Source organism: Miniopterus natalensis, chromosome 9 (genome assembly GCF_054644295.1).
Source record: "Miniopterus natalensis isolate mMinNat1 chromosome 9, mMinNat1.hap1, whole genome shotgun sequence".
Lineage (NCBI taxonomy): Eukaryota > Metazoa > Chordata > Mammalia > Chiroptera > Miniopteridae > Miniopterus > Miniopterus natalensis.
In genome coordinates this window covers 11,939,621-12,010,186 of record NC_142089.1, presented here as the reverse complement: position 1 = coordinate 12,010,186, position 70,566 = coordinate 11,939,621, and the positions used below count along the sequence as shown (strand labels likewise).

General features: G+C 54.2%; 1 protein-coding gene across 1 annotated transcript; it reads left to right on the top strand.

The window, feature by feature from the left end:
- Positions 1 to 27,562: 27,562 nt before the first annotated feature.
- Positions 27,563 to 61,431, top strand: IGSF21 (immunoglobin superfamily member 21). Its single transcript, XM_087820496.1, has 8 exons — positions 27,563 to 27,567; positions 32,783 to 32,901; positions 53,135 to 53,250; positions 55,896 to 56,370; positions 59,616 to 59,701; positions 60,088 to 60,280; positions 60,679 to 60,717; positions 61,191 to 61,431. The coding sequence occupies exons 1-8, from the start codon at positions 27,563 to 27,565 to the stop codon at positions 61,262 to 61,264; spliced, it is 1,107 nt and encodes a 368-aa protein (XP_087676622.1). The 3' UTR covers positions 61,265 to 61,431.
- The last annotated feature ends 9,135 nt before the right edge of the window (positions 61,432 to 70,566 follow it).

Below are 70,566 nucleotides of genomic sequence, written 5' to 3'. Positions count from 1 at the left end.
ATCTCGTAGCCTTCTTTTTCACCCTCTTTCTCCTTACACACATCCTTTGCATCGTCACAAACAGCCTCGTGAACACAGCAGGTATTATTATTATTATTTCCTACAGTCCTGGTTTTTCGGATAAGATCAGACTCCAGCAGGGTCAAGAGGCTTTCTGCCCCAGGGTCCCCAGCTGGAACGACATGGAGTTGGTCAGACCTGACCCACCTCATCCATGTGAGACCCAGAGAGGGGAGGAGACTCGCCCACGGTCACACAGCAGTGCTGACTTGCGGCCGGTGCTCTTCTTCCTGAGCCTGGGTTCGAGTGCCGGTCTCTCAGTGCAGAGAGCATGGGGGGGGGGCGCACCGGGAGGAGGCCTGGGCAGAAGGGAAGAGGGGAGCAGACCTTCCCGGAGTCTATCTAATCCGATCACACCAACCCCCCCAGGGGCAGCCTTGCTGGAAGAGGCTGCTTCTGAGGCTGCAGGGCCCCATTAGGGCTGGCGGCAGGGCTGGGGACTCCACATTTACATATAAATGAAGATATTTACAAATTAATGCATATCAACTAGAGAGAGTCCCGGCTCCACAGCCGTCTCAGCCACTTCCTCTTCTGCTGGGGAAAAGGGGGAGAGAGGAGGCCTCGGCGATGGCCAGGCCCTGGCAGGGAGCGGTTCCTGGGCGCCCAGAGGAGCCCTGGGGACTCCCAGGGCTTTTCCCCCCACTGGTGGGGCTCCGGGAGGGATGGGGGTCCGGTGGGGTGGCAGGGCTTCTGCCCCTGCAGGGGAGGGCGCAAGTGTGGCACACCTTGGGCAGGTCACTGCCCCTCCCAGCACCCCAGAGGCCCCATCTGTCCATGGCCTTTCTAGTTTGAGCCTCAGAACCCAAAACTCCCAGTTTGAAATTGGCAATAATTTATTCCTTCAAAGGGTATTTAATTGAGCACCTCGAGGACCCTGGTGCGATGCAGGGTGCCGTGATCCAGAGGTACAAGGAAAGCAGGCTCTGTACTCTCCTGGGGACACAGGCAGTAATCTAGGAAAGCAAGACGTAAATAAATGTGCCAGGACAGGTTCCACCGAGAATAACCTGTGCGACGCCCCTGCATCGGCAGCCTCCCCTTCCAGCTCCCCGGACGCCCCCCACGTACACCACTCACTCAGAACCCTGCTCTCAGGGTCTGCTTCTCAGGGGCCTCCTAAGTGGGGAGGAATGATAGGGGCGACAGTCCCGCCAGCTGGCCACCTGCACACCGGCTGTCGTCCACACCTGCCCTCAAACACACACACACACACACACACACACACACACACACACACACACGCTGTGCCTTCCATTTCCCAAAGCCCTCTGCAGTCCCTTGTCCCATTCCATCCACTCAGGGTGTCATGAGGAGCACTGGGCAGTAATTTGGCTGTATGGGAAATCTAGGCTCCTGCCCCTCCCACACTTTGCCCACCTTTTCTTTTCTTTTTTTTTTTTTTTGCCAAGGCCCTACTCATCCTTCCAGGCTCAGCTTAAATGGCGCCTCCTCCAGGAAGCCCATCCTAACTGCCCACACTGATCAGATACCCACGTATATGTCCCCTTTGTATGCTTACTGCCCTGACACTAGGTGTTCGTAGTCTGCCTCCCCGACTAGACGGGAAGTCCTGTGAGAACAAGGACTGGGTCTGATGTCTTCCCCACTGTCTTCCCAGTCCCCAGCCTGGCACCGCCGCTCCCCCCCAACACACACACACACATACACTCTCTGAGTGATTTGTAAATATTCGTGGGGTGGATGAGTTGGGGGGGAAGCTGTGGTGCTAGATGAATCAGGAGGAGCAGGTCAGGCCTCTGAGCTGCCCCCAGCATTTGAAGCATCCCTTCATCACAGGGAACTGAGCAATTGCTCTGTGTCAGGGACGATGGTGGAAATAAAATAGTGAACAAGACATAATCAGACCTGCTCTTGTGAGGTTTACGATGTAGCGGGTGAGTAGGGACAGACGATAAAAATCTGTTTAGGGTAATAAGAAAAACTATTTACAGTTGATGGTGAGTGGGGTGAAGGAAACAGGTCATGTGATGGAGAACCATGAATAATAGGAGGGGTTGCGACGGGAGAGATGCATGAAGCCAGGAGCTGTCGGGTAAACAGAAGCCAACCAGGCGGGCTGGGGGTAGGAAGGGTGCTCCAGGTTGGAAGCACAGCAAGTGCAAAGGCCCTGAGGCGAGGAAGAACTGGCCTGCTCCAGCTGCAGAGGGCCAGCAGGCCAGAGTTCAGGGAGTAAACTGGCTTTTATTCTCAGCGCCCCGGAAGCCACTGTGAGATGTAAATCTTGTAAAAGTCACCCAGGTTGCCAAGTGGTAGGGTGAGTCGGAGGTGTCAGGGCAAGAGGGCAAAGCCCTCCCCAGAGGAGTCCGGGGAGGGGGAAGAGACTCTTCTTCATAGGGCTCAGGACTTAGTTTCCAAACCTGAGAGAGGCTGGCAAGGGGAGCTGGAAGCCCACCTGGGCTGGCAGGGGCCAGGAGGCGAACCAGAGACGGGGGCCTGAGAACCAGCTCTCACGGTTCTCCGGGCCTGGTGGCCGGGCCTGGGAACTTGTGCGCGTGCGCCATCCCCAAAAGCTGACCCGGCTTGGGAACCGCTGGCTGGGGTGGGGTCCAGGGGTTTCGTGCCGCATGTGAGAGCACAGACACATCTTCCTAATTCCTACCGATCGGGGGAGGGACATGTGGGGAAATCGAGGAAATGAAAAAGGAGCCTTGAGGCTCCAGGATGTGGAGAGAAAGGCACTTCCTTTGTTACTTGGAGATGCAGCCGTTCCCGTCTTAGCTCAAAGCGCATATTGAGCGTGTGCGGCAGTGGAGGCCCAGAGCTGGGGGCACAGTACCCCCCCCCCCGGGATGAAGAAGCAGCCCCGGCCTCCACGGAGCTTGCAGTCCCCCCTCCTCCCCACCCCCCAGAAGCTCCTCCAAAGGCGGCTGCGCTGTATCTTTTTTAATCTTAGTAGCCCCAGAACCGACTTGGCATTTAGAGAGGAACAATAAATATTTGTGGGATGAAAGGAGAGAAAGGGGAGATAAAACATGGAGATAAATAGCTAACAATTCAAGTAATAAAGTGATAGCTGTCATAGGAAAGATCCCGATATAAGCAGTGATGAATCAGAGGGAGAGACCGGGGAGAGCGTGGAGAAGGTGGCATTGGAAGGGGCCCTAGAAACATAAGTGGGTCTTAGACAAAGAGGAGCCGGCAGCAGAGAGTCTGGGAGGAGGGCCTGCGTGTGCGGGTGCGTGTGCGTGTGCGTGTGCGTGTGCGGAGGGGTGGGGGCAGGGGAGGGCTGAAGTCCTGCAGGCAGGCAGAGGTTGCAAAGTAGCTGCCCTCTGGAATCTGTTCAAACGAAAAAAAATGTAGCTGGTTTTTAAACAGACACATTAACTGTCTGGTCCAAAGAGCTGAGAGGTTTGTTTCCCTTTGAAAAGTTAAATGTCCCTTCTGAGTCCCATCCATTAGCGGGCAGGGCAAACTCTTTCTTTGCTGTTGGTACAAAGAAATACGCCGTCCGACCCTTGTTGGTTTCAAAGCCTGAATTTCGTAGCTCCCTGCTCCCTCTTTATATCGTCACAAACCATACGTCTCTTTTCTCCAAGATGCACATACCAAGCGCTGCTCGCACATGAAACTGCCGTTCATTTCTCCATTCATTCGACACTCAGCACACGCATGTTGAATACCTGCTATGTGCTGGGCTTGCGCTAGGCGCTTGTGCAGGCCCCGTCCACAGGGAACTGTCACGGTTACGCCAGGTCCGTGACCCACTGCAGGCCCTTTCTTCTCCCCGCCACCCAGAAACCATCCAGGAATGCGAGATTGTTAGGACCCCTTTTCAGCACTTCACTCATAACAGACTGTCCGTCGCATCAGAATTGAACACCCCAGGTCTCCTACCCCACTTGGGAGCCCCGTCCCCATCTCAAACCCTGGGATACCTTAGGAGCGAGGGCTGCAGCCCCTCCGAGCCACTAGGGGAATTTTCCTTCCCTCTCAAGAGAGGCTGCAAGTTAGTTCCCTGGGCTACGAGCCACCCTCCCTTGGTGTCTCCATCTCTACACCGCAGGACAGTCCCCAAACCACCTGCATTAGGATCACCTTAGAAGTTGCTTAAAAATACCAATTTCTAGGCTCCACCAAGTCGGAATTTGATGCAATTGGTCTGGAGCAGGGCCTAGAAAAATCAGTCTTTTAAAAAGTCTTCCAGGTAAAGATGTTGGCAGTGAGATTTGGAAAGCTCTGCTCACACAACACCTTCCATCTGTTCCGATGTGCAGATTTGGTCCAAAGAACTCAGCGGAAAGCTGCGAGGCACAGATAATTCTAGTTGCTGCTGGCAGCCGGTGTCTGACAGGCAGGCGATTGTCCTAACCCAGCCCCCCTAGGGCCAGACCCATTTGGGTGGAAGATGAACAGCTGGACCAGCCAATGACCTCCCAATCCAGAGTGACCTCACGGGTACCGACCAATCCCCGAGCCTGGGCCGCTCCCCATGCCCAGCTACCACTAGTTATCAGAAGAAAATACGGCTGATGTATCAGGCCCTGTGCTGAGATTCTCAGGACTTGAGGGAGGGCATGGCTGGAGGCGGGGGCCCCAGGAGCAAGGTGCTCTTTCTGCACCTCCCTGGCCAAGGCTTTTCCCCCAAAGTCGGAGTGTGCCCATGCTTCCCGAGCCAGGGGTCTTGCCTGACCCCACCTGGGCCTCCCACCCCCGAGTACCCCTTAGGGAATGTTAGGGAATGCAGAGTTACTGGGCCCACCCTGTGTCAGGCCTGCAGGCAGCGCTCTGCAGAGACCACCAGAATCCACTCCCAGCCTTCCTCCCTGGGGCTTGTCTATCAGGACAGGGACCCTCCCTTCTTTATCTCTGGGTCCTCAGTGCCTGGCACAGGGCCTGGAATAGAAGCCCAGGGCCTCGGTAAAGGTTTGTTGAATCAATAGGCTGACAGGTTATCCAAATGTGGAATTACCATTCCAAACAGTCAGCAAATCTCTTTCCCATCCATCATCTGGTTTAACCCTCACAGCCATCGGTGGAGTGCAGATCTCAGACCCATCAAACCCAGTTGTACGGCTGATGACATGGAAGAACAGAGACCTGCACACAGTTTGCACACGGTGAAGCCTGGGTTCATCCCCATGGGCTGCTGGAGCATATTGGGTCATTCAACAGTCATTGAGTGCCCAGCCCATGCCAAGACCAGTACCAGGCCCTGGAGACTCAGGTGACAGTGAGGGTTTGTGACCTTGTGTCCCCATCCCTATATGCACATCTGTGCACATGAACACACACACACACACACACACACACAGTAGATTCCTGACCTGAGACGCTTGGTGCCTCCAGGTAGGAAGTTGCCAGAGTCAGTCATCACCTTAAAAGTAGCCACCACCTGGCAGTCCCAGGCCCCTGGATGCTCTGGCCAGGCGACCAGGCAATGTCCAATCCTGGCTCCAGAAGTGGGGCCCTAGGAGCCTCTGCCACCTCAGCTGGCAGCATTAATTCCTTTGACTTGCTGAGAAATTGGGTCAACCTAACATGCTTCCGCTGCTCTGCCTAGGTTTCCGTTGAGCCCGATGCCCTCCAGCCCCTGACTCTACCCGCCGCCCTCCTCTCCTTTACTCCTCGGCTTCCCTCTTCTCCTCCGGTGGCTGCCTGCCCTCTCCCTGCCTTTCTGTAGCCCAGTCCCAATGCCCTGCTCGGCACAGGCGTCCCCAAGTGCCCCCAGTCCACCCCCCTGAGGATCAGTCCGATGCCGGGGGCACTCTGCATGGTGCCTCTGCTCTTCTCGTGCCTGTTGCAATGACCCACTCCCGAGAATGCTGTCCCCACTGAGGCTGTGAGCGCCCAGGTGGGCAGGGCCCTGTGTCGCTCACACAGGCTGGTCCTGGGCACCTTCCCCAGGCACGGGCACTGCCTCCCCTCCTCCTGAGACCCTCCCTCCCCACCAGCAAAGGTCGAGCCTCTTCTCCTTTCGTTCCTAGACTCTTAGTCTTCTCTCCTGCCTTTACTGTTTCCCTTTCTCAGGCCAATGTTCTTCTTTTCTGTATTTCTCCCCTCCCAATCTCACAGCCCCCACATGGGGCTTTCTCTGCACAGCCTGGCATTTCTTGGCTTGAAGTCCCGCCCCTCTATGGCCCAGAATCTCCCCAGCAGCACAGACCCTGGATCTCGAGGTCCCTGAAGCCTCAGTAGCATCAAGGGGGTCCCTGTTCCACGTGGGGGGTAGGGGCACTTCTCTGTGGTTGGGTCTTGGGTTAGTGGAGACCTTTGAAGCAGGGGACTGAGATGTACTCTGTTGAGTCCACAGCTGTCACCAAGCAGCCACCTTCACCCACCCAGCCCATTCCCTCTTTGCCCCCAGGCCCACAAGGAGGCCTCTGGAACTCTCATACATACCCTCCCCCTGGGGAGGGAAGTGCTTGCAAAGCTGTCTGCTGCCCTCTGGTGATGCACTGGAGTATTGCAACTGGGGGGGGTCCCCTGTCTGTGGCCACCCCCCATCTCCAAGGATAATGGGTCTTGGCCCTCAAAAGTAGGGACCCTTCTTTCTTCATCTCTAGGGCCTCAGTGCCCAGCAAGGGTCTCAGCAGAGATTTTTTAAATTAATGAACTGACAGGTTATCCAAATGTGGAATTATTATTTCAAACGTTCAGCAAAACTCTTTCCCATCCATCATTTGCTTAAACCCTAATGACAATTTTATGAAGTGCAGATCTCAGACCCTATTAGTGGGGCCAGAGCTGCTCGGAGAGAAGTGATGGGCCCAAGAGCTGGGGGAGGTTCCCCATCAGGCAGAACTGCCTTCGCCTGGGGGCCTTCCCAGGCGGTGGGCTGAGCCCCTGTGCTGACGGAATGGGGAGGTCCCTGGGTAACCCATTTTCTCCTCTGGGTAGCAGCTTGCTACCAGGGGCCTTCTGGAGATGGCGTCTCCGCCCAGAGTCACCCCAAGGAACTGCAGGCCCCGCGTTGGGCTGCAGTCCGCAGGGCGGGTCCTGATCTGTGCCTCACTTACCATGATGTGTTCCAGCCGCCCCAGGTGAGGACTTGCCTTAACCACTCATTTGCCACTTAAAGAATGTGTTTTTTTTAACTGTAGACATCAAGACTCAGGGGTAGCCCAGCCGGGCGTGCCTCAGCTGTTGAGCATCGACCTAAGATCCAGGAGATCGAGGTTCGATTCCTGGTCAGGGCACATGCCCGGGCTGCGGGCTCGATCCCCAGTCGGGGGCGTACAATGGATGAGGCCTGTGAGGAGTGTGGGGAGGCGGGGAGGTCAACACAGGCCGGATCAGGCGGTGGGCCTCTTGACCTTGACTGTGCACAGGAGTCACCTTGTCCAAATGCAGAGTCTCATGCAGGGGGCCTGGGATGGGGCCTGAGCTCCTGCGTTTCTAGCCATCTTCCAGGTGGGGCGGGTGCTGCTGCTCAGGCTCTACACGAACACCCGGGGGCTCTGTAAACTCCTCACACCCGGCCAGGCCCCGCTGGCTAATCAGGGCTTTGCTGGGGCAGGGGGCACGCAGGCATCACTTCAAGGTGCTCGCCGGGACTCCACCAAGCAGGCACGTTTGAGAACCGCCGCTGTAGAACACCCTGGGTTGCTAGAGAAAGTTTGAAATGTATTCTAGGAGTGGCGAGGAGTCATCAAAGTTGATTTTGTTTTTATTTGTGTGTCGTTTAAAAGATCCACCTGAGCTATCAGCGGAGGCGGGGAGGGCAGGGAGGAGAGGAGGCGAAGGGCCGGCCAGGTGGGGGAGGGAGCCAGGCTGGGAGGCTTTGGGCGCAGAGCTGGCAGGACTCACGGACGGACGGACTGGCAGTGGGGGGATCTCAGTTGACGGTGACCTCTAGGGCCAGGGTGGTGGCGTTTAGGTGGAGGGGAGCTCCTTCCGGAGATGGAGAGACCAGTGAGGACCAGCTAGGGCTGGGGTGGGGCGCAGAAGTCTCAAGTTCCCTTTGGACCAGGTTAAGGCACCAGAGCAAAACCGGCGAGCAGGCCGATGGAAGCACAGGGCTAGGGAGAGGTTGTGGTGACAGATACAAATGTGGGAGCCACCAACACACACATGCCATGTAAAGTCACTGTCCCCTCCCAGACTTGGGACAGCGCAGCCAGCAGCCTTCGGGCCTCACCGAGACCATTCCCCTCATTGCTCAGATGAGAAAACCAAAGCCCAGAGACATGGATGGCTTCCCTAAAGTCACACAGCAAGTCAGCTGTGGAACGAAAACTCAACTTCTGACTCCTCGGTGGGATCGTTTCCACTCCACAGAGCTCTGTGCTGCTCCCCCGCCCCGCCCCGCCCCCACCACGGTTGGGGGGACAGAGTTGCTGAGATGGCACATAATTTATATCTCTGCAGCCAGAAAACAGAGCTGGTAGAAATTATCTACACGCGCGCGCACGCGCACGCACATTACCCTTCCCTCCTAAGTAAAAAATCAGTAGCTGGCTGTCAGCTTTATTACTAATTATGCAACTACTTTATTGCCGGTATTAAAAAAAATTGAAGGCTAAAAATGTCTGGGAAAGACTTAATTTAGTAAACAGTTCAGAACAAAGTATTTGTCGCCGTGGTATTTCTTCGCATTAGAATTTGCTCTGGGTGATTCAAAGCTCTCTTTACTATATTATTGCAGTTTAATAAAGTCCCCAGGTTCTGGGAGAAGCTTCTTTGCCTTGGAAGGTAATTGTGTTTCAGGGGGTGAGGGTTAGGTGGGATTGATGGAGAAGGGGGGGCGGGGGAGCCTGGTGGGCCTAAGGGTCCTGGAAAGGCACAGCTGGCAGAGGGCAGGAAATGGGAGCGCCCTGCTGAGCTCACAGCTCTCACGGTGGGAGGGTGGGAGGGAGGGAGGAAGGAAGGAAGGAAGGAAGGAAGGAAGGAAGGAAGGAAGGAAGGAAGGAAGGAAGGAAGGAGCTCCCAGATGAACCACCAGGTTGCTGCACAGCGTAGTCAAGGAAAGGGAGTCACCTAAAACTTGCCACTGGTAGAGAGAAAGGAGAAAAGGTCGGTGGGCCATTGGCTTTTTGTGCAAAACCAGGCACCTGCATTTGCAAATCACACAGCCTGGGGCTGAGAGGAGGAGGCCCCTGAGCAAGGCTGCAGGGCAGGGAGGCCTTTCTCAGGTCCCAAAAGGCGAACTAGAGAAGAGGGGCGAGTTGCTTAAGGTCACACAGCTCAGCAGCGGGTCCCTGGCTTCCTGGTGTCGGGCCAAGGGCTACCTTCCTTCCCAGCTCCCCACAGCTTGGTCCTGTCTCTGGGTGTCCAGGTCCCTTGATGCCTGGGTTCCTTCTACACCCAGCACCCAGGGTGAGCTTTCTAAAGCAAGATTATATTGTGGCACCTGCTGCCTGCAGCCCTCCAAGGGCTCCCTGGCTCCCCATTTCCTGTCAGGCCCGCAAGGTCTCATATATCTCAGTCTCCATTCCACCCTCTCCCTTGCCGTCCTCTGGTCACCCTGACTCTGTCTGTCACCAAGCTTGTTCCTACCTCAGGACATTTGCTCAAGCTTTTCCTCTGCTAGGTACACTCTTCTTCCATCCCAGGTTCCCAATCAAATGCCACCTCCGCGGAGGCCTCCCGGATTAATATTTCTTATGTGGACCCCTGGTCAGAGGGCCGGGTTATTAGGCCCCTGCCCGGTACTGAGCCCAGAGCCCTAGGGCCTCGGGACTAGAGCCTAGTCCTGAGTCTGCAGTGAAGCTGCAGAGTGATGTGGCCAGACACCCAACTTCCCTGAGTCTCAGTTTCCCGTTTTTCCAGTGCACTAATGGGAGGGGGCACTGGGTGATGGACAGCCCTTCCTCGCCACACTATCAAAGGGGACAGGCAGTGGACCCGGTCCCCCGGGTACCGGGCTGCGTGCACAGCCAGGGCTGGGACCCGGAGACAGATGCCCGAGTCCAAGACAAGCTAGGAACTGTCCCCGGCGCCCGTGGCTTCTGTGTGTGGATTCTCGGGGGAGTGGCCTGCTCTTGCTGTGGCGGTTTCCTCGTGAGCTGGGCTGACACTCCTAATTATTATCTGGAAAGGTTTGGGGAGGCTCGGTTAATTGATTACATATTTTCTTCCTTGACAGGGTGTTTGTTCAGTCGTGTCTTTTATTTTTTCCCCTGCTAGGTTAATGTTCCTGGGCATGTTGAGTATTTTGTGGGGACCATGGGACTAGAGCCAGTCATAACTCTCCCCCCTGGCTCACCAACCCTGCCAGGGGCTTTCGAGCCCTTTAATTTAACTTCCCTGGACCTTGGCTTCCCCACGAGAGGGATGATATAGCCAGAGCCCTGAGATCTGAGGCCCAGGAATAATGCAGATGCCAGTGTTTATCAAGTGCTTACTATGTGCCATGTCCTGCTGTAAGCACTTTACACACATAGACTCATAAATCCCCACAGTGCAGCTGCTTCTACTGTCCCCATTTGTGGGGAAAAGGGAAGCTCAGAGAGGTTAAGTGACTTGCCCAAGATCACACAGCCGGTAAGTGGCCCAGCCCTGGGATCCAAACCCACCGGCTATGTGAGAGGTCAGAGGCAGGACACAGGCCCTGAGGCGCTGCTCCGTGAGCGCTCCCGCCGGCTGGGGGTGTGGGGTACAGGACCCCCAGCACCTTGGCTGCTAAGGGTTGTAGGAAAGCTTATCCGCTCATCTTCAATGCCTAACGCCCGGCACAGAGTGGTGGGAAGTAAAAAAGAGTTGAATCCCCTGGCCGAACCGGAAAGGTTGAGGGTTCGATTCCCGGTCAGGGAACATACCTAGGTTGCGGGTTCGATCTCCACAACCAGGGGTGCATACGGGAGGTAACAAACTGATGTTTCTCTCATCCATTGATGTTCCTCTCTCTCTCCCTTCCTCCCTCTTTCCCTCCCCTCTCTCTGAAATCAGTAAAACATATTAAGGATTTAAAAAAATAGCTGACTCACAAGTGCTTGTTTATAATATGCTTCTAATGTATATATATCTAACATATATTCTTCTGTATGAGACAAATTTTATACCATAATGTTAAGTAATAACAATAAAAATAACAATAATGGAGTATAGAGATCGCTGACTCACAGGAGGCTGTCCTCTCTTGCCCAGCAAGGGCACCCCACTTTGTGGTCTCAGGAGCCTCTCTCATCACCTCTCCGTGGATCAACCATCACTCCTGGAGGGAGGGACCATCTAGGGAGGAGATACCACTATGAGTCCCCTTCTGCAGATGGGACAAATGAGGGCCCGAGAGGTTAAGTGTCTTGCCCCAGGTTAAGCACATGGCAAGGGGCAGAGCCAAGATTTGAACCCAGGCAGCCCTCAGCCAGGGTACCTGGCCTATAAGTCCATCCCCTTGTGTGGATGGCACACGAGTGAAGAATCAGGGAGTATGGAGGGAGGGGCCAGGCTTTGGAGTGAAGCAGACAGGAGTGGGGAGCCCAGATCTGCCCCTCCAGAGCTGTGGGACCGTGGGCAGATCACTTGGCCTCTCTGAGCCCCCACACCACGCTTCCCGGCACAGGGGGTCCGTCCGCCCACGGCCTCTAGCTTGCGGCCGAAGGTCTGCCTCCTTTTTGCCTCTGCAACGTGCCGACCGAGGAGGCGGGCGAGGAGGCCTGGGCCCCAGAGCCGTCGGCTGGAGGCGCTGAGGTCTGACGGAGCAGATACCAGGGTGCCCAGGGAGGGACGGAGCCGATGAGGACAGAGTGGGGCCCAGCAGAGCGAGCTGATGAGGAGAGGCTGGCAGGGAGGGAGACAGCCTGGGCTGCGGCTCTGCACCATTAACTTTCCCTACTCCGTTCCTCCCCACTTGCCCCGGCAGTGATGCCAGCCTGTGGGATCCGGGGTGGGGAGGCCCACATGGAGATGCTGCCAGCTGCTCTAGCTGCTGATGGGACAAGGGGGTCCCTGGACTCGTTATAAATGTCTTTAGATGCCACTAAATGCCCCAGTCCTGCCCATGGCTGCATGGATCTCATCCTCTGCTCAACATCCCCCCAGCCCCAGCCTCTGGGGGCCACAGAACGATCTCCTGATGCCCCTGCCAGGCTTTGGAGGCTCTCCACTGGGGGATCCCCATCTATTTTATTTCTTTTACATTAGGGAATAGCAGACACACAGGAAAGAGCTTAAACTAAAGGTCCAGCTCAGGGAATTGTTACACACTCATGCACCTCGGTGCCCACCCACCACCCAGCTCAGGATATAAGACATTTCCAGCACTCAATGGTATTTTCTTCTATCAAGAGGGAAACATGATTCTGGCTTTCGAATCAACACTGACTAGTTTTTCTGTCCTTGCTCTGCACACAGATAGAATCACATTTTCTCTATCTGGTTCTTTCGCTCAGCATGACATCTGGGAGATTTGTGTGGTTGCACATGTCAGCAGCTGGTCCCTTTTCATTGCTGCATAGTACTCCATTGTGTGGATCTATTATGGCTTCTTTGTCCATTCTCCTGTGGAGGGACATTGGGGCCGTTGCTACCAGTTTTGAGCAATGGCGAGTAAAGTTGCTTTCAACATGAGCGTTCATTTCTCTTGGGTGTATCCCCAGGAGAGGAACGTGTGGAACATAGAGGAGGCGCGTGTCCAGCTGTCATCGAGGCTGCCTGTATTAGTTCCCAGAGCTGCCCTAACGAGATACCACAAACTGAGTGGCTTAACACGACAGAAACTTTTTCTCTCATCATTCTAGAGGTTAGACATCTGACATCAGGTGTCAGTGGGGCCATGCTCCCTCTGAACACTCGAGAACAAGATCATTCCTTGCCTCTGCCTAGCCTCTGGTGTTGCCTGCAGTCCTTGGCATCCCTTGGCTTGCCTCTCCAGTCTCTGCCTCCGCCTTCACGTGCCATCCTCCCTCTGTGGGTCTGTGTCTCTGTGTCCAAATTTCCCTCTTCTTACAAGGACACCAGACATTGGATGGGGGCCCACCCTAGTCCAGTATGACCTCATCCTAGCCGGGTTACCTCTGCAGAGACCCTATTTCCAAATAAGGTCACATTCACAGGTGCAGGGGTTAAGACTTCAACCTACCTTTTGGGGGGACTCAGTTCAGTCCTCAACACTGCCTAACAGTTTTCCAAAATACTTTTCCCCTTTCACATTCCCACCAGCAGAAGTTCCGGGCTCCACATCTTGTGTGTTCCTACTCTTGGCCCAGACATAAGGGTGGCTCCAATTTCTTAAAGTGCGCACCATGCCTTCCCACCCCCTGATTTGCAGAAGAGGCACCCACAAGCTCTGCCTGTTGAAGCCCTCCCCACCCTTCCAGACCAAACTCACGCCTCTCTGCCCCGGGACCTGCCCTGAGACCTCCGCCCAGCACCCTCCCCGCCCCCATCTCCTGTGCACTTTCTTCATTCTAGACGCTCTGACTCTTTGCAGGATGTGCAGGGTAAGGCTGCAGGCTCGGGAGTGGCCGAGCTGGTCTCCAAACCCACATGAGCAAAGGTGATCAATTTCTTTTCCCGGAATGTTCTAGATGTCCACGTGGCTCCCTGCTCCAGCCCATCCAGGCCTCGGCTGGATCGCCACCTCCTATGAGGTGCCTTGCCTGGCCACCTTGCCTGAAACAGCGTCCCCACCACTGTCGTCACCCTGCCTTCTTGTTTGTTCCTAGAGGGTGTCAGGGCCTGGTGCCACGTGGTATGTGCTCACGTGCTTGCCGGTCCCGTCTCTCCCACTAGAAATTAGTTTCCTCTTGTCCCTTGCCCACAACTCTACCTCCAGCACCTGGAAGGCTTCCTGGGGAAGTCAATAGCTATTTGTTGAATGAATGAATGAATGAATGAATGAATGAATGAATGAGCTGACCCTGTAGGGTGGGGATAAGAGCGCCGGCTTGCCGGGGCAGGGACAGTTCTTGGGAGATTAAGTGAGACCACGCTTAGTTAGGTTTCAGCACAGCAGGCGCTAACTCTATCAGTGTGTTAGCTGTTGTATTAATTTCTTATTGCTTCTGCCGCAAAGCACCATAAACCTAGAGGCTTAAAACAATACAAATTTAATATCTCAGAATTCCGGAGGCCAGAAGTCGGACATGGGTCTCCCTGGGCTGAAACTGCGTGTCGGCAGGACTGACTTCCTTCTGGAGGCTCCAGGGGAGAATCTGTCTCTTGGCCTTTTGCAGCTCCTAGAGGTGCCCACGTGCCTTGGCTTGGAGCTCCTGACAGCAGCCGCATCGCTCCAACTTTTTCTGACTCTGCCCCTCCTGCCTCCTACTTATAAGGACCCTGTGGTTTCACGGGGCCCACTCGATAGTCCAGGATCATCTCCCCACCCCACGAGCCTTACATCTGGGAAGTTCCTTTTGCCGTATGCAAGGTACCATTCCCTTCTCCCTTCTGTATCCCCAGTTCCCTCTCAGGGCCTGGCGCACAGTAGGTGCTCAGGAATTCAGCATGAGCTTCTTCAGGGCTAAAGCCCCTGTTATGGGTCCCTGAGCACCTGCTGTCCGGGGCTGGGCCTGGCATTTGTTGAACTGAGAAGCCCCACTGGGTGCTGTGTGGGGCCAGGGAGGAGGCTGTCTGGGCAGAGCAGTGAGGGCCTGCAGGGAGGCAGGTGAAGAGAGGAAGGAGTGGCCAGCTCGTGGAGGGACTGGGCTCCCGATGAAAAGATTTGGATTTGACAGCGTCACTGCCCCATGAAACTGGGCAGCCGGGCACAGTGGCGGGTTAGCAGTCTGGCGCAGGCCCTGTTCCACAGGCCTCTCAATGCCCATGTGGGGCCGGGTTCCTATTGCTCCTATTTTACAGGTGAGAAAACCGAGACCTAGACATGCTAAGTACCTGAGGCCCCTGGAAGGCAGCTGGTGTTTAAAACCAGGCAGCCTGTGCCCTGCTGTCCCCTCTCACCTCTCTGACTCAGCCCCTGGGCCCGGATTCCTGGAACTCTGCCCGAGTCTTTCCTGAAACCTTGGAAACAGTTTCGAAGCAGGGGGCTCTTCCCTTATTACGGCCATCTAGGGAGGGCGTGAAAATTTGGCTCTGATCAGATTAGGCCCCTGTTGTGGCATAACTTTCTATATTCACCATAAAGCTAATAAACTAATAAATTAGACAGAATGAAAATATCATTGGGCAAGACTGCGCACTAAAGCATTGCCGTAATTACTCTCTCGGCCGGGGCCAATTTCTCAGATTTTGCCTTGGCCAAGTTTCCTCAGCTCACCGTGTCCCTAATAAGGCATAACTCACTCTATAAACATTAAATTGACTTATTTATTTTAAATTGCCGTGGAACTGAAAACCACCTTGATAAACCTATTCTCATGCATCTGTTTCCCCGTGAACACAGCCCGACGATTATTTTTTAAACAAAGACAGTATCTTGCCTGTTTCAACCCTCCTCCCGCAGCCCTGCCTGGCTGCTCCTGACACCCCAATTCCAGCCCCAGGCATTTGTCTCGTTCTCTGGAGGCTAGCGGAGGTCATCCTCTCTGAATAAAGATGATCTGTGCCTAATTCATAATAATAATGGTGCTAACGTTTGTGAGTGTGTGTGGCGTGGCCTGCGCATGCACGGACCTGCTTAATCCTCATGACAGGGAGGAAACGGGGGACTGGAGAGGGGAAGGGACTGGCCCGAGACCACTCGGAGAATGACTTGTAGCAGAGCTGGGACCCAGCCAGGGCGGCCTGAGGCCAAAGCCTTGGTCCCCACTGTGGTACCGTCCTACCTCTCAGCTGGGGGACAGCTAGGAATTCCAGCTGCAATGAGGCATGTTTCTTGAGCTGTGGGAGGCACTCACAACCTGGTGTGTGTGTGGGAGGCGATCTGGACAGGCAGACAGTGGCTACAGGGGGCCCCAGGAGTCCAGAGGCATCCACCCTGCCTGGCTGACAGAGGTGCAGGAGGTGGAGGGCCTTGGGCGGTGTATCAGAGACCTTGGTCGGTGGGGGAATGGGAGAGGGCCAGACAAAGAAACAGGAGGAAGGCATTCCAGGGGGAGGGCACAGCAGGGGCAAAAGCCAGGCTGTGCATCCAGAGATCTGTGGTGGGAGCAAAGGGAGGGGAGTGTGGGGCACTTGCCCTGGTCCAGCCGCAATCTTGGGCCTATTCCCATTGGGCCCTGTGGGGATGATGCCACTGCTAGCTGACAGCTGTCCATGAGCCGACCTAAGCTGGCTCACACGAATCACCCAGAACCAAGAAACGAGGAAGCCCAGTCGCAGGTAAATCCAGGGATTGGCAATGCTGTTCCCCCCAGAGATTAACGCAGACAGGCCCAGCACCTGAGCACACGTGCAACCCAAGGCCACCTTCTCATGTGTCAAATGGGTGTGGCAATACCTACATCAAAGGGCTCTGACCCTCAGCCTAGAATCCCTCTGGACCCAGGTGCCCAGCTCCTTGTTCAACATGTCCCTTTGTCAATCTCTCGGGCAATTTAAACTCAAACTGAGCTCATATGGTCTCCTCTCAGCTGCTCCTTTATGCTTGTCTTCGAGAAGGACCTGGCCACCCGCCAGTTGCCCACACTAGAAACTCAGGAATGTATTCGGGTGCCTCTCGCCTCACCGCCCACAGCCAGCCAGCCACTGGGCCCCAACCCCGGTACCTCCTGAACTGATTCCAATGGTTTTTTCCTATTTCCCCTGCTAGACCGAACCACCAGCATTTCTCATCTAACACCACGAGAAGCTCCTAGCTGCTTAGCCCGCAGCCCTTCTGCCCTTCCTCATTCCCATTATCTACTCAGCAGGGCTGAGATGCAGACTCACCGTGCCCTGCCCCTGCCCCATTCCCCCTCAGATTTCTTCAGTGACTGCCACTCTTCTTAGGAGAAAAACCAAACGCGTTAACATGACCCAGGAGGCCTGCCTGCCTCACCCTCCACACCCTGTGCCACTGACCCTCAGTCCCTGAACCTTCTCTCACTTCTTCAGTGACTGCTTCTGCACCCTCCCAGGTGTTCTCGCACATCTGGTTCCCTTTGCCTGGAACATCTGCTCTCCCCCACTGCCTCACCTGCCAAGTCCTGGCCCTCCTTCTGACCTCTGTTTTCATGTCCATTCCTAAGAAAGCTTTCCTTAACTTTTCAGTGCGGTTTGGTCAGGTCGTCCCACTGTCAACTCTAGTAGAACCCTGGATGTCTCATGGAACTTATCACACCATTAATTAAACACATATTTCTGTGGCTAGTTCCATCACTGTCTGGAGCACTAGAAAGTAAGCTCCATGAGGGCAGGGATCAGACCTGCCCTGTTTACTGTTGTCTCTCTAGTAATGTGCCATGGAGCAGAACGTGGCAGACACAAAATGTAGAGTTGTTAGATGAATGGATGATGGATGGATGGATAGGTGGATAGTTGGATGGATGGATAAACAAGTGGACAGATAGTTGGATAAGTAAGTGAATGGATGGATGGATGGATGGATGGATGGATGGAGAGTTGAATGGATGAAAGATGTATGTATGTATGGAAAAATGGATGGATGGATAGATGGATGGATGGATGGATGGATGGATGGATGGATGGAGAGTTGAATGGATGAAAGATGTATGTATGTATGGAAAAATGGATGGATGGATAGATGGATGGATGGATGGATGGATGGATGGATGGATGGTTGGATGGATGGGTAAACAAGTGGACAGATAGTTGGATGAGTAAGTGGATGGATGGATGGATGGATGGATGGATGGATGGATGGATGGATGGATGGATGTTAGATGGGTGGATGGGTGGATAAGTGTATGGATGGATGGATAGTTGGATCAGTAAATAGGTGGGTGGATGGATGAATGGTTAGATGGATGGATGGATGGATGGATGGATGGATGGATGGATGGATGGATGGATGGATGGATGGATGGATAGATGGATAGATGGATAAATGAGTGGATGAATGTTGGATAGATTTACGTATGTATGGATGGATGGATGTTGGATAGATGGATGGACGAGTGAACGGATGTTGGATGGCTGGATGAGTGGATGAATAGACGGGTGGACAGAAGCACCGAATAGTTTTATAAGATCCTACATAGAAGCTCCCTACATAGTGTCCGGCATAGAAAAGTCACTCGGTGTTTGTTAGGTTGGAAGCACAAAGGTCTGCCATGCTCCAGTGCAGGGTTTTGACTTGCCTCTCAGGCTCACTATCTGAAAGGCAGAACTCCTGATGCGAAACCAAAACCCAGAGCCAGCCAAGACAGAGGTGTGGCAGAGGCCAATTGCAGTCCTCGGCCTGTGCCAGTCACTGCGCCTGGGCTCTACCAGGCAGTGATACAGAGCACTGGGGGAAGGATGCCCTGGAGACCTGGGGCTCTGTCATCTGTCCCCTCCTTCCCAGCATGGTCATGGCCACTGCCAGGGCCACAGAGAGTGAGTTCAAAAGCTTAACATTGAAGAATGGGGTCCCCCCTGCTGTTGATGGGGTGGTCTCCCAGTGCATTTCAGAAACCACAGCTGCCCAGCCTTTCCTGCCCCTTGTTCAGGGGCTCAGAGGGCCCTGTTCCTGCTCCGTGTAACTGAAACGATTTGCTGTGGGTATGAGGGGGAGCCCCTGGCCCTCCCAAACCCGCAGGTGGGTGGACAGTCGCTCCTTCCTCTTGCTCACCTTCCCGACAGCACCGCATCTCCTCACATTGGCAGTTAGCAGAAGGAGCAGATGGTGGGAGGCTTCGGCTGGAAGTGAGCGTCCATTAATATGCTCCAGTCTGCCAAGCCACGGCTCACTTCTGCGGCCTTGTCTCCACTGGTAAGGGGTGTGCGTGTGTGTGTCTGTTTGGTTAAACAGAATTGTTTTTGTTTTGGACTTGGTGAGAATCCAAGATGCTCAGTCCAGGAACTTGAACCCAATGGGGCTCGGAGTGGGGACTTGCCCATACAGGCCCTGCTACCCCAACTCTTCCATGGAAGGACCAACTCTGAGCGCTTGATGGTCCCATCTCTGCCCCTCCCTTGCTCAGTTCTCCTCTAAGTCCTTCCTCTCATGGGGCCTCACTCACAGACCAGGGACTTACAGGTTACAGCTGGTCAAAAAGTGAGTTCTGTATAACTGACATTGAATTTTTTTTAATTAAAAAAAGTTTTCAATTAAATTAATGAAAAACATTTGAAAATTAGGAGATTTTGCATACAAATCTTTATTTTTGGCTTTTCTCTAAAAGGCTGAAGATGTGGCCCTTTTACTGGGTTTTTCCAAATTATAGCCATCAGCTGCTGTAAGTAGTGGCTGGACTGAAGCCCTGGAGCTACCTCTCTGTTCCCCACAGCCCACACCACTCTCTGTTCTCTGAAGTTATATCAGTCAGAATTAGTTTGGGCTATGTGCAACCAAAAAAACAAATAAATGTGTCTTACACTAGATAAAAGTTTATTCTTCTTTCTCCTAAGAATCCATGTAGCACATAGTATTCCTTGGTGTCAGGGACTCAGGCTCTCTTCCTCTTAATGTCCACTATGCATAGCCTCCATTCTCAAGTTTACCTCAAAGCCTAAAAAGGCTGCTCCAGCTCCAGCCATCAGGACTACATTCCAGCCAGGAGGAAGGGAGGAAGGGAAGGAGATCCTTCAGGAAACTGTACACAGTATCTCTACTTGCATCCCATTGGCCAGAACATAGTCACATGGCCATCCCTGCTGCAAGGATGACTGGGAAATATCTATTTCAAGCAGGCATATGCCCAGCTGTCAGGGGTTCTATTACTATGCAAAGAGAATGGCTATTGAATTATTTAACTTCCTTGCACAGACCATAAGCTCATGAAGAGGAGACCTTGTCTTTGACTTTGCCTCCGAGCTTTTGTTACTTTATTGGTAATTTACATGCTGTTGTTCATCTCATAAAGTTCTAGGGAATTCACAAAAAGATGATAGATGTCAACATGCGTAGGCAAGTGTGTTGCACTTCGTGTCAGCTCAGTGACTGTGAGTCTCATCCATTGTTTCCCCAGATGTCCACATGGCTCACTCCCTTCCTTTGGTCTTTTCTAAATGTCCCCTCTCCTGACCACCTTGCAATTTAAAATTTAACCCCCACCTCCACTCCAGCACTCTCTATCCCTGTCCTGGCTTTATTTTTTTTAAAGTGTGTTTTGTTTAGGATCTGTCTTTCTCAATTAGAACATCAGCTCCATGAGGACAGTGATTTTTGTCTGTTCACAGCTGTATCCCCAGCACCCAGGAGAGGCCCTGGAACATAGTAGGTGCTCAGTAAAAATACATTGAATGAATGAACAGGTATTTCTTGAATGTCTTCCACGTGCTAGGCACTGTGCTAGGTGGGAGAGACAGGGCAGGAAATGACACCTTCCACTTTCCACCTCCCGTGGCATCGAGCCCAAAGCTGAGCCCACGAAGATAAATACCTATTACCTTGGATGGGAACTCCGTGCCAGCAGGAGTCCAGGCGTTTTAATTTTGTTTTGACAAAGAGGCTGATGGGAGAGGCTGGCTGGCTCCTTCGGCTCCCATCTGCTCACAGTCCCCAGTGCCCTGGCCTGACCTTCCCTGCTCTCAGCCCTGTGTCGCTCAGGACAGTAAAACATAATTGGCCTGCCCTACTTTCCAAGAGAACCCAGATTGAAGGATTGGGTTTTTTGGTGGACTGACCTGTTTAAGAGCCTTAAGAGGGAACTGGGAGTTTCAATTTCCCACTGCCAAAGCAAGGCCGTTTTTAGCTCAGCTTTGATGAAACGGCGGGAGTCAGGTTCAGCCTCGGGTCACCCATCAGCTGACCTGGTTGGGAAAGGCCGCCTGTGGGGCCCCAGGCCCAGCTGCAGGCTTGCAGGGAGAGTTACGGCTCTGGTCCTGCTCTGAGTGGTTCCGGGGCCATCCCAAAGGAGAGAGCGAGCTCTGGGCCACTCTCAGATGTCTTGTCCTCTTGATGGACTCCTGGAGCCAGACAGACCTAGGCTCCCGCCCCAGCTCTTGCAGACATTAGCTGCATGGCCTCATACAGATTGCTTGGCCTCCCTGGGTCTCAGTTTCCTAATCTGTTCAACGAGGTTCGTCACTGTGATCTCTCTGGGTGGTTGTAGGTACTCAGTGATAGACTGCCAGCTCAGACTTCGAGGATATTTCCCCCGATTCTCTGCGCGAAGCTGGGCTGACTGACAGCCACACCTGAGGGCCCGGCTGGCTCCGTCAGTGGAGGCTTCTCCAGATTGCAACGCTCTGGCGTGCAGGCTGCTTTGCTAGGGGTCAAGAGCCACCTCTTGCAGACTGCTCTCTGCTCCTTTTGTCAAACTGTGATTGAAGGGATTGGCTCCGGGCTGCTCTGGTCCCATACTAGAGGTATCCAGGTGATGGATTCTTGCTGGAATACGCTTCTAGGAAAAACGTGGTCCCTGAAGTTGAAGAAATCTGCTCTTGGTCACCAGAAGGCAGAGCCAGGCTGTGCACCCAGGGTCCCATGTCACTGCATCTGGCAGGAGGCTCAGAGCTGAAATCGTTGTTGACCTCGGAGCACCCGCTCATCCAGCTTCCCCTTTCCCACTCTTCCCAGTCTGTGGGACTCTGCTTCTGTCCTGCCCCTGATGGTGACCTTGTAGAACCCTGGCCCATTCCTACCTCAAAAGGCAATGAGCATGGCGTTCAGGGCACCAGCTGTGGAGCCCGGCTGCCAGGGTGCAAACCCCAGCTCTGACATGCCCTGGCTGAGCGACAGTCAACAAGTTCTAAACCATATCCCGTGCCTCAGTTTCCTCATCTGTGAAATTGGGATAATGATACTAATACCTACCTCATTCGGTTGTTGTGAAGGCTGAGCTTTCCAGATGGGGAAACTGAGGCACTGGTACTAAATAACTTGTCCCAGGTCACTCAACCATAGCTTTAGCTGAGAGTATCTGGTACACAGGAAGCTCTATTGTTATTTATTATTATTTTATTTTTATTATCATTATTATTATTTCAGACGGCTTTGTAGGGGTTGAAAGAGATCAGTGTTCAGTGACTCACACAGGGTCCTGCACATAGTAGGTGCTCAGTGAACCACTGACATGCAGAGATGAAGGAAGCACACACTGTCCCCTAGAATCTCTTGGTCCAGTGGCCTAACTCTGGCCTTGCACACAGTAGGGGCACAACTATGCTCACTGAACAAGATCAGAGTGACAGTGGTGCCAGGAGGTGCAGGAACCCTGGGACAGCCACCTGACACACCTTCCCTCTCGTGCTGAAGGCAGGCTTAGTTCCAAAGGGGCTGGGGGTCTTCATGATGCCAACTCTCACTCGCTGCCAAGTAGAGAGGCACAGACAGAGAGATTCCTGTTAAAGAGCAAAGCACCCGCGAGGGATAGAAAGGAGGCAGCTGGCAGAGCCACGTGCCCTCAGCGTTTCCGCCTGGCTTCCAGGTCTGAGTTCCCTTTAGCCGCTGCCTGGTTTCTAGCTCCCCGCCGCCCGGTGTCTTCTGCCACGGGCCACATGCCTCAGGCCCTGTGCTTGCTGGGCTGGGATGGCACGAGGCGGAGGAAACATCCTGAACCCCTGGCCCCTCCTGCCCACGCTCGCCTCCCAAACCAGACCCCGAGTTGAGCAGACTGACCATGAGGGGCTAAATGGATCAATCAGGATGTGAAGGAGAAACGGTTTCCATGGCAGCGGCAGGAGGCAGGAGAGGAGAGGCCTGGGGAGGAAGGAGAGGAGGAGAGAGCAGGGGTCAGAATGGGAGGGGCCGGGAGGGGCTGGAGAGGGGAGGCCCGGAGCCAGAGGGTCAGGGCAGTGGGGTCCACCGAGAGAGACGGGGGATGGGAGAGGAGTGGGACTCGAGGCTTGAGGCTCAGGGTCACACCAAGGGCGGGAAGGGGCCAGATGAACGGCACGGTGACCCCCATCACCCACCAGCCGCCCATCAAGCAGGCCGAGCGTCAGGCGGGGGCCGGTGATCCCAAACCCGCCACCCAGGGTCCCAGGGACTAACTTCCCGGGCGTGGGTGAACTTGGAACTCCAGGCTAGGCTGCTTTCTTCGGGAATGCGTCACCGGAAGGTAAGCCTCTGATTTCTGGAGGCGTTTTCCCACGCTGGAAACAGGTCACCCGTGTGCTCGCCGGGCAATGGTGACTGCTGTCTCTGAAGCAGCCCTCTGGGCGGGAGTGAGGGGCCGTCCACGGCGACCTAGTCTGAGCCTCAGAACAAAGGCTCCCGACAGCCCCCATGCAGAAGCCGAGGTCCAGAGGGCAGGTGACCCGCCCGAGGTCACACAGTCCCGGAGGCTGGGCTGGATCTGGAGGAGCCCCCATATCTTCCAGTTCAGCCGGAAGGATCCCGTCTTGGGGTGAAATGCTAGAATGTAGGAGGGTGCAGCTGGGGCTGGGGCAAGGCAAGCCCCTTCCTTCAGAGAGGTAACAGAGGGACAGAATGGGGCTCACCTGGGTCCTCACCCTCCACTGTCTGCGTAATGAGGGGACTGTCAGAGAGCTGCAGCTGTGGGGCCCTAATTATAATGCTCTGGGGGGGACAGGGCCTGAGATGGGTCTGAGGCTCCCTGGCCAGGGGAGGGGAAGAGGGAGAGAGGGGAGCTGGGTGGGGTAGGAAGGGTCTGGCATGTTCTGGAACTTCTCCCCTCCCCGTTTGCCACCCTCCTCCGTTGTCCCTCCCTACCAGCCCTGACTTTGATTGGAAGCCACAGACGTTTTGCATCCACTGAGCAGTTTTATGATGGAAACCGTTTTCAGGTTGAAAGGGGGATAGATGTCATGCTAATGGCTTTTTAAAGGCCCCAGAAAAAAAGGAGTTCAGGCAGTTTCTAGAAAGAGAGGGGAAACCACAGAAGGAAGAAGGTAATAAAACTCTTGGTGCTGAGGGAGGGCCTCTTAATAAGGGGGCTTTTCTGGCTGCCCGGGCCCCTTGCCCCCAGTTTGAGACAGCCTGTGCATGTCCCCGAGCTCTGGGGTAAGCCTACCACATTCACACTGGCTGGACTGTGGTGGCGCCTCAGCCAGAGGAGTGGCTGGGAGACGGTGGGGCCCCAGCTGTGGGCTCCCAGGCCCACGGAGCGATTCTGGCCTGTCCTTCTGCTTGGCTCCGGGGAGAAGCTGGACCCAAACTCTCCAGCTTTGCATTGTGAAAAGAGCACCAAATATTTCTGGCTTGTTGAGACTCCCATTTATTGACACTTCCTGCTCATAGCAACCACAGCTGCAGTGCAGTGAGCACCTACTATGTGCCCCACCCTGACCCCCACACTGTGTGAGGGGCTCTGTAACACCTTCGTCAGTCATCAGTCCTCAAACCACCTGCAGGGGGGCCGTCCTTGGCCCATTTCCCAGAGCCCCCACTGGATCACCTGGCACAGGTGGCCTGGCCTCTTTGGCCTGGATTGGCTGCTGAGTGCTGTCTGGCCTGTGGCCAGTCACTCCTCTCTCTTTAGTTTTCTCATTTGTTAAATGTAAGGTGACCAACCATCCCGATTTGCCTGGAGCTGAAGGGTCCCTGAGACATGGGACTTCCAATGCCCAAACCAGGCAAGTCCTGGATAAGCCAGGTTAGCCTGGGAGATTGATATTAAAGGAGACCCTGGCCTGCTCTACGCACATCCGGTGCCCATGTGACTGTCCCTTAGCTCAGGGGGAGTCTCTCCACCAGCATCTCTGCCTGGTGCAGTCCCCATGGCGCCACACGTCCCGGGGTCGGGGTGGGGGGAATGTCTCCCCAGTCTGCTCCTGGAAAGGGCTGGCTGAAGGAGAAAAATCCAGGGAGTGGCCATGAGGAGGCAAGGGTCTCGGTCCTGGGTTTCAGATTACTCTGTCCCTGTCCCAGTGGGGTTGAAACAGGCAGCTTCCTCAGGAATGTAGCGACCAGGGGTAGCTCAGGTCTTAACCATTTCAGGTGACTTTAGCCCAGTTCACACCAAGCAGAATGAGACCATTTGCCCTTGACCTAAGTCTCGGGTCTGGGTCCCCTTTCTGGGGTGAGCTGGAGCACAGACCCACGTCCAGGGCCGGGAAAGATGGAGACTGCATGATCTTTCAGAAGCTGGAGGTCAGGGAGCAGGCGCAGGGCAGTGCCCAGGGGGCAGGTTCAGCATTAAGTTGGGGCAGAGTAAGAATGATGGAAGCCGCAGTTTGTGTGTGGCTGGCTTTGTGGCAGTCCCTGATGGTTCAAAGGACTCATTCAAAGCTGCTAAAGCTATTCTCAAATAATTTCCTTTGCACCATTCCCACCAGGGACATACCATGTGTCAAGGCCTCCCAAGCTCTAGGTGAAGGCAATGGGAAGGGACCACCTGGTGTGTCTGGTGGGGGAGGTGCAGGTTAAGCAGATGGATGGACCCATGGGGACGGGAGGACCGAAGACCTGAGACTTAGAGTGGGGCCACCTGGGAACTTGCTAGACACTCCCAGGCCCCACCCCAGACCTACCAGAATCTGCATTTGAGCCAGATCCCCCAGGGACTCTTAAGCACATTCAAGTGTGAGCCACACTCCCCAGCCCCCTCCCAGGGCCTGGATCCCATCCCAAGACAAGTCTGGGTCTAGACAGGCCCTTTCTTGCCTGTCCCCACCCGCTTTCCCTGATCTGCCAGTTGCCATGGGTGCTACCCCCAGCGCCTGGTCCATTCCTAGTACTGATGGGTTCCTGCAGCCACTCGGGGCCGATGAAGGGAAAGCAAGATGCAATGAGGGCGGCTGGGGCGGGGGAACAGCCCGGGCTGGCCGAGCAGGTGCACACCTGGGCCAGGGGGCTGAACAAGGGGCTCCCAGCCAGGCTCTGCAAATTGCATAGGTGTGAGGAAGGGCCAGGAACCCCAACACACACACACACACACACACACACACACACCCTTTATCCAGAGAGCAGCAATCCTATTTCAAATATCTTATTAGCAAGCATTCCAATAGCACCCATGGCTGCCAGGGACTTTATGGCCATTTTTATGAGCTTTGCCTTGCGGCTGTGCAGAGAGGACACTCTGTCAATGGGGCCCCAGAACCCAGGGGCATGACCCTGTGCTTGGAGAGCGAGCAGGTGTTTGAGGGAGGGAGAAACGAGGCCCAGGCCTCAGGGGATGTGCAGCCAGTCAGGGAAGTAAGGCCAATGCACAAACAGTAAAACTTCATTACTTCCCACTTGAGAGCTTTCCAGCAGGGATTAGGGAGAGCGGAGCTGAGCAGGCACTGGGCTAATAAGATTGCAGGGGGTGTGTTTAACCTACTTGCAAGAATGAACTATTTCCTGGCCCCTCAGAAGCTCGGTTTCCATGCAAACAATGGTTATACAAATGAAAAGGCTCTGTAGTCTCTTCATTAAAGCAGTGCCTCAAAGGACCCACCGCTACCTGAATCTCCTCCATTAGCCCAGAATGAGATACTTTGTATATAAATGAAGATATTTGAATTACAAAATGCTTCTTAAATAAGGTGGATTATAAAAGTTTGGTCCTGACAGGCCTTCTGATTCCATTGCTTTATTTCACGCTAGATAAGAGGCCACCCACCCTTCCCTTCCTCCCTCCTTCCCCCCCTTCCCTTTCTTCTTTCTGGGTCAGGGCCAGATCGGGGAAGGTCTTGCCGGCAGACTGAGTTTGGGCCTGACTCTCCAGTGGGTGGAAGTCTCAGGAAGGGAAAGTTTTAAGCTGGAAATGGACAGGCCAGCTCCTCGCAGTGACAAGGCCACTCTGGCAGCAGGGTGGGGAGGGGACAGACTGGAGGGACCCAGGGCAAGAAGAAGTGGTCAGAATGAAAACAAAAGTGGAAGATTCCCGACGGAGCAGAGGCAGCGAGTGAAGGCAGGGAAATGTCCACTTGTCACCTGTCCCACACACACCCCCTCCCTGGAGAGAGGAGTAGAAAGGGGGTCTAAACCCCTCCCCTCAAGGGTCACCTGCACTCTCCCCAGAGAGCAGCGATTTTCCACCGGTGGCCGGTGGCTGCAAGGAAGCATGAGACACCTGACTATTTAGTCAGGGGCACTGACCTCTGTTCCCTTAGATTGTCAGATAAAAAAATGACAACAGCCAACACAATAGCCACCGGGGTGAATGAATTCAAATCGTACCTATTTTTTTTTGTCAGTTCGGCAAAAAATATGTATTTTTTGGTGTGCTGCAGAATTTTAGTAATTGGTTTATGTGAGATGAAAAGGTTGAAAATCGCTGTCATAGAGAAATCCCGCAGCCCCCACCCTCCCTTGCAGCCTTTTTATCCGCCTGGCGCACGAGGCCCCAACAGGACTTGTTATTTGGGTTTGAAGCTCACTACAGGAGAGCAGAGATTGATCGAGAAGGAACAGGGTGGGTGGGGCGGGCGGTGTGGAGTGAGAGCCTGCGAGGGGAAGGGACCCGGAGCAGTATGCGAGAAGACAGAAACTCATAAAAAGCTGCCCTGGTACAATCGCTTCAGCAGCAGTTGGACAGCGTCTTACACAGTGAACGCATACGCCCAGCCTCCCACTCGCCCGTATTTACCCCAGAATAATGCAAGCGCCTGTCCAGACAAAGACTCATATACACGGGCTCGTAGCACTTTTATTTGTCGTCCCCCAAACCGAGAGTAAGCCAAGCGTCCGTCAGCAGGTGACTGACAGAAGTGGGTGGGCCGGTGGGTGGGTGCAGTGGGACGCTGCTGGGCCAGAAGGGGGACCCAGCTGTTGATAAAGGCAATGGCGTGAGTGAACCTCATAATAATCACGACGCGTGAACAAAACCAAACCCGCCTGGTACCCACTGTGCTTCATTGATATGAAATCCTGGGAAGCGAGATCTCCAGCGACAGAGCAGAGCTGGGGCTGCCTGGGGCTGGGGGCGGGAGGGACTGCAAAGGGACACAGGGAAGCTTTGGGGAGGTTACGTTCATTATCTTGACTGTGGCGACAGTTTCAGTGGTGTATACACATGTCAAAGCCCAACGTATGTGTAATCTTTATGCACGGCTCACTGCTTGATAATTATACCTCAGTAAAGCTATAAACAAGTTTTTTAAAAGGTAAGGATCCCAGGGGACACACAGGGTAGGGGCGAGCGAACCCAACGCGGACTGCGCCTGAGCTGTGGCAGGAAGAGATTGGTGTTCGTCGTGACCTTGAACCTGAGGCAACGGAATTAACGTCCGGCCAGCTTCCTCTCGCTGTTTGAAAGTGTTGCCCCGTCTTCCCCCCTGCTGCATACGCAGCTCCACCAAGAGCACCGGCTGCAGGGCAGGGGCTTAATCCTTGGCTGGAACGTTTTAATCAGTTGACAGCGTAGGGGAACGAACCCGACTCTGGCCTGCAGCACACCCGGCTCTGTTCTAAGTGCGTTTACATATGTCCCTCAGTTTAGGCTTCGGTTCCCAGCGAAAGTCACCGACTGGGTCCCCCGATGCGCTAACAGTTCAGGAAGAGTAACCCAAGGATCCGTCCCTGTGTGCTCCCAGCCCACCCGCTGCGCCCAAGCCCTCCGCCTCCTTTCCACGAGAACCGGGGGACTCTTCCCGGTGGGCAGACCGAGCCGGGAGAGGAAGCCGATCCGAGGCTGCGAAGTCGTGTCCCGTGTGGGGAATGCGGGCACGACTTACTCAGCAAACTCCGTTGTCAGAATTAAGGGGCCCACCGAAGCCAGAGGAAGGGAATTTGGAACATAAAAGACCGGCCTGTTTCTCCTGGCAGAGAGGCAGCAGATGGCTCTCATTACCTGGAGGAGCGGGAGGCTCAGAATAGAAATACGCGTGAGAGCCGTGGAGGCAAACTCCGGAACCAGGGCGCGCGAATGGACTCGCGGGCACAGGAAGATCGGGGCGGCGTGGGCTCTGGAGGCAGGCCCCTAAGACAGTTTGTGGGTTCCGGCATCCTCTGGGCTTGGTTTTGAATCACGGCACCAACCTACTCACTCTGTGACCTCAGTCATGTTCCTCTCTTCTGGGTGCCTCAGTTTCCTCATCTATACAATGGGCATAATAATATTATTAGTGCTACATAATGCATATTGGAGCATGTATGTATACTGTGTTATATAATAGGGTAGTATCAAGGATCCAGTGGGATAGGGTAACATGCTTAGTACAAAGCCTCTTATTATATAAATCTTTATAAATATCAGCACGCCCCCAGAAGCTGTCATCCCGCACAAGGTGGGTGTTATCACACCCATTTATCAGATGAAGAAACGGAAGCTCAGAGAAACCAGGCGTAGGCTGTTTCCACTGCCGTCATTCACACAGTGGATATTCCTGAGCGCCAACCGCCTGACCAGTCTTACCGACAGGGAGCTCATATGCATCCCTGGGAGAAAAGACAGGTAACAATATAACTTGATACAGACAGGTAGGAGGGCCCAGACAAATGCAGCCCCGGGGAGGTGGAGAAGAACTCTGTTTGCTCAGGAGTGGGCAATCCGGGCAGCCTGCCTGGTGGAGGCGGCATCTGAGTGTAGAGCCTGTAGACTGCTATGTATCTACTGATTCTAGTCCACTGGTCTCTCGTGCCACATCGGCTCTGAGCTAAGTCCTTGAATTATCTCATATAATCTTCTCAATGGTCTGGTGGCATGGGCTCACAGGTAGGCTTTGAAAGATGGCCAGAGGAATGCCATGTGGACAAAAAAGGAAGAGTGGTCCAAGCAGAGGTAAGAGCCTGGGCAAAGGCGTGGAGGCAGGAATCAAATCCTTGGTATCTGTCCACCTCCACCAGGCTCAGTATGGGGCAGGGCACCCAGTAGGCATTAATACTTATGCTGAAGGTGGGCAGCCCACAGTCCTGACCCCAGGCCTGGCAGAAGCCCCAGTGACCAGCCCTTGCATGGACTCACGGGGGCCACCGTACAGCCAATGGGGCCCCACTATCTCTGTGCCTAGCTTTTCAAAAACACAATTACTCGCCCTTCAGAGCCGCTGTCAGTGTTGGTAAACTCCAGCTACTAAACTGCATTACACTGATCTTGCCAGAAACCTTTGCAGTTATTAATAGTTTATTGATCGCAGCCCATTGCTGATGAGAGTCGGTCTCCTCACCCCAGCCCCTGGGGGCCCCGCTATCTGCGAAGGCCTTCTATTCTGCATGCAGATCAATGCCACTCAAGTCTGGGGAGAGGGGGTCTCTGGGCCGTTTAATCCACTTTAGAAGTATAACACTGAAGGCCCGGGCTCAGAGGAGAGGCAGACCGGCCCAGACCAAAGCTGCGACTTGGAAGCTGCTGGATCTGAAGATAGGAACTAGAATGGGCGTTGGGTGGGGAGGGGCTGCACCCGGTTTTCAGCACAGGGAGAGAGAGGGTTCTCCATACTCACGCTGCAGCCACCACTCACCCATTTAATAAATATTGATCGAGGAACTACCGTGATGGTGAGCACTGGGAGGCCCAGGCACACTGGTGGACCAGACGGGTGCAGACCCTGCCTTCGTGGAGCTTCCTGAGCGTGGCCTGGGGAGGGGAATATTCAAGAGTCACAACATATGTGATAAAGTTACAGTTTAGACTAAGGAGAGGTGTGAGAGGATCTGCTGTATCGGTTAGCTATTGCCGCATAACAAGCCATCCCAAACCTGGATGGTTTAAAGCAGCAAGCAGGTGTTATTCCTGAGTGTGGCCTCGGCTGGAAGAGCTGAGGCCTCTCTGCATGTGCTGTCATCTTCCGTCAGAGGCTTGTTCTCCGGAGAAAGTGGTGGGATTTGTTCTTTCGAGACTTAGGCTTGGAATTTTCACATCGTGATTTCCACCACATACTGTTGGTCAAAGCAAGTGACAGGGCCAAGCGTGGGAAAGAGACTCCACCCCTAGACAGGATGTGGTCACTGGCTGTATCTGGGGAGTAGAGAAGTGGGAGATATGAAGGAAGGTGCCCAGGAGTGAGACTTGGACCATTTGCGGAGCTAGGGAAGCTGGGAGAGGGAACATCTGAGGTGGGAGAAATAGTCCTGAGATGCTGCCTTCTTCGTACAGCACAAATCCAGGTGTTCCCTGAGCTGTCTTCTGTACCATCTGTGATGTGTCACCTATATGTGTCACCCAAACATATTGCTTATGTTACTGTCACCTGAGCATGTCATCAGCGTAGCAATTGCCTAAACATGTCCCCTATGTTGCTATCACATAAACGCATCTGCGTGCATCACCTATGTGGCGGATACCTGAACATTTCCACCTGAGTGTCAACCCTGTCATTATGATCTTATTACATCACCTGGGTAGCTTCCAGCTACACATGTCCCCTGAGCCTGCTTCTGTACCGAGCAGGCACTGGAGCATGTCACCTGCACAGCTGTCACCTACACAAGTCACTTAAGCAGGTAGCCTCTATAACTGACACCTATGAATGTTGCCTAAACATGTCGCTTGAGGTGACCGTCATTGTCAACAGTGCCCAGTCGGGAGGCTATTTTTTTTTTAGTCTAGCTGAGTTACAAACAAAGAAAATACTCCCTGAGGGGAGATGGTTCCCTGCTGTTCGCATTGTCACTGCTCTTCCCAGAGCCCCGAGCCCAGAGGGAGAGAGAGGGAGCGTCTTCCCGAAAAGTTTCCCTGATGAAAAGCTCCCCGTTCTTGAAGTCTTTCATGACAGTCGGCGGAGCAGATGTCAACCTCTGTATGTTCTATGTAAATGAAGGTATTTGTTTATGCTAATGCGTGCGGCGTGGGAAGGAAGGGGAGTTTCAGAGGGGCTGGCTCCGCTCAATGAGGCAACGAGATGAAAACGCAGGCTGGGGGCCCAGGTGTGGGGGTGGCGGGGGGGAGGGGGGGGATAGTGAATCATAGGAAATGGAGCTGGAAGACAAAAACGGGGGCACAGCTGAAACAAGAGAAGGAAGGCGTAAATCTGAGGTTAGATTGCTCAGCAGAAACAGATGGGAGGGAGAGGCGCAGCCGGGGACCGTGGAAGACGTGCCCACGAGGGCTGGGAAGGAAGAACGGGCCGAGGAGCCTCCCTTCTTGGGAGGGCAGGCCCGGGACACGCACCCAGAGCCTGCGCTCTTACCCACCGCCCCCTCCTTCCCCAGGGGGTCTCTCCGATAGGACTGGGGGCCAGTGTGGTGGGTAGAGCACTTGAGCATCTCCCCAGTTCCCTGCTGCAGCGTGAGAGCCTCTAAGACCAAACACAGTGACCCCGTTTCTAAGTGTGGCCAGAATAGGCCCCCCTTTGGCTGCGTGATTAGAGCCCGATAAGGTTGGAATGTGCTGGAAACCACACAGATGTCCTGAGGCAGCGGCCACGTGGCCTCTAACTCCAGGTTAGGCTCTCGGGACATCACAGGAGGAAGGGACAACAGGTGACAGTGCCTCATCTATTTAATGCCACTTTCATGCCTACAGAGGCCTGGCAGCGGCAGTGTCTGGGAAGCATTAGCCCCATATTTTAGTTAAGAAAACAGAGGCTCAGTGAGAGAGACGGCGTTACTGATACGATGTACCAACAGCAGGGACAGAACTTGAACTTGGCTCCCTGACACCACGTCAGGGCTCTTCCCTGCAGGAGTGAGCAAAGGGGGCTGGGCATAAAGTGACAGTAAGGCAGCATTCCCGTTGCCATCTGGCTCTTATTGGCCATATGAGGGGAGGGCGACTTTGTCCCCTTTGGAGCCTCCTCATTTGGTAATGACGATCCACACATGGAGGGCTGCCGCGGAGGGGATGCTCCGGGTGACAGTTCTGAGCCTGTGCCACACGCCAGGTGCCTCTGGGCCCATGCCATCCCCAGGGCCCCTTGGGGGTGGGCACCATCGCCATCCCAGTTCACGAAGCTGAAAGGAGCCTAGATTTAACTTCTGCTGGACACAGAGCCCACACCTTCGCCCTCGGAAACACTGAGCACAGGGCCCAGCGTAGTCGGTGTCCATAAGTGTTGCTTCTCAGCACGGCACGTGCATGTGGTTGACTCAGGAGCCCTCATTCTGCTCCTCTGCCTCCCCCAGGCTGCCCGAGGTCCGCGTCTCGGACAATGGTCCCTACGAGTGCCACGTGGGCATCTACGACCGAGCCACGAGAGAGAAGGTGGTCCTGGCATCGGGCAACATCTTCCTCAACGTTATGGGTGAGTGCAGGGCCCCGGCCCCAGCATCACGGTGAGGAGCTGTGTGTGTGTGTGCATGTGTGTGGGTGCATGTGTGCACGCGCACACGTGCACAGAGGCGCTGTCCCGGGCACCACCTGCCAAAACGCCTGTTGTGCTGGCAGCGGACCCTCTCCTTTCCCTCCCTTGCCCTTGAGGTGTGACCAATGTGTCCTCACCACCAAGGATTTCCTCTCAGGACCCCATTCTTCTACCAGCACTGAGTCCCACCTGTGAAGACAGAGCTGAACCTCACCCCTGGGTCCTCAGGGACCAGGCGCTTTGGAGGGGCTCTGACAGGTTGAAGGAACAAATGAGGAATGGGAGGAGTGATCAGAGCTGCCCACGGGCAGCAGGCTGACGCTGTCTCTGGGCCTCAGTTTTCCCGTCTGTGAGATGGGGGTAGGATGCAGGCCTAATGGATCATTCATGGACCATGCAGCCCCAGGCTCTGTGACCCAGTGAGGGCACAGGGAAGGAGGCCCAGGGCACTGTGGGAGCAGCTATGAGGGCACCTTCCCCAAGCTGAAGCCAGGAGCCACGTCCATGGGAATACCTATGGGGAAAGTGCAGTGGGATGGGTGCTCTGTGGGGGGAGGACAATCCAGGAGCCTCCCTGGGGGGTCTGAGACATCGTCTCAGTGGGGACACACACCTGCTGCAGAAAGAAGGATTCTGGCCTGGCCACATGTCTCCTCCTGAAACCCTCCAAGGCCTTGGCTGAGATGGTGGGCATTAAGTGATGAGGCAGAAAGCACACTGGGCTGGATGTCGGGGCTCCTGGGTTCAGGCACTGGCTCTGTGCCTCCATTTCTACATATGCAAAGTGGGGATGCTAATGCTCAGGCTTGTCTCTGGCTGCCTGTGTCCCGCACCCCACCCTCGGTTTCCCCATTTGTAAAAACAGGGGCACTGATGTTCTTGCCAGGAACACGCTCAGATTCTGCCTCCAGAACTCTAGGGACTTGGTCTCAACTCGGGGCTCCAGTGTTCTCCGATTTTCTTATCAAATGATATTTATCAGGGAAACAAAGCTCGCAGTACTCGGGCAATCAATGAAAGCATAAAGGCCCCGATGAAAGCCGCTGCTTCTGGGGAAATTGAAATCCTCCAAAGGCCAGACCTCCAGGAGGATGTTGATTCCCACAGCGGCAGCATGCGGTGCGCTCTGGCCTCCTGGGGGCCGGGCCGGGCGGGAGGTGGCATGGCTTCATGGCAAGGTCTGGAATGGGGAGGGGGGGCTGGGAGGGACAGTGGGGTGCAGTGTGAAGAGGTTTCCGCATAGGATCTCTTGTCACCCAGTGGCCACGTCAGCTGTGAGGCAGGAATGGTACTGTGCCCATTGCGCAGACCTGGGCTCAGAGAACGAAGCGACTTGGCCAAGGCTGAGAGGGTTAAAGGAGATAATCCACAGAGCAGAGTGCTCTGAGCTCAGGCCCATTCCCAAGGCTCAATAAACAGTATCTCTTATAGTACCAGCAAATAATAATCATGTCAGCTAAAAATCAGGCACAATTAGAAAGGTTAAAAATTGTGCCCCCCTGCCCCCCACCTCCATGACTCTCTCCTTTAAATATATGTCAAGGCCAGTTTCAAAAATTATAATCTATTCATTGTTTTGGCCTGTCTGTGACTCTGCATAGACCCTCTCTCTTGTCTCACACGCACACAAAGACCCTTCCTCCTAGTGAGTGGAGGTCATCCAAAGCTGGGGTGTCCTGTGTGCCACATGGGATCCTAAGGACCACGGCAACCAACAGCAGTGTAATATAGCCCCTGTCCAATTTGGAGGTCAAAGGGAAGCCCCCCAGGACAGTGGGGAGAGGGGAGCGGGGAGCCGGCACAGCCCAGGGCCCCACGTGCGTCAAAAGCACAGAGCAGCTCCGCTGGGGAGCGGGGCGTCCTGGTCCGCCATTGCCAAGTTTGCATCCAGCGCATTCTAATGCGCTGCTTCCAGAGGCCTCTGGGTAGAGATCAAAATGCGAGAGTGGCTGTAATTTCACGCCTATAACATCCCCGCTATGTGGTGGGAAAAGACATTTGGGAGCCCCGTGGGTGACACCAAGGGTTCGTGCCGCACGCAGTCATTAAAATGTTTTTATCCGAGCTGCAGATAAATTGTAAGCCAATTTCAAAGTTGCATGCTGGGCCCCGGGAATGCATTACACACAGTCTCAGAAGCATTGCCAAGGCTCTTCTTGGGGGTGCAGGGAATGCGGGAGAGCACGCTAAGGGTGCGATGTTACAATCAATTAAATGCGGTGAGGCCCAGACCCCCCACCCTGTCCGAGCCAAGACGCTGCTCTTCCGGTGCCACCAGAAGACAGAAGCATGGAGTTCCTCTGCCACCCTCGCCATACAGAGCTGCCACCACTGAGGGCTCTTCCAATCCGCAGCTGAGAATCGAGGCCCCATTCTGTCAACCATGGTCTGTGTGCCCAGCACTGGCTGCTGAATGTCAACCCACAGTTAATCACGTGGCCTTCACGAAAGCCCTCCGAGGCAGGCATGTCATCCCCATTTTACAGATGAGGGAACAGGGCCTCTGAGAGTTTAAGGGGCTCACCCACGTGAGTGGCAAAGCTGAGGGTCCCACCAGGTCTGCCCAAGGTCAGAGCTGGTGCTCCAAACAGCAACTCTGAACTCCAAGGGAAACGTCCCTACTTTTGACACAAAGACTGTTAGTAACTCAGATGTCAGGAAGCAATGGGGGTGGGGCAGTGCAGAGTGGGACAGAGGGGTGCTCACCTCCCTCGGTAAGACTGGGGCCTCACTCGGAGCAGTTGGCTCTCTGAAACTCAGACAGTCGGGTGGGGGTCTTTTTTCCTCTGGGGGCCTGTAGGCATCTGGGAGGGCAATAAGCATCTCTCCATTTCTGTGCCCCAGCTCCCATGGGTGCCTCTCCCATCCTCTGCTACCCAGGGCTCCTCACTACTCAAACCCTCTGGAAAGAGCACTGGACTTGGAGTCCAGCAGACCTGAGTCCAAATCCAGGTCAATTTCTGCTTGTGACATGGACAGTCTGGTACTGAGCTTCCTTTCCAGTAAAGACGATATCAGAATGTCTTTTCCGTTAACATGTATTAGAATAGGCCCCTCTTAGCTTGGTTACATCTGCCAAGACCCTATTTCCAAGCCAGGTCACATTGACAGGCACTAGGGGCCAGGATTTCAACATATCTTTTTGGGGGGAAACAATTCAACTAACAACAGTAACTGGGCTAGGAGGTAGCCGAGCAGGATTCGCCGTCTGACTCTGAATGGGACGCGCTCTGCTCCCAGCCACAGGGGTCACCCTTCACTGAGCATTTACTAATATGCCAGGCACTGTGCTAAGCTCCTCATAAGTTAACTTAATGAACCATTGCGGCAGCTCTATTAGGTGGGTACTAATATTTCCCCTCTGACAGATGAAGAAACCCAGAGGTTCTACCACTTGCCTAGGCCGCCCGGCCAGCTAGCGGCAGAGCAGGGGCGATGCCTTTTACACACTTCACCGCTCTGCCCCACCAGAAGCCACAGTATCAATCAGCATTGATACATGTCCCATCTCGAGATCCCTGTCTCTCTTCTGCAGGCGTCCAAGTGAGGTTGGCAGATGAAGGTAGAATTTTGGAACCTGAGGCTGCAAAGACACCAAGCCACCCCATATGCTTTTCAAACCTGGGGCCAGGGGAAAAGCACAACTGGTGCTTTTTCCCCCTTGGTTTGTTTTTTTGGTTCTTTTGAGATATTATGCAATCACTTAGAGTGCACGATTCAGTGACTTTTAGCATATTCACATATTCACAGCATTGTGCAGCCGCTTTTAGACCATTTTCATTACCCCAAAAGAAACCCTGTGCCCATCAGCCATCGCCCGGCAGCCCAGACCCCTTCCCCCAGTCTTAGGCAAACACTAACCTACTTTCTGCCTCTATGGATTTGCCTGGACATTTCACGTCAATTATACAATTTGGATTATACAATACGTGCCCTTTCGTGACTTCCTGCATTTAGTGCAATGTCCCCAAGGTTTATCCATACTGGAGCGTGTATCAGGCTTCATTCCTTCCCATGGCCGAATAATATTCTACGTGTGACAGACGACCTTTAATTTATCCACTCACCAACCAATGGGCACTCAGGCTGTTTCCACTCTGGGGCTATTGTGAGCAATTGTACAATGAGCCTTCATGTTCAAGTTTTAGTGTCAACGTCTATTTTTAATTTTCTTGTAAAGTAGTATTTTGATTTGCGTTTCCCTGATGGCTAATGATGCCGAGCATCTTTTCATGTGTTTACTGGCCATTTGGATATCTGCTTTGGAGAAAGATCTTCAGAGCCTTTGCTCATTTTCAGTTCAGTTATTTGTCTTTTTATCATTAAGTCGTAAGAGTTTTTATTCCAGATATAAGGGCCTCGTAAGATATATAATTTGCATATGTTTTACCCCATCTCGAGTTATCATTTCACTTTCTTGACGGTGCTCTTTAAGGGAAAAGGGTTTCATTTTGATGAAGTCCAGCGTATGCGTTCTTTTCTTTCATTGCCTGTGCATTTGATCTTCTATTGAAGGAGCTTTTGCCTGACCCAAGGTGATTTATTCCTATGTTTTCTTCTAACAGTGTTTGTGCTTTTTACTCTCACATTTAGGTTTGTGGCCTATTTTGAGTTGGTTTCTGTGCATGGTGTGAAAGAGGAGTCTGCCTCCATGATTTGCATGTGGATATTCAGTCGTCCCGGCCCCATTTTTTGAACAGACCCTTCTTTCCCCGTTGAATTGTCTTGGCATCCTTGCTGAGATGCAATTGACTGTGAATGTGAGGGTTTATTTCTAGACTCTGTTCTATTCCCTGGATCTATATGTCCATCCGTATGCACTTCTGGTGCTTTCTAAAGCCATCTGGCCACCTCCAGTCTGGCTCTGGAGCTTCCCTGCTTGTGTCTGTGCACAAGGAGTTCCCAGCAAGTCCTCCTGGGGCCACTCCTTCCAGCTTTCCCATTACAAGAGCCTCAGCCTGGGCCTGGTGAGTGCTCCCAGGGGGAAAGAGACTGTAAGCGTGCCGCAGGTGATAGGCCACTTCCATGAGACCAGGCCAGAACCTAGGATTGCCAGAGACCAGGAGCTCTGCTTTCTAAGACCAGATTCTGGTTTTTAAAAATGAATTTAGAGAAAGAGAGGAAGGAAGAGGGAGAGAATCATTGATGAAGCATCTATCAGCTGTCTCCTGCACGCCCCCTACTGGGGATCAAGCCCACAACCTCGGATCTGTGCCCTGACCTGGAATCAAACCAGTGACCTCATGGTTCATGGGACAGTGTTCAACCAACTCAGCCACACTGGCCAGATTCTTGAACTTGATTCGCTGGACTCCCAGCCCAGTGCTCCTCTCTAAAAAAAGGAGCACATTTCCAGAACCAATAATTGGAGGGTCGAAGACCTCCCTTGACTGAGGAAGGAGTGATGTCTATGGCTCCTGGGGGGATGGGGAGATCCGAGGGCTGGGGGTAGACCCTGTGCCCCTCCAAGGCCTGCTGATGCTCCCACAGGCCTGAGCAAAACAGAAGTGACACAACTCTGAGTCTCCAAAGTATGCCATTGGGAAAGGGGGCTTCGGTTTGCAGGACCCCCCCTTCAAGGAGCCTGCCTGAGCACAGGACAGCTGTGAGGGATGTCAGAACCAGCAGTTGTAGGTGTACATGGCCATCCAGGGGGCAGGTTGGGTCCCTGGAGGGAGGCTGCTTGAATGAGAATCCCTGGGGGTCTGCAAGCAGGGTAGCTGGGAGGCAAGATTGAGAGCCACCGTCAGCCCTCTTCAAGCCCAGGACGCCTGCTGGGTGGGAAATGATCAGCTCCTTCCCCTGTCTTGGAGCCTGAGCACATGAGCCTCCTGCTGGGCTCAAGCTAATTACATGAACTGGCCCCAGGCGACTGTAGTGGCCACAGGTTCCAGAGCACATGTTGCTGTCAGGAGGAGGTGTGGGTGGGTTGGGACCCAGGCCAGAGCCTGGAGGAGCCCAGGGCACTGAGAGGCAGAGGATGCCACTCCACGCCCCACCCCAGAAGCCCCGCAGATCCTGAGGACCAGGCTGGGCACTCTTGTCCCCCAAGCAACAGTCTGGGCAGGCCGACCGTCAAGCCCTCTCCCCTCCCCACTCCTCCTTCCCACCCACTCTGGCTGCTGACAAGCGCCCCGGGTCTTCCACACTGGACACGACAGGGCTGCAGCCGCCACTTGAATTATCCCTGCATCCAGGACGGCTGACTGGAAACAGCGCCTCCTTCCTTAGAGAGCTGAGGAGCAGTTAAGGGTATGAACCTTGCGTTCAGCCATGAATTTTAAACTCAGTTTGCAACCACTAGCAATAAAAGCGGCAAATGTTTATTGCACATTTACTATACACCAGGCACAGTTCTGCTTTGCACCTGTCAACACATTTAATTGTCATAACAGCCCTCTAAGGTGGCGTCTGCTGCCACCGTCCCCACTTACAAGTGTGAAAACAGTGATGTAAAAAATGTGCCCGAGGGCGCAGGTCCAGTAAGGACAGGATCAGGATTCAAACCCAGGCAGGTGGGCTGCGGAGCCCTGGGCCTAACCATCGCGCACACTGGCGGGTTGTTTAAGCCCCTTGAGCCTCAGTTTCTCTATTTGCTAAGTGGGGGGTTACAGTAACACCTCCCCTGCGAGGGCATGAGAGGTAAAGGCCTGTGTCCCCAGCTCTCAGCAAGCTCACGAAAGGGGTGGTTTTCTTACTTCTCACAGATTCTGCCCTAACTGTCACACTGCAAGTGATGGTGGGGCCTAGGAAGGGGTTGAGCACTGCAGGAAGAGGTGCCTGGCCTGTGGGAGATCTCTAAGCCAGGCGATGACAGCTCCGGCCTCCCTCCCTGGGCTCTGGTAGAGGCGATCAGCCCTGAGTACAGCCCCACCTCCTCCACAATCTCGCTGTGACTTTTCCTCTCCAAGCCTCAGTTTCCTCATCTGGAAACTGGGGGCAATGAAGTTTCCTGCTTTTAGAGCCCTTGTGAGGCATAAGAGAGATGGTGCGTAGAGAAAGTCCTGAGGGCGGCGCAGGCAGCTGGAAGGGGAGAGAGACAGGAGCCAGCCCAGGGCTCAGGCGGTAGAGGTGGAACATGCCAGGTGTTTCCAGACAGAAGCCACAGAACCTGGGGACCAATTGAAAATATGAGAGCAGATGTGGGGGACATGGCAGGACCTGGCATGAGACAGTCCCCTGAGAAGGTGCCAGTGAAACCATGTGATCTCACTCAGCAGAGGTGACTACTGAAAACGGGCTGTTGGTGTAGAAGCAGCCAGGGCTACAGTGCTGGGACCTCTGTGGGCCTCCCCCTCACCAGCCAGAGCTCCCGATGGGGCAGCTAGCTGGGCAGAAGGGGCGTGAGACAGATGGCTGGGCTGGGCTGGGCTGCCAGAGGGGGCTGCAGCCCAGTGACTGAGGCCAGAGTGGCCTGGGTCTTCCTAGATGAACATAAGAGCATCTTCAGAGACTGGACACAGCCCTGATGAGTGCCTGGGTCTGGCCAGGGACCTGGAGGAAGGCTGCCTGCCTGCCTGCCTGCCTGCCTGCCCATGGGCCCCCAGCTAGCTGAGGTCACCAGCTGAGAGCTAGTTCAGAGAGTGGACCAGACAGATGGGTTGGGGGCTCGGAGGAACACTTCGGAGCTAACTGGGTCATCTACCAAGGACGGTCACTTCCCAGCTTCAGCCCCAAAGGCCCAAGCCTGCTAACCACCTCCTGGACAGACTTCTAGAATGCTCCATCCCTCCCTCTCTGAACAGAGCCCTGGAAAGGAGGAATGCCCTTGACCACAGCCTGCTGTGTCCTCAGCAACAGGCCCACAAGTCTTCCCTGTGCTGCCTCACTGACAGCAGGCAAACTATGGGCGACGCAGAGAGGTCAGGGAGCATGCCCGGCGTCCCACAGCGGTGAGCGGGCTGGGATTTGAACTCAGGTCTGCTGGGAGCCAGAGCCCTTGATTCTCCCACTGCACAAGGCTTCCAAGAAGAGGGAGGGACATCGTCCCTCTCCAAGTGTGGGGCAATGTGGCAGTCAGGTGGGCCTCAGCCAGAGACCAGGACTCCTCTCTCTCAACAGACAGCTTGGATTATTTGTATTGCACCATCGGCTACTCCTCCCAACCATCTGGGGAGTCAGCAAGATCAATACCCCCATTTTACAGAAAAGAAAACTGAGTCTGCTAATAAAGAGAAGCCTAGAGTCTGAACCTGACTTTCTAAGATTGCCACTCTCCCTCCATGGGGATCTGAGGCCCTGAGCTGGGGGTGCAGACAAGGCTTCCGAAGCACACCTGAGAATTGAGTGTGATTTGAAACCTCTCTGACTCATGACAGTGGCTGGACGGAGGGGACTGCTCAGTCAGGCAGCACGCACTGTCCCTGGGGCCACAGAGCAGACCAGCCCTTCTCTGAGGAAGACCATTTGCTCGTGCATTCCTCATACTTACAAGTTCTGCATTCAACCACTATTTATCAGCACCTTCTATCTGCCTGCTATGGGGGAAGGACTGAGAGATTTCTTTTAACATGAAACAGCCAAGACATACGATTTTTCGTGGTGAATTTTGCAGTCACAGGGCGTCAAACATTGCTCCAAGCATTTTAAATATATTCATTTAATCCTCACAACTCTAGGAGGTATGTACTTCTATTATTACCATTTTAAGAAATGAGAAAACTAAGGCCCAGAGAGGTTAAGTAACTTGCCCAAGGTCACACAGCGAGTGAGTGGCAGAACTGGTTTTTAAACTTAGACTGCCTGGCTCAAGAGCCTGTCCATAGTCTCTCATGGAATTGCCCAGCATGCCCTCCTGAGCCAAGCTGTAGAGATTCATCTGCTCACCGGAATTGCCCAGGGCCCTCTCTGGAATTGTCAGCAGCCCCCCAAGGCCCTCACCAGCACCCTGGACCTTCTGCACCTCACTGACCAGGACTCGCCTCCTGTTCTAAGATTACCTCCCTCCACCTCCTTCCCAGCCCTCCAGGCCATTTCCTGGGCCCCACCAGAGCAGGCCTGCAGGTGCCTCGTTAAACCTTGACAAGTGTTAAGTCTGTGCTGTGCTTTGTTCTCTCCACCACCGGGAGCTGGATTTAGTGTCTCCAGCAGAAGGTGAGCTTCCCCTGCCTGGGACAGGGCCCTTAATTACAAGTGATATGTGGCTGTTGAAACTGTGGCACCTCGGGCCCAGAGATTTCAGGAGCAGGCATGAGGCTGAGGTTACAGGTGTGAACAGAGCTGTGTCAGGAGCTGGGGGCGCAGGGACAGGGCAACTATGGGAGACAATGAGCTGACCCCTGGCAGTTCCCACTGCCTGTAGACCCTCTAGGAGGGAAGCAAAGAATCCCACAGCCTCATGTACAAAAGGGGAAACTAAGACCAAGAGCAGGCTCCAAGTTGGCTTGGCCCGGGAGTCAGCAGTCCTGTCTCTGCTGCCAGCTTGCCCTGCACCCCTGGACTCACTTTCCCCATCTGTACATGAGGAGGCAGGACTACGTCACTCACTCCCTAGGAGTGATAATCTTGATAACTTTAATAATCATAATAATCTTAATAACATAAAGCTAGCTCCGATCAAATGCTTATTATGTGTCAGGCATGGTGCTAAGTTCTTGGTGATTAATTCTTGTGTTTAATTCTTATGACAGCTGGTGTGAGAGTGAGTGTGGGAGGAAAGGCAAAGCCACAGTGGGGCCCTGAATCCAGTGACATCTGTCCAGGGATGCCACAGGAGCCGGGATGGGCCTTGAAAGCTCCCTGCAGTGGCCTGGGGATTTGGGAGCAGGAGCAAGAGTGGAGAGGGTATTTCCTGAGCAACTATGGTGGAAGGTGCACCCTCCCAGCTGATTGCCCAGGCCCATCAGAAGAGAGAACCCCAACTCCTGAGGCTCCCCATAAGGGAGAGCTGGTCCCTCCTCTGCTGACCAGCACCACTGGCTGACAGCGGGTCAGGAGGTCTTCTTCCTCTCTAACCTTGAACCCTCCGGGCCTCCCTGCACAGAGCAAAAGACTTGAGAACTGAAGACTAGGAATCCTCTAGTCCAGTTCCAGGGAACCCTCCCCAGAGTGACCACCAGTAAGCAGAGAGGGTGGTGAAGTAATCTCTCCACCCCTCAGCCCCATCCTGCCCACTGTGTACCTGGGGAGGCAGTGGGTCCCGGACTCAAGGTGCAGAGGGCACTCACTGAGCAAATCCATGCCACCCCTTCCCCCCCAGGGACCCCTGCAAACATCAACTCAGCACACACTCGCTGAGACCTGCCCTATGCTACCCTATGCTGGGGCCCCGTCAACAGAATGAACCAGTGTCCCTGGCATGAGGAGCTCCCAGGCCAGCAGCCAGAGTGAGTGATGTAGGCAAAGGTCAGCCACTGTCCCAGGACCAGGGATGGAGGTTACTGTTCACCAATTTCATGGCCAATGGATACATGGACTTACCATATACCAGGCCTCCTGCAAAGAGCTACAAAAGTGTGAGCTCAGCTATCCTCACAACAGCCCCGGGAGACAGATACTGTCGGTTCCCCATTTTACAGATGAGAGAACTGAGGCTGGGATGCGGACAGAGCGGTCAGAGATGAGATAGGTGGCCAAGGCCCTGCACATGGGGCCAGGGCGAGAGGCCAGGTGTGTGGGATCTCTGGGACACCCCACCCCCAAATCAAGCCCCTCCTCCCTGGCCACGAGTTGGATCCCAGTGGGAATAAAGCTTGGCTCCGCCTCACGCAGTTCCTGAAAATGACACTCCGGTAGATGTAGGACAAACGAAGCAAGCAGACTTAAATGTTCATCATGGAAACTGGACGATGGGTACAAGGGTGCCCATTGTACAAGTATCTGAACTTCTATAGGTTGGAAATTTTTCACTGTAAAATGCTGGGGAGAAAAACACTGCACAGTGCTCTTCCCCCGAAGCCCTTTCTCCACGGCCCCTCCCCTCTGCTCCCTCCTCTGCTCCCCTGGAAATTGCTTTATGGGAAGTAGGCAGCAAGAATGATTTACTTGCCCTCTGACTCGGAAATCAATCTTAAAATGCTGATAGGACGGGAAACAATCCGGCCGCAGAGCCCACTGGGAAATCTGCTGGAAAGGAGGCTCTGAGCTGGGGGCAGGGCTTGGGAACTCTGCTGTAAGGTTGGCAGGGGTGGCCTCTGCCAGGGACTTCAGTCCTCACAAGTGCCCCACACGAGACAGGCACACTGTGGGTGAGGCTCAGAAAGCTAGCAACTGCCCAAGGGACACACTGCTTGTGAACAGAAGGGCAGTGACCTGGGGCCAGGTGGCCCAGGCCCTGGGTAGGGAAGGTCAGGGGTAAGTCCTGTTCTGAGCCCCAGAACACCATAGCCCAGTGTTTAGGGGGTCGAAGTTCTGCTACAAGGGACAGAAGTCCAGGGTCCGGGGAAGGGAGGTATGTAGAAGAGCCCTGAACTTGAACTTGAGCAGGGAGAACTTGAGCTGGGTGCCACTACCGCTTGCCAGATCTAGAACATGTTTCTCTACTTGCTAGGGCCTTCCCAGGCTTCTACAGGCTTCCGGAGGCTTCTTTCATGAAACTGCAAGTCCGGCACCTGGTAAAATCACCCATGTGTGTAATATATACCTCTGGGATACATTGAAAGCATCTCCCAAATAGCCAGGCTTGCTGCTATTTAAAACGGATTCATGTCACACCCCATAGATTTCATCTCTGCAAAAATGGCACCTATCTGGGCCTGAACACATTGGCTCTATTGTCACATAGACTACAATGGCGTGGAAGGGTTGAGGCAGCCCCACGTGGTGGCCACGGACAGGCTGCCTCCAGCCAGGAAACCCAGGCGCAGGGCGGGTCCGTATGGGACTGGCAGCCTGGGAGCCACTCAGGAGGCTGGGAACATCGACGAACAGCCAGTCGAGGCACAGGCAGAAAGCTGCTCCACTGTGGGGCGGCGCTTTGGGTATTTGAAATGCTTTATGCCAATGAGTGCAGAGAGTCAGAGAGCCCGGGAGCCCTCTACCTGTGCCCACTCTGCTGAGGCCTGGAGAAGAACACTGAGATTCGCCCTCCCTGAGCCTTGCGGTAATAATTTTCACTATTGTTTCCTGAGCACCTACTATGGACCAAGTCCTTAGTTCACGTAACACTACCATGGAGCGAGGCTTGCTCTCCCTAATACAGAGATGAGCGGACTGCAACTTGCAGACGTCGCAGTAGGGGTTCCCACACTGAACTTGCTTTAGAACCTCCTGGAACGCTTGTTACAGCCCAGGCGGCTGGACCCCACGGGTTTCTAATTCAGCAGGTCTGGCGTGGGGCTGGAGAATTTGCATTGCTAACAAGCTCCCAGGGAAGGCTGCTGCTCTAGGTTCGGGGCCACACTTTGAGAACCCTGGGACCCAAGGCATAGTCTGCAAAATAGACTCTAGAACACAACCCAGACCCAACCCAGAACCTGCGGCCTGGCCTCCCCTGAAGTGTGTGTGTGTGTGTGTGTGTGTGTGTGTGTGCGCACGCGTGTGTGCAGGGTTTTATTTCTCCAGCAGTGCCCTGCGTAGAATCCCACTCTGCCAGCTTTGCCTAAGCGGCTGCCCCCCTCCAGCACCCGCCCTGCGCCCCCAGCAGTCAGCCAGGGCCTCAGGGGGGTTGTTCATTTCATCTCTCACCATTGCAAAAGCACAGCAGCTGGCGGGGAGGGGCAGGCAGGTGAGGGGGGGGGGCCTCCAGCCCGCTCCCCGCCGAGCGGGAGGCAGTGGGTGGATCAGGCCCGCAGCCCCGGGGCTCCCCGTGACCCCTCTCCGCTCAGAAAGGCCCCCACCTGGCAGGGAGGGTCCCGGCAGCGGCACCCACACCGGCAATGACCTGGACCACAGCTCCCCACCCTCGCCATTGCGTCAGCACAAGGCTCCCCACTGCTTTCAAGCCGGAGGGGGCGGTGGGCTCAGCTCAGCAGCTGCCACATGAAAGGGCCCGTTCGTTGCAGCCCATATAAGCACAGAAGCTGCGTTTATCTATCTTGTCACTGGTGGCGGCTCCATTTGGGGGCTTTTTGTCAGGTTTTTTTCCCTTGGCTGCTGTTACTATTCAGTTCAATATTTAATTTTCCCATAAACCAAAGAATTGTACTTTTTCTCTCTCAAGTCCCACTCCCACTGTGGAATCTGCACCCCCACCCTCACCCCCAGCTTCTGCTGGGAGATCCGGGCTTGGGTGGGGCTGGAGATTTCAGTCCTTCTGAATTGGGCAGGAACTGGGGGGCAGGACACTTGAGCCCCTCCCCTTAACTCATCTACTTATTCACTTGACAAGTATTTATCGAGCAAATTCTTGTGTGTCAGGCCTTGGGATTCGACCATAGACAAAGAGAGTTTCTGCCCTCATGGTGCTTACATTCTAGTGCGGGATATGGGAGAAAAGACAAGTGTGCAGACCAATGCATGACATAATTATGCATCCACTATGATGACCTCTGTGAAGAAATAACAAAGTGCCGTGACAGGCGATAACCAGGGACCTAGTTTAGATTGCAAGGTGACACTTGAAAGATGAACAGGCCCCAGCCGTGTAAAATGCTGAATGGGGACTTCAGACAGAGGAAGCAACAGATGCAAAGGCCCTGAAGTTGGAACAACCTTAGGGTGTTCGTGGACCTCCCAGAAATCTCACTGTGTTTGGAGCAAGGTGATCCAGGGAGGATCCAGACAAGGCTAGATGTGGGGGCAAGGCCCGCAGCATCTCAGGGTCTTGTGGGATTCCTTCCACAAACCGGCTGCGCACTTGCTTGTGCTAGAAAAAATGAAGGAAGATGGAAAACAAACAGGAACTGAGATTGAATTCCTGCGTGGCAGGCCTGCAGTAGCTCTGAGGTCAGGGTGAAGAAAGACACAGCTCCGGCCTTCAGGACCCAGGACAGAATGACAAGCAGTATGCTCCCAGAGCCCAGAGGATAAACCCTAAATGAGTCTGCCAAAGTCCTGGAAGACTGCCTGGAGGCAGCAACACCTAAGGCCAGCCCTAAAGGATGTGGCAAAGCTAACTAGCACGAGGACTGGTATGTGCAGGGCACAGAGGAGGCGAGCAAGGTGAGGAAGGAACCTTGGGCAGCTCAGTTGTACCTGGAGCAGAGAAGGCTTCCTGGAGGAGATGCTCATGTGAGCAGTATCTTAAAGAAGCAGAGAGAGACTGGAAGAGAGGGTGGGGGGAAAAAATCTGAGATGTGGGACCAAAAAAAAAAAAAAGAAAGAAATTAACATAGGAAACTTGGAGGCACATTTATATTCACGGACACTTTTATATTAAGAGGGTGGTTTTCTTTTTTCTTTTTTGAAATATAGTGTAATGACTAAGAGCTGATTGAAAAGGAAGGCAGTCAATAGAGCAGGCATGCTGAGAGGAAAGAATGGATTTTTGCAAATAATATAATTTTGAACTTGTCTTTTCCCCTCCCCCCTCCCCCAAATCTAATTGATTACCACGCCATGATAAATGACACTCAGAGCAGAAGTGTGCTAAGCACCACCATAAAGTGGTACCCAAGGAACAGGACAGATGAGCCCTTCCTCCAGACAATGGCCATTCCAGGGAGTGGACGGAACTCCCCCATATGTCCCTCTCAGCCAAGGGATGGGTGCGGGCAATCGAAGAGGTAAGATAAATAACCCCTTTCTGTTTGCGCAGCACTCTGCTGTCCTTATAGAGGCCTAAGTTCATTTTTTTCATTTGCTTCTCTCAAAAATTCCCGAAGCTGAAAGGTTGGCCGGGTATGTTTTATTGAACCCATTTTATAGTTGAGAAGACTGACATCTGGAGGAGGGGTCAGTTGATTTGCCCAAATTCCCAATGGGAGGGTTGGTAGCAAAACCTGGGCTGGAACCTTTGGTCTGATGCTATCAGAGCCAGGCCCCCAGCGGGAGTGGGGGTGGACCTCATGGCGGGAAGAGAATTTAACTCTAGTAGATACAGTCACGCACAGGCCTGGGGCAGACTGCTCTTTCCAAAAATGCTGGGGTCTACACCAGAACAGGCTTGCGTTCCCACAAAGGCTACAGGATGATTTACAGAGCAAAGAGCCACATCGCATTCTCTCCAAAGTGAATTATGATAACCAAGACCAAGTTCTGCTTCCCAGAGAAAGGCAGGTGATATTTCAGAGTTAATTTCATAAAACTGATCACCCGACCATGACCTCACTGTGTCTGTCTTAACCGTGGAGTCTAAAGCGTCAGCTCCTGCCTCCCTCGACGGCCGTGGAAGAGACAAGACGGGGATGAGCTGTGACGTGCGCCTGGGTCTGTCGGATGCAGCCTTTCCTGATACTGGACAGAATCAAAGACTCTCCTAGCAGCAACGCTTTCTGCTTAAGGCAAAGACAAAAATACCCTGGGGAGTCCACCGGCTTGACTTGGGGTCCATGGATTCAGGGGAGTTTATGGCAGTGGCCTCTGTTGGCCCGTGATGGGGGGCTTGTAGAATGGGGGGCTCTTCCTACTGCCCAGGGCCGGGGTTGCTCAGTGCGAGAAGGCACCCAGTAGTGGTAGGTAAGTCCTGAAGCTCGGCCCATGTCTAGGCTGTTCCTGCTGCTACAACTGCTATCTATCCCCCCCCCCCAGCCACATAAGCCTGCCCCGTGTCTCTTTGCCTGAGGGGGGTCTCTCAGAGTGCATGGTGCCCCCCCCAGGAGAGCCTTGGTCTAGCACAGACATCTCTGAAGAAACAACCCCAAAGCACTAATGAGGCACTAACGGTGGGCGTGTTGGACACTGTCGCAGAGGAGCTGGGGAGAGGTTAGTGAGCCGGGGGTCTTAGTTGATGATTCTGTGCCATTCTGTGCCACCCAGAGCACCGCCAGGTGGCCCTGCTTCATACTGCTCATTCCAGGGCCTGGCTTTGAACTCGGGATGATTTTTGTGCAAGAAGTGACTTTATGCCTGTGCCTGCAGCCGGCCACCTGCCTTTGACCAGACACTGCTCCCGGGGCCATGGAATCTATCCCAGGACGGGCACATAAGGGGGCTGCTCGCTTTGACCTTGGTCAGACATTGTAACAGGGATGGGATGGAGATGAGAAGGGAGATGGGGCTGGGGTTGGGGTTGGGGTTAGAGAAGGGGTGGAGACAGAAATGAGGATCGAGCTGGGCGTGGGGATTGAGATGGAGGTAGAGAGAGGGATGGGAAAGGGCATGGAAGTGGGGATAGGCCTGGAAAGGGGGGTGGGACAGAGGTGGGGATGGGATATAGTTGGGGGGACTACGAGTGAAGAAAGCCTGCAGGCGATGGGCCTACGAAGCAGTGGGTTGGGGGGGGGGGAAGAGGGCTGTTCTTAATCAAAGGAAGGGAAAGAAAGGAGGCAGGGGAGGGTGTGGTAGTGATGGGGGGCGGGGGGAGCATCCATAAGTAGTCAGGGGCTCGCAGGCGCCGGCAGCTCCCTGGCTGCCTGCACTCAGAGTCCTGCACCGGGCGACATGCAGAGCAACACTTTTTCTAGGACACAGTGACTGAGGACTCTGTTGGCGGGCGGAGCGTGGGAAGCCTGCACTGTCCATGCCGATATTAGCAGCTCTGCTGTGTCACCGGCCATGCAACTGAAATCTGTTATTGTCTTATGAGCTTGATTAACTGTACATATTGCTAACACCTGCTCAGAAATAGAGCGAGGGACGGGAACAGAGCTCCCAATCAGGGCCTGTGTGGGTGGTGCGCGTGACTCGGGTGCAGATCTGCAGAATGGGGACGCGTGTCCACGCGGGGGTGTGTGTGTGTGTGTGTGTGTGTGTGTGTGTGTGTGTGTGTGTGTGTGTGTGTGTGTTGAGGGCGGGGGGGCACCGGGGCTGTGCAAAGGACCCTGGCCTGCATTTGTACAACCTGGATACCAGCCCAGGCTCTGCCACTGACTTCCACTGTCACACAGGCAATCTCTCCCTCTCTCTGACCTCAGTTTGCTTACCTGTACATGGAAGGTCGAACCCAGGGCTGTACAATAGAAATAGATTCCAGCCACATATATAATTGTAAGTTTTCCAATAGCCACACTGAGAAAAGTAGTAAAAGTGAAATTAATTTTAATGATATATTTATTAAGTTTGATATAGCCCAAATGTTATTTCAACAGGTAACCAATATAAAATATTAATAACATACTTAACATTCGTTTTACAATTGTCTTCGAAATCCAGTGTGTATTTTACACTTGCAGCGCGTGTGAACTTGAAAAAGCCACGGTTGAGTGCTCAGTAGTGGCACGGGGTCAATGATCATTGCATTGGACGGGGCGGGCCAGGGTATCTGCTGGCCCCTCTTTGAGCTGTGAGTGCCCCAAAGGCAGAGACCAGGCTTTATTGTCCCAGCCGGGAGCAAGGGGCCTCCAAGAACGACTGTTAGTAAATAATATTGTTAATAGATGCAGCTGACGTATTGGGTACACTTTTAAAACACTTTCAGGTACTACTTCATTGAATCCTCATAGGCACCCTATAATTTCCTTTTGCAGATAAGGAAATTGAGGTTCAGAAAGGTTAAGTAACATGCCCAGGGCCACACAGCCAGGAGGTGGTACAGCTGGTCTTTGAACCCTGGGTAGCTGAGTTTCGAGCCCACAAGTAACCATCATCCTGGACTATCTCCCTGTATTAGTAATACAAATAATATGAGTTAAAATCGCTGAACTGTCTCGCAGGCTGACTAAGTGCCAGGCATCTTGTAAACATCATCTCCTCAAGGCAATCCTATAAGGAAGGTTCCAGGTGCCTGCTTCCTGTTTGCTCAGTGAAAGTAAGGAGGAATGAATGAGTGGTTTTGAAGGTGCCCTGCCTGGATGTGAGCCCCTAGGATTCTTAGGGGTGTACTTACACCTGCACATATGCCACCTTGAGCAGTGCCGGGCCTTTATGCCAAACTCTGATTGGCACGATCCCTTAATCTTTGGGGCAAACGAGTTAAACAGAGCCACCCACAGGAGCAGTTCTCAAGGGATCTGGATTGACGTGTGCATTTGGCAGTTGAGATGTGCCAGGTGAATGCATGTTCCTGGCAGCTAAAACGTGTACTTAGGGCTTAGGTACCCATAGGTATGAGCTCCTTCCTTCTTTCCAAAGATCAGCTCCATGTCTGAGTTTAGGCTCTGGAGCTGGGACTCTTGGGTTCGAATTCTGACTCCATGAACCCAGGCAAGTTGCTTCACCTTTAAGTGTTCTCATCTGTAAAATGGGAATACATAAACCCACCTCGTAGACTAACAGTGAGGATTAAATGAATTAGCACAGGTAACGGCTTGGAACGGCTCCTGGCTCATAAGCATGAGCCACTGTTGGCTCCTGCTGTAGGATCCAGGTTTTCAGTCGCGTTCTAGAAACATTAGATTGTAGAATCTGCAGTTTCTGGGTAATTGAAGTGTTCCGATGTATCCTTCCCCCTCGGAGTTCCTACCCCACTTACCATCTGTTTCATCCCATCTTACACTTAATTACAATTCTCCATCTATTTTCTCCCATTGTTTCCTGTTTGTCTGCTTCCCCCGCTGGCAGCACGTGGTGGCTGCCTGAATGAATGAATGGTTCATACCTGGCTTCGTTTCCCTAGACCTTAAAATAGAGTTGCCAGGCGGCTGTCACCCCCGCCAGACACTGAGCTTCTCATCTCCGTGTCTGTTCCATCACCGGGCGCCTACTGCGAGCACCTGGCTCCATGCCCCGCACCTAGTAGGTGTCAGGAAATATTTGTCAAATTTAATTAAACTTAACTGGGGTGAAAACGCCCTGCCGGAAGGAAAGGCCCACGTGTCTTTATTTTCTCTGTTCCCCACACCGCTCGGGACCCAGGGCCGAATGAGCCCGGACTGACAGGCTTTCCCAAGTGAAGTTCTAAGGTTGTGGCTTTTGTGCTGCCGATTACAAGGGGGTTGGGGGCATAATAGGAGGAATCTTACGATAGGGAATTCCTGCCCTGTGCTAAGCCTTTTTATATCGATTAGCTGTTCTTCAAATATGTCTGCCAAGTATGATTCCCATTTCACAAACTGAGGAACTGAGGCTCACAGTGCCGGTAACTCGCCCAGGGACATGGAGGTGGTGGTGAATGCGCTGGGACTTGGACCTAGGACTGACCGATGGCTCCACGTGGGCCCGATCCAGTCCCCACAGTGCCTGGAGCACTGGGTTTGGCAAAGCAGCCAGCGGCAGCTGGTGAGGGGAGCGCAGAGGTGAGCTGGCGGGAGGCAGGACAAACCACAATCATCCAGCTCCCAGAGTGAAAGGAAAGTGGGGGGCCTCCCGGCTCTCAGCTCCTGTCAAAGCTGTCTGCTTCTCCCTACTGCCCTCGCCATGGTCTAAGCTATCAGTCTCTCTCGCCTAACTTCTGTTTCCAGTCTCCAAAATGCAACTTGGATCATGCCTCTGCTCTTGTTTAAAACCTTCAATGGCTCCCCACTGCTCTCGGGACAAAGAAGAAAACCTCAGGCCCAGTGGTGTGCTAGTAGACCCACTCACTGGGGGCTGGAGCTGGGGCAGGGAAGGAACAAACAAACAGAAAAGCCCTGGTTTGTAGCTGTAGGTGACTTCCATGGTGTAAAGACACCCACTGCGGCCTGTTTCAAGCTAGCCACAGCTTAACAACTGGTTCACGAAATTCCTAAAAATGTCACAATAGGTTCTCATGAGCCAGGAGGAACCTGAGCCAGGGAGGGTGACCCACCAGCAGCAGCCCCGTTCAGGGCCCTGCACATCTCCCAAGACCCACTGGGCACCACGTTCCCCTGGCTCCCTGAATTGCCACCACTAGGGCCTGCCTCCCACCCCTGGCCCAACCTGCCCCAGTCTTTTGCACATGTGCTCCCACCACCTGTCATGCTTGTCCCACACAGTTGCTTCCTCAGGTTGTGCACAGCTCAGTGTCACTTCCCCAGGCTTGGGCAGGGCCCCTTTACCCTCTGTTACACCTCCCAGCACGTGGTGCACTGAGCACATTAGCTAATGTGACCTCTTGGCCCAGGCTGTCTCATCCCCCAGGCTGCGAGCCCCTGAGGCAGGGCCCTCTCTGTGTGCCCAGCAGGGACATCACTCCCACTGTGGTTGATGACAGTGGCACCCTCTGGAGTTGGGCAACATTTGCCCCCCTGCCCTGCCCAACACTCAGCATGAGACCAGGCCCATCTTAGGTAAGCAGTGAATTCTTCCCGAATCTTCCAGTTAAGCCTTTCTCTTTCTGTGCTTCTCTTTGGGGCAGCTCCTCCTACCTCCATCGAAGTGGTGGCTGCGGACACGCCGTCCCCCTTCAACCGCTACCAAGCCCAGAACTTCACATTGGTCTGCATCGTGTCCGGAGGGAAACCAGCGCCCATGGTGAGTTCCCCTGGAGTGCCCAGGCCCTCCTCAGTCCCTGCCCGACCTCCTTCCATGTGGCTTGTTCAGCTGCAGGTGTCATCCCCGGTAGCCACTCTGCATAATGAAGGGGAGGGAGTGTGGTCTGTGTAAGTTAACTCGGCCCCATCCACCATGGTCTGTCCCTGTCCACTCAGCTGACCTGCCCAGGCATCCACGTGTCTCTCTTGCTCCCAGTCTCCCAGCACTAGGAGCCCCCATTCGGCTGGACCCTGGGATCCTAGAACTGCTCAGTGGGAGTGGTCTTCAGGGTAGCCCAGGATGGTACTCACCCCACATGAGGCCCAGGGGAGGGACATCTCCAGAGTCACCCACAGCATTCATGATAGAGCTGGGACTCAAGTTCATGTCCTCCAGCTTCAAGGCCAGTGTGCAGGGAGGAAGGAGGGAAGGAAAGGAAGAGGGAAGGTAAGAGAGGGAATCCCTGTTTGGGCCAACTCCTAATTATACCCACTCTAACTGCACTGAGGGCTCTCTGTCCAGCACCTGAGTTATGGTCACGGCCAGTGCAGAAGCAGGGATGGAGGTGAGAGCACCCCGAAAGCGGGGCCCCAGCCCTGCCCTGCCACATGCGCTGAGTAACCCTAAGCAGGAAGAACTCCCCTCTGCTTCTCATTTCCGTAAGGAGGTTGAGAGGCTGGAAAATAGTCAACTTTTTCGGCGTTTTAAATAGCAGCAGGTCTGAATGAAATACGTGGAAACCCCATATATAAAACACTTAACAGTGAAGGAAGGGCACGTTGCCTGTAACCTTGTAGCGATCCCTGAAGCACCTCTAGCCCTCAGGGTTCCATGGAGCCGTACTGAGAGCCTGCGGGCCGCTGGCTCCCTAGGCCCTTCCGATGGTGACATTGTGAGGTACTTCAGGTCTTGACCCTGAGAGTTTCTTACTTCACTAGGATCGGTGAGGGTGGATAGGTAGGGTTAGAGTTCAAGGTGGGGAGGCATTCCAGACCTTAATCATCTCACAGGCATGGTCCAGTGAGGTGACATGGGAACCCAGGCCAGCTTCACCCAGCTGCCCAGGAAAGGGCAGTAAACAGGCGCAGGAAGACCCAAGACAGGGCAGTGAGCAGGTGCACGCAGGCCAGGTGTGCAGAGGCACAGGTGAGGCAGTAAATAGGTGCTCAGGGAGCGCCTCTGGGAGGCCCATTGCCCTCCACCCACACCTGGATTCCCAAGGAGGCAGCTAAAAAGGCATCTGCAAAGCCAGCCTTGGTGAGAGCAGGACATGGCCCCAAGTTTCCCTCTTTGGAGCCCATAAAGAGGTCTGGCCTCCCTAAAATCAAGCAAGTTGGTCTTTTTTCCCCAAAGAGAAACTTCTTTTCCAAAGGGCCCAAAGAAAGTTTCCTCACAGCCCTGGGGCTGTGGGGGAAACCCCCTCCCCTAGCCTGCCTGCTTCTACCATTTAAGACGTGGCAATAAAACATTCAAATATATATAGTAAAAAACATATCATATATATATATATATATATACACACACACATACACACACACACACATTTCTCATCTCCCCACATTCCAGGCATCTTACGTTTGCCTGGAAGGTGAGAACTTGAAACATTCTCTGATATAAATTACAAATGTGCTTTTGAAGCACTTCTCAAAAAAAAAAAAAAGAAAGAAAGGAAGGAAGAAAGAATAAACGCAAAGCAGGCTATTATGTGCATAGGAGATTCTTCGTTGGAGCTATAAACTCTGACAGATTCTCAGCGCTGCACATTGCATTCCCTCCCCCACCTCTCTCCCCTCCCCCGCCTCCTGCCCCCCACCACTCCTCCCTCCCAGCCCTTCCTCCCCCTCCCGGCCCCCTCCCGGCCCCCTCCCGCACCAGCATCCTGAGAGCGGCTTCAGGCTTTCCGCTCTCCCTGTCTTCCACGTATTTATTTATCTGATGTATTAAAAATACACCCAATCCCCACAGGCCTCTGGGCGCCAGCACCAAAATAAAAAGACAGCAAATTAAATTAAATGCCACCTCTCAAAACTTAAATTCCTCACCAGCAGAAAAAGCAAGAAGACAAGTTCGCCTCGGCCCCCGCACCTAGCTTCTTCCCACGCACGCACCTGTTTTCTGCCCTGTCTCCAGACCCTGCAACGGGCCCGCACACAGAGGCCCTTTCCTCGGTCTCCTGATGTCTCATTTAATCTCAGCGCCCCTCCACCTTCCCTCCCACCCACTTGCTCTCCCCAGGTGGGCACAGACCACCCCTTGGGGCCCAGGTGGCTGCCTCCCTGCTGCGTCCGGGGCCTGTCTATCTGCTCCCTGTTTCTAGGCATCCCACAGCCCTGTGAAGTAGGTGCCCTTAGTCCCCCACATACACACACACAAGTAAGGGAACTGCGGCTCCAAGAGGCTCACCAGCTGGTAAGTGGTAGAGGTGGGCTCAGCCACCACCTCCAGGGCCTGCGTGTCCTCACTGAACTGAGCCGACTCAGTCTTGGGGTGCTGGGGGGAAATCAACAAGGAAGCCCATCAGGAAGGCTTCCAGGAAGAAGAGGCTCTGGAAGGACTGGCCTCAGGCAGCCTATCCTCTGAGATCCCATCGGGAGGCCTAGGTCATTGGCACAGAATCTTTTCCCAAACGCTCTTTGTAATTTCAGGTTTATTTTAAAAGAGATGGGGAACCAATAGACGCAGTGCCCCTGGCAGAGCCTCCGCCTGCAAGCTCTGGCCCCCTCCAGGACAGCAGGCCCTTCCGAAGCCTCCTGCACCGTGACCTGGATGACACCAAGGTGCAGAGGTCACTGTCCCTGATGGACACTGAGAGCCGGGGTGGGCGTCCTTACACGGAGCGCCCCTCCCGTGGCCTCACCCCAGATCCCAGCACCCTCTACCAGCCGACCACCGAGAGCATCCCTGAGACCGTGGTGAGCCGCGAGTTCCCGCGCTGGGTCCACAGCTCCGAACCTGTCTACTTCCTGCGCCACAGCCACGCCCCGGGCAGCGACGGCACCGTAGAGGTGCGCGCCCTGCTCACCTGGACGCTCAACCCGCAGATCGACAACGAAGCCCTCTTCAGCTGCGAGGTCAAGCACCCAGCGCTGTCGATGCCCATGCAGGCAGAGGTCACGCTGGGTAAGGCTTGTGGGTGCCCCTCTGCAGGCCCCCAGCAGAGCTGGGGGGTGGGGAGAAGCCCTGGATTAGGGGCCCTGGGCTGCTGGCCACCATGGAGACAGGGAGGAGATGAAGCAACCTGGAGTCCTGCATCTGCCACCTCTCGTGGTTTCTTCTCTGACCACCCAGCCGAGGCACCATCGGCTCTCGCCTAGATTATTAGTGGCCTCCAGACTGACCTCTCTGCTTCCCCGTATGCCCTGCTCTCCTCTTCACCCCGACTGATCCATTGAAACTATAAATCAGATCATGAATCACATCCACACCCACCCCAAACCCTCTAAAGGTAGACAAATAGATTGATAGAACCGAACAGAGTCCAGAAATAGACCCTCATATATAGACCACATTGATTTTTGTCAAAGGAGCCAGGGTCATTTGTTAAAAAGACTCCTGTGTCCTCGGGAGGTGAAGAGGGCAGCTTGTGTAATTACAGTCCCCTGCATTTCCCAGAGCAGATGCAGCCGCTTTGCACTTCACTGTCTCATATCTCTCCCCCAATAGGGTGGTAGCCCATTCTCCCCATTTGCAGGTGAGAAAACTGAGGCCCAACAAGCTGAGTTGACTCACACAGCCAGAGAGTGGAAGGCCAGGCCTCAATCCTGGCTGTCCGGGCTCTTCTTTCTCTATGTCTAGGAGTTGAGAGGAGCGAAAGCCCTGGGGGCTGAGAACATTCCTTCAGGTACTCTCAGCATGTGTTCTAGGAGCAGCGGAGGAGGGGGGCTTGACAGCCAGCAGCTGCTCATGGGCTTCAGGGTGGTGGCAGAGGTGCCAGGGTAATAGCAGCTGGCCTGGCTCCTGGGAGCAGCATCTTGATGTAGCAGCGAGTGCGGGAGTCAGAGGCCCATCTGCCGCAAAAACCCTTGTCGGTCAGCAGCTGCCAGGATGGAGCTTAGAGAAGTGAGGGCAGAGCAGACCCCCGCCTGCCCCCCAGCCCCTCAGGGTCAGCTCCACCCAGGAGCCTCCAGGAACCGCAGCTCGAGCAGCAGGGGCGGGGCCTGACCACTCAGGTGGGCGAGGGGGTCAGCTCCGTTCCTCCCCCACCCTGGGCTCCTGGCTTCTCTGAAGACCTACATGACATTAAGTCCTGCTTCGGCCGCTTCCTTGTGTGTGACCTCAAGCAAGCCACTGCCCTCCCTAGGGCCAGTTTTATGGCCGACAAAATGAGCTTTATGGTCACCCGCCTCTAAGCACCAGGATGGGCGTGACCGGCCTCCAGTGTGGTCTAGCGCGCGTTAGGCACCTGATAAATGTTGGGTTCGCCTCCTCTCGGGATCCGTGTGCCCAGGCCCAAGCCTGAAGGAAGTGGATGGGCCTTTAGAAAACAGGGCAGTGAGGAATCCCACCCAGAAGGGGAAGGGTGTCTGCCCTTGCCCTCCAGGGGTTCATGCTTCTCCAGGACAGGGGTGCCGGTCCGCACCCTCTGCTGGCTGCAGCCAGCTGGTGCCGTCCCAGCAGGACAAAAAAGGCAGACAGAATAGCCCAGGGCCACACCGCCTTCCTGGTGATGAGTTTCCCATCTGCAGACCCACCTACACAGAACTTGAGTGTTAGTAAAGAAGGCGGGAAAGTGACTTGAGCCCCCTAAGCTTTCATTTTCTTATGGGGATAATTGCAAAAGGTCAGGAGCTTAAATGAGGCCATGCGCGAGGCGTGAACAGTGCCTGGTGCTTCGTGGGCCCCTGACGAATGTTAGCCCTCAAGCCTCCCCCTCCTGATGTTCCTAACACCCCGGGCGGTGGATGGACATTGGTTGTTAATACTGTTCCCATTTGGCACTTGGGCAAAGTCAGGTGAAGTGACTCATCCAAGGCCCGCAGAATAGAGCAGAAGCTGCTCTCGGTCTCCTAGGCCAGCACCCCTCTTTTGCTCCTGTGGATACAGCCTCAGAAACCCTTCCCACCCTTCCCTGCCTCAGAGCAGGCCCAGCTCTTTCCACTGAGGCTCCATCAGCCCTGTGTGGCACTTCAGATGTCTTGCTTGTGATTTAATTAATAGGCCTTTGGTCTCCTTCTCAGAGAGTGGAGTTGGCAGGGCCTGGGAGACCACCCACATCACCGCCGCTCTGATTTCTGCTCTGAGTGGGAAGCCTGAGAGTCTGAGTGGGAAGGAGAGGTGAGGGGAGCAGGCAAGGGCAGGTGGAGAAGGGCCCAGGCCAGCCCCGGGACCTGGGGACAGGGCCTTTCTCCTCTGCCAGCTCTGGACAGTGTTCACAGAGTGGCCCAGAGCATGGCACTTTGATCAGAGCCCTAAGGCCTTCCTCTAGCCCAGGGAAGTACTACAGAATCTGTCCCCAGCTCCCACCCTCCTAACCCCTGACCTTCTGCCTCAGTGCCACGTCCTGGCTGTTCCATCCGCTGGAACTCTCCTCTTGAGCTTCATGTCCCAGCTGAAATGTCACCTCCTTGGAAGAGACACTGACCACCACTCACCCTTGGCCTGCTTCTGTGCATCACACTACACTCCCTGATATTTTCTTGTTTGCATATAAAACGTCTCCCCCACTAAATTGTAAGCTCAGGTCAGCAAGCACTTGGTTTGTTCACCACTGTGTCCCAGCCCTGCCCCAAAGCCTGGATGTGTTTGGCTCAATAATTACTTATTGAAAGAATGACTGAGTGAATGAATAAATGAATGAATGAATGATTCTGGCCTGAAATGTGGAAAATTGGCTCTGTGTGACCTCTTTGTTACCCCGGGCCTCGGTTTCCCAATCTGAAACCTGAGGGGATGAACCCAGTGATCCCAGGGGCTCATCCATCCTGATATTGTCTGTTCAGAAGACAGCAATGCCCTTGGGTGTCTTGTCTCCCAAGTTCAGGGATGTAAGGGGGCTTTGAAAAAGTGACACAGGGACGTAAGGAAGAGATGCAGGGAAGATAGAGACCCAAAGGGGAAAGTGATGCCCCACACCTGTCTACCCAGGACAGAGACCGTGTTTTGTACACCATCGAATCCCCAGGTCCCAGCCAGGGTCTCACTCATTGCAGGGGCTCAGGGAATGTGTGGGAATGAACACAAGCCAGCTCGAATGAATGAATGAATGAATGAATGAATGAATGAATGAATGAGCATCCTGGAACTGGACTAGAATATGACTGGAATTTTCTCTTCTATTTCCCCTGACCCTGCTTTCCTTGCCCAGTCTCCCCTCCCCTACACATACATACTTACACCTCTCTGACCTGGCCTTCCTCTCCCTACAGTCGCCCCCAAAGGACCCAAAATTGTGATGACACCCAGCAGAGCCCGGGTCGGGGACACAGTGAGGATTCTGGTCCATGGATTTCAGGTCAGCCTCTCTCTGAGCTCCTGGGAGGGTGGGGCCCCAGCTGGGCGCTAGCCTCCCTGGCAACATGCTCTGACACCCTCCCCTTGACCTCCAGCCCAGCCAGTGGGCCTCAGTCTGCTAATCCGTGTGATGGCAAAATTGGTCTGAATGAGAAAGGGCAAGAGGTACCTGTGTTTTGCTTACCCATCTGGAACCCCGAGTAGACACCCCTCCTGGATTGCCCTTCATCCCAGCCCTAGAGCCCCTCTCTGCCGGGTGTTCCAGGAACCCCTCCTAACCTGCCAGATGAGAATGTGTCGCAGGCCTGGCCGGGCCGCGACCGAGCCCTTCTTGCTCCGGCAGAATGGTTCCTCTGTGACCAGACTCTCCCCTGCTCTGGCCACCAGAACGAAGTCTTCCCGGAGCCCATGTTCACATGGACGCGGGTGGGGAGCCGCCTCCTGGATGGCAGCGCCGAGTTCGACGGGAAGGAGCTGGTGCTGGAGCGGGTCCCCGCCGAGCTCAACGGCTCCATGTACCGCTGCATGGCCCAGAACCCGCTGGGCTCCACCGACACCCACACCCGGCTCATCGTGTTCGGTACGCCGCCGGCTGGGCAGCGGGAGGCCACCCAGGGGCGGGCCCTGGCTGACACTGTCCCGAGGAGGAGGGAGCAGAAAGGGCCCGAGGCCCCTAAATGTGCCCTGAGAGGGTGCCCCGCAAGGAGGCACTGGAGTTCAGCGGTTAAAACCCGAGACCTGTGGGTTCAAATCCCAGGTCCACCATTTAGCAGCTGGCCAACCTTGGGCAAATGGTTCACGCTCCCTCAGTTTCTCCATCTGTACAGTGGGGCTGACTCTTCCAGCCCACAGAGGTGTGGCCACACCGAGACAGCCCATGTGAAGCCACATGGCAGGTGCGGGATGGCGGGGCCCTCCTTTACTGTGCTCCGAAGCCATCCCACCTCTCATTCGTTCTCTTTCTGTTTCTTTCCACAGAAAACCCAAATATCCCAAGAGGAATGGAGGACTCCAATGGTAAGTCTCCACTTGCAGAGCTTCTGGCTTGAAAGTGTGATTTTCAAGGCTCCAGGAAGCTCCGGTCCCCAGACCTCCCACTGCCTCCCCTTGGCCCTCCCTCAAGCCTCCGGCAGGAAACTGTCCTCTAGGTCGCAGAGTCTGGGTCAGAGGAGGTCAGGAGTGGGCACTGAGACAATAAAGGGGGCTCGGCACCCCAAAGCAGCGGCAGGGATTTCCAGGGACTAAGTGTATCCCCAACACCATCCATAGTGACTCTAGTGTTTCTAGGCCCAGGGCCAAGAAGGGGTCACACACAGGCAGGACAAGTGGCAGAGTTGGGATTTGAACCCAGCGCATCCCCATGCTGAAGCCCACACTCCCCTGGGCCCTCTGAAGCTCTGCTATCCCCAGGCTCCACACCCCGCTGGGCCCACTGGAGAGCCACGTGGTGGGTGTGCGGGCTCTGATCCTGCCCCCTGCCACCCGCACAGGTTCCGCCTCTGGCCCCGCTGGTGCCTGGCTCACCTTGGTGCTCGCCCTGACAGTGGTCCTGGAGCTGACGTGAGGGCTCAGCCCGGCTCCCACCACTCCACCTGGCACTGACATCTCTGCGATTGCTTTTCATTTCTTTTCTAAACTATTTCCAGTCTTGTTCTTAGTCTCTTTCTGTCTGTGTCTTGGCTTCTTCAGTCGGTTTAATTAAAACAAACAGAACAATTTTCCCCACCTGGCTCTGTGGCTCTGTGTTCTTTATTTGTTCTATGGCAGCAACTGGGCACCCCCTGGCACCCAGCACAGGGACAGGCACTGGGACGGGGGGGAGGTGATGAAGGAGATGGAACATGCTCCTCCCTGGATGAGGGGTGGAGATGTGGCTCATTGTCTCACCCAAATCCTAACACCCACGTGTGGGGAGTGGCCAGAGACACTCAGGAAATGAAAGGTTCCTCAGGGCCAAGTGTAATAGTCAGCTATTGCCACAATGATGCTGCATAACAAACCAACCCACATCTCAGTGGCCTGCAACAATAAGCACTTATGATTATGTTCCTGTTCAGGATGAAGTGGTAAAGCTGGTCCAGCCTGGGCTCAGTGTCGTCTGCTTCAGGTGACAAGTCGACTGGGCTAGAGACTCCAGGCTGTGGGTTGGGCTCAGGTCTCCTCCACGGGTGTTTGCTCTGGGGCTCAGGTAAATGGACAGTGGCCATCTGACATTTGGTCATCTAATGGTAGATCGCCAAGGTGGAGAAAAACAAACCAACTGTGCATCCACCATTCAAGCATCTGCCTGTCATGTCCATGAACAACCCCCTCAGCCAAAGCAAGTCACACTGCCACGGCCAACATCAGTCAAGGGTCACATGTAAGTCAGGGGTAGAGGTGGGGTTGGCTTCTCAGAGCTGTGGCCAAGACTTGAGCGTCACCAAGGAGAGCCCATGCAACACTATGTTAATCTCCGGTGGGAGAGGCTGTGCTGCAGGAACACATCAACCCCAGAGTCCTACTGCATTAGCACGATAAAAGGTGATTTGTGGCTATGCAAAGCCCAAGGCAGATTGGACAGTCCTTTCACCATGTGGTTACACCAGCTGGAACATGTGGTTTCCAGAATCTTCTCCAGGGCAGGCAAAAAGAGGGCTGCCGGATCACTGCAACGGGCAGAATAAAGGCCCCCAACAGAGATGTCCACACCTTAATCCCCAGAACCTGTGACATGTTCCCTTACGTGGCAAGATCAATTTTGCTGATGCGATTAACTTCAGCACTTTGAGGTAGGGAGATTGTTCTGGATCATCCAGGTGAGCCCAATGTAATCACAAGGGGCCTTATAAGAGGGAGAGGAGACGGCACTAGAAGGAAACGTGACAACAGAAACAACAGACTGATGGGGGTGCTGGGGCCACGAGCTGCACCCTGGAAGGGGGCTCTCACCGGAACTGACCCTGCTGGCACCCTGGTCTCGGACGTCCTGCCTCCAGAACGGTAAGAAGTGAATGTCTGTTGTTTGCTAGCCGCCAAGTCTGTGGTATTTTGGTACAGCAGCCCAAGCAGACTAAGAAACAGAACTAAATCTAAACCCCTACGAGTCATACAGGATGTAACGCAGCCAGCCAACTTTGTCTCACGCACACTCTCTTGGTCTCTCTCCCCACCCCCACCCCTTTCATTCACACTCACCTTCCCATTCCTGCCTCAGGACCTTTGTTCTGCCTGTTTCCACTGCTTAGGATCCTCTATGCTCTTCCCCTGGACTTTCACAGGGCTGACTCCTTTCCATTTAGGTGTCAGCTTAACTATCACCCCGTCAGAGGGCCCTCGCTGACCGCCAGGCCCCACACTCTGTGGTGCCATCCTTAATTGCATTCTCTGCACAGAACATATCCCTATCAGGTGCTTTTCCTCTTTGCCTCTTTATTGACAGCCTTTCCCTACCCTTGGCCAGGATGTCAGCCTGTGAGTGTGGGGACCACACCTGCATCATTTGCTTCTGTGCCCTCAGCGCCTAAGCCAGAACCTGGCACACGGCAGGGGCTCAACAACCCTTTATTAAGTACATGAGTGAGTGAGCATCTCCCAAGGGCCTGCTAAGGGCCAGGCTCCACGCTAGGCGGCCAGGCTGCAGAGACGAGTAGAAGGTGCTCTCAACCCTGAAGGAGCTCACGGCCCACTGAGCAGGGAACATTCATCCGACTAACCAAGGAGCCTCAAACTGTGATGAGTGCTCAGCACAGAGCCTCGCCAGTGCTCTGGAGATGAGGGTGGAAGAGATTCATTCCTCTGCGATGAGGGGCAAGGGGGTGTCGGAGGAGACCAATGACATGTGAGCAGAACTTTTAAAGAAAAACAGTGTGACCAGGCAGAGAATGGAGAATATTCTAGACAGAGAGAAGAGCATAAGCAAAGACTGAAGCCAGACAATTCAGTATATATTTAGGGGAAAGACAGGTTGTTATATCAGTGCTCTGACAGCACATACATTTACTCAACAAATATTTATTAACCACTCACCGTGGGCCAGGCTTGCAGTGTGATGAATGCTGCACATTAAATAGGAGCACTGTCATATGGCTCCTGTATCAGTTATCTATCGCCACAATGACGCTGTATAATGAACATCCCCAAAACATAATCGCTTAAAACAACAGCTGTTTATTATTTCCCATTAGGCTATGGTCAGTGGCTGATCCTGGCCAGGCTCCCTCTCGAACCCGAGTCAGCTGCTGAGTCAGCTGGGGGCTGGCTGGTCCACCGGAGCCTCTGCTGGGATGAGTCAGCTCAGCCCATAGGGTCTCTCATCCTCCAGCAGACGAGCTTGGTGAAGACAGAGGAGCAGAGAGAGGTAGAACACACAGTCTCATGTGGCCTTGGGGAACTTGCACTCTGTCACCTCCGCTACATATTTTTGGCCAATGCAAGTCATAAGTTCAGCCCAGAGTCAAGGGGTGAAGAAATGCATCACATTTTTGATGAGAATAGTTGCAAAGTCACATTGTGTAATGTGCGGGTACAGCAAGAGGCAGGATCAGGGCCATCTTTGCAATCTATGACAGCCCCACATTCTGAACCTGACGTTCTAGAATCTTGGTTTCCCATCCCCCATGTCACATACTCTCATTTACACTGAGAAGCCCAAATGACTCCTCACAGCAATTTCTCCTCTAAAAATATAGCAAATAAATGATCCATTCGTTTTGCAAGTTGATAGCAACACTGAAGCAGATGATTTTCAAGTATTGAAGGCTCACAGATATTCATCAGTGTGAACATCCAGGCCGGATCAGCAGGCAACAACCACACAGTACCAATTGCCTCCTCAACCTACTTCCTTCTTCCCCAAAGCCCTGTTCTGTCTCACATGAGCCTCCTGCCCCCTCTACTGCCTTCCAGCAATCCTACCTAAGCCTCTGTCACACAATGACTTGGACTGTTTTCTGGAAAGAATAAAAAAGGATGTGTTCCCTCTCTTTGCCTTAATAGAGAGAGGCCCACGTAGGCATGAAATTGAAATTGCTTTGCCCTATTAACAGCACAGTTATTGGGCTCCACTGACCCCCAAGGTGCATTAATATCTCCCCAGCAAGTGGATGAACCACATCAAGTGGCAGGGGACACACCCGGAGAAAGCCAGCTAAGTGCCACAGGGGATGGGCCACTGAATTTGAGGATTCTGTGTCCTGAGCAGGCTGGAGAGCATGGTTTATTCAACCTGGGGTTGAAGGGAGTGGGCAGGAATGAGAAAGCAGAGCCCAGCCTGAGAAGGAAGATGGATGCTTCATTCATGCGTCCCCTGGCTCGTTCACTCATCTGACAAACTCTTAGCACCCCTGGCCTGGCCCCATGCCAGGCGGGGAGGCATAGAGACAGGTTGGGCAGAATCTGCCATGGAACAGTCCCAAATCCATCTGGAATGACAGACTGGAGGGGAAAGAATTGAAATTCTATGCAATAGTGTTGAAATAAAAATAAGAGAGAGCACAGTGCGGTCGCAGAATGGGTGAAAGATTGTTCTACCTGGGGAGCTCAGGGGAGGCCTCCAGGAGGTGGTGACATTGCAGCCAGGACTTGATGGTTAAGAAGGGGGCATTGCAGTCAATGTTGCCACCTTCACAGCTTGTCCCCAGGTCAGTCCAGATGCCCCACTGTCTCTCCGGCACCACCCCAAATGCTGCAGTCATGGGAGAAAAAAGGCCTCAAGTTCTGGTCCAGTTTGCATTGTCCCCTGAGGCACATCCTGGCTCAAAGGCAGACAGGCCAGATGCATGGCTGCTGTCTGGGCCTGGCCACCGAGTCCGTGTCCCATGGAAGCTGCACCTCTGCCCACTCTTCTCTCCAAGAACAAATGAGGCCTGGTCGCTGTCCACCTGTGTTGACCTCACACCTCCATGGTGCCCTGGCTTTGCAAAGTCCCCTCGAGCTGCTCAATGGCCCCTCAAGCCACTGTGCCATGATGCCCACTGACCCTTCTGCTCAGGTGACTGGGAAGATGCACAGACCCCTGCTGGGTCTCAAGGAGGCCACCCCCTACCCGCAGCTCATGGGCCAAGGTGTCAGCCGCCGCTTCTGGTCAGTGGAGCTCTTAGCAGTCTCGTTTGGCAGCTCAGAGATAGACCCACTTCTCTGGCCTGGGCTTCAAGCTGCAAGTAGCTAGAGACACCCTGCCCCATCCCTCAGGTCACTGGAAGTGGGAGAGGAACATGGGGCTGCCCTCTCTGGGAGGAGGGTCCGAGGCGGCTCTGCTGGAGTCCCTTGGCCTATGCACCTGCAAGAGAAGCAAAGTCTGGGGTCACCATCTTCTTAGCCTTGGGGCCCTACCACACCCCTAAGGGGAGTCTTGTGGCTCTTCTGCCCCCACTCACCTCCATGAATGGAGACATTCACCCTCCTGCTTCTACCCTGGCAGGGCTGTTGGCAAAGTAGAAGAGGATCCTGGGACCCAGCTTTACATCGGGCACCAGTGATGCCAGCAGCCAGCCCCGCCCAGGGTCATGATGACCTTGTCTGTGGGGAGATTCAGAGCAGTGAACCGAGGCTGCTACATGAGGCTCTGGTGCCTCACAGTAAAGGGCTCAGCCCTCCTGACCCAGAAAGGCTGTTGGCTCTATGAAATGCATGTGTACACAGAGCTGAGTAAACAAAACCAAAGCCAGGCCCCTGGGCTCTGCCCCTGCAGGGAAGCTGACAGCCCCAGGTGGCCCCAACCCTGGGGGTGCACCTGCCCATTTCCAGAGCAGAGGCCGGGTGGGCCAGGGTCAGGAAAACGGAAGGGAGATGCAGGGAGAGGGCGGTGGCTCTGCGTTCAGAGAAGGGGAGTCAGAGGGAGAGCAAGGGAGGCAGGAGCCTGGAAAGAGCAGCCAAGGGACAGGAGGAGCTGGCCTGGATGGGGGAGGGGAGGGAGGGAAGGGGGAAGGGGTGCCCAGCCCAGGAAGGCTGCTTGGGCATATGGGTCAGGCTCACCCTGGGAGCAGACATCCTGGGAGACAGGAGGGTCCTTGAGGGATTTGAAGATGGGGGTGGAAGGGACAGAGAAGGGGCCACTTGGGAGAGAGATTCTGGAAGAGAATTTTCCAGTCCAGCCAGAAAGAATGAGAGAGAGAGATGCCAGTCTGGACACAGAGACAAAGAGGGTGAGACACAGAGAAACAGGAGAAAAGGAAAGAGAGACAGAGGAGGCTGAGATGGAGCTGGAGAGACCAGGCCTGCACCCCCTGGGAGGCGGAGCCTCGAGCCAGGCAGTTTCCAAACCGCACTTAAGCTGTTATGTCAGTGATTGCGCCCTTGGCCTCCTCTGGGGACGACAGCCCTGAGTGACGGGTGGAAGGAAATAGATGTGCAAAATACATGCGTTTTTCCAAAATGGGCCCAATCATCAGTGGCAGGCCTAAATGTCAGCACACACAGCAGAGCCCTGGGCTGTCAGCTGCATGGGACCTGTGACAGAGCTTCCCGGGCAGCTGCCTGGCCTGCCTCCCCTCTGCTCTTCTCCTCTCTCTCCTGCCCCCTGCCCCGGGCCACTGCCCTCCCAGCCCCAGGCTGCCATTCCCTCCGGCCTCGAATTCCATTGATCCTGGAGTTCCCGGGGACACAGACAAAAAGCACTTCGGAGGAGTCCTCTCCTAAACTGGTGCCCCCACTTCACCTTCTCAAACTTGACCTCCTCTTGGGACCTTCCTTCTCTGACCTCACAGTCTTTCCTCAAGTCCCTTAAATCCTAGGCTAAGAGATCAAGACTTTTCCTGTAAGAGGAGCCAGCAGAGCTGTCCAAGTCAAGCACGCAGACTAGCCTGGGTCTGGAAGCCAGCTCCATCACTCAGCATCTTTGTGACTTGGGTGCTTTACTTAACCTCTCTGTGCCTCCATTTCTTCTCCTGTAAAATGGGTATACTGGTGTTCACAGTGTTCATCTCAGAGAATTAAACGAATGCATATATGGAAAGCTCGGAGAATAGTGCCTGGGCCATTGCAAGTATTCAGTAACTGTTAGCTGTAGTTGTCCTTACTGTGCAATAGGGAGCCAGCAACAGCTTCGAGGGGGAGTGTGAGAACCACAGAAGAGGCCTGGGAGCAGAGTGGGTAGTTCCAGAGCCTCGCTCCTCAGTGTGGTCCCAGCATCCCCTGGGAACTTGGGAGGGGTGCAGACCCAGTGGATCAGAATCTGCATTTTAACAAGATTCCAGGTCATCTGTGTGCCTGGTCAGCTCTGAGGAGCCTACTCTTGGCATAAGGAGGCCAGTTAGTTGGTCACTTAAATAGTTCTGGCGAGAGTTTCGGTGAAGGCCCACGGCACTGGCTGGAGAGGAAGGCCCTATGTGCGCCAAGCCCTGATTATTTACCACACATTGTGCTGGATACTTTAGCCCTTAAAACAACCCTGCGGCCCGCTTTCCAAATGAGGAGGTACCTCACCCTCAGACACAATCATGCTGAGTTTCACACGCATCGCCCCTCTCAGCCGCTGGGGGCTCTGAACTCTGTTCTGGGTTCTAACCACGCCAAAGGCTTTCCCTGGAGGCAGAGCTCTGGCCAAGGTCCTGAAAGGCTCCAGGTTTTAAATATCAACAGCCTTGCTGTGAGCCTATTTCCGCCTTGCTATTTTGTCTCAGTTTTCCCTAAAATATATATGTGAGAGCGTGTGTGTGTGTGTATGTGTGTGTGCATGCGTGTGTGTGTTGAGGTTGTTCCTGGGGGACTATTAACTAAGAATAATTTATCCAAGAAATTTGTTATGTTAGAATTACCAATTAGATATGATTATAACTTACCATGGCTAACACTGCACTACTGTTGGAAATCTGAATCCCATTAAAATCTAATTAGCATATATTAAGTCGAAGGCGGTTTTACTGCAGTGCGCCAGCAGGTTTGAGCCGTGCTGGGCCTGTGGATTTGCCGCCCACTTCAGCACTCGGGCCACGTTGTCCACGGGGCCCAGGTGTGTGCCAGGCAGCCTCCGGGCAGCTTTTCCCTTCCTAAGCTGGGACCAGATGGCCCATGCCTATAGCAAGGGGCAGCTCCAAAAATGGACATGACATCCGAGGCTCTGTCCCTGGACGGGTGGCCAGAATCCGTGGAAAGGCATCTTTGTGGCTCACACAGTCAGGTGCTCTGGGGTCAGTGCCCTGGGCTAAGAGGACAGGGACTGATTGCGGCAGCCCCTGGAAGCCAGTTACCTTAGTGACCAAATACTAGCATCACAGGCTGTATCCCTCCCTGGGCTTGAGGGCATGGTGGGTCCTGATGCCAGGGCGTAGCTGGTAGCTCGTCATACCCAGCAAACACCTGGCACAAGAGCAAATGCTTATTGAGCTCTTACAAGGGGGCTACTGGCCTTAGGTTCTTATTCTTACAAAAACTCCAAGACAGAAGTTCTAGATTTATGCATTTTATACATGATGAACCTGAGACTTGAAGACATTAAGGAACTTTTTTGAGGCCACATAGCCACTAAGTGGCAGAATCAGTATTTGAACTCCAGTGGCTTTTCTAAAAAGCTGTCTCTCTTAACAACCTGTTTGGGAATGAATGAGGTACATGGTCCAGATCCAGGTCAGGCCCTGCCCTGGACCCAGCAGGGGGCGGCAGTGAGGGAGGAGGGAGCCCAGGGCAGGCAGGCTGTGTCAATGGGTGGCAGCCTCAAGGTCCCTAGGGAACATTCCAGGTGCAGACTAAGGCCCAAGATGATGCTGCAGAGAACGTGCTGGGTGCAATCATCCCAACTAGTGATTTTGAGGATTTTTTAGGGGGAAAAATTCTTCTCTGGGGTAAAAAGCATATTGAGTGTAGTAGATTAGATGGTTGTGCAGCAAATATTCTCTCCCTCCCCTCTACCTCCAAGGTGACGTGGACTTTCCCTTCTGCGCCCCGTTGATGTTGGACATGGCCACATCCCTTGTTTCAGCTGATAGGATGTTAGTGAACCCACCACGAGTGGGGACTTCAAATATGCTTGCCCATGAGCTTCCGCCCCACTGGCACTTCTGCAGACCATGGGACATGCCTGGGTGTCAGGGCCAAAGAGGGTGAGAGAGGCCTGGAGAGGACCTGGGTCAGGGCCAGCCTAGATCAGCTGGACCGTAAGCGCCACTGAGGGAACCCTCCAAAGGCTTAAACAGGACAGCTCTGCTCCTCCACACCCCTCCCCTGCCACGAGTGGGGTTGAGGGAACATTGGAGCAGCTCCTCCAGCCTCTGTCTGAGCTGAAATTGCCAATAAAAGAACAGCTTAAACCTCCCCCGGGCTCAGTTTGCATGAGGCCTGGGGACTGTCAGGGAGGCCGTGATCTGGGAAGAGACAGTCCCATGCCCTGGTCACCTGTGGGCACCAGCCCGGCGGGTTTCCAAACAGAGAGGATGACGCAGGAGAAGGCGCCGTGTCAGTGCACTGGGGCTGCGGTGACAGGACACCATGGCCTGGGGGCTCAGACTGCTGAATCCAGGGGCTCACAGCTCTGGAGGCAGGACGTGCAGTGTCCACAGCACTGGTTTCCTCTGTGGCCTCCTCCTTGCGTGTGGGTGGCCACCTTTCCGTGTCTTCACACGGCCTTCCCTCCGTGTGTGTCTGTGTCCCGATCTCTTATAAGGATACCAGTCATGCTGCGTCAGGGCCCACCCTGATGACCTCATTTTAATTTAATTGCCTCTTTAAAGGCTATCTTCAAATGCGGGCACACTCCAGGGTTCGGGGTGCGGGGTGGACTGAAGCATGTGAATTTTGAAGGGACAAAACTCAGCCCCACAACAATATTTCCCAGACTGAGGGACCATAAGGCCACTCCTCTGGCTGCCCTGGAGGAGGGCCTTGAAGGACCTTCTTGGGGACAGGCGGTGGGAGCTCTGTCCCATGAACACAAAGGGTTGTGCCCTTTGCAAA

Bases quoted from the DNA above. Each gene is read 5' to 3' on its own strand.
- IGSF21 (XM_087820496.1), top strand. The intron at 56,371-59,615 runs GTAAGGCTTGTG...CTCTCCCTACAG, and splicing joins GCAGGCAGAGGTCACGCTGG to TCGCCCCCAAAGGACCCAAA. The intron at 60,281-60,678 runs GTACGCCGCCGG...TTCTTTCCACAG, and splicing joins CACCCGGCTCATCGTGTTCG to AAAACCCAAATATCCCAAGA.